Consider the following 71,347-nt stretch of genomic DNA (forward strand, 5'->3'; position numbering starts at 1 on the left):
TCCATAAAAGAAATGGCTACCAGGATATTAACCATTTCCTATGACAGTTTCAGATGATATTCCTTTTGTTCGACACACAGTCCTTCAACGTGATGCGTTTCAGGTGTAAGGCCTATCCTTTTACTTTGTTGACAACTAAAGTTTATATTGTCAGGAAACGAGGAGGGGGGGGGGTCGGCAGACCTGGGCGACTCGAAAAACACAACCTCAAGCAGGACACCGAACATAATTTCCAAATCGCTGGAGTAATTCAAAGTTATCTTTGGAGGTGCTATAAATAGTCTTCGCCCTCAAAAATATTTTCGACGGTTAATTGATTAGGGGGAGATGTTTTTTAAGCAGGAGGAACTCCCTTACCGAGCGCGGGCAAGAAAAACAGATAATCTAATTGTCACATTGTGCCAAAAATACAGTTTGCCTTGAACAAAAAAACAGGCCTCGGTCGAAAAATAAAAATGTACTGACCTGGATGATGAATCAAATGCAAAAGTGTGAACATTTCAAACTTGTTATTGTTCAGTTCAAGCCACAGTGAGATTGATCATAACTTTGCTAATTCTACAGGGTGAGTAAAAAAAAACAACCAAAAACCCAAATGTCAGGACCATTGTTTTAGGGAAGTTCTGTATGCAGCATTTTCAAAATCTAGGATATGAAAGCCCAATTCATAAGCTTTCTTTTAGTACAAGAATCATTCAAACCACTCATGTACTTTTCAAGTTACGGAATTATAAACACAACCACCGTTTAAAGGTTCTGTCCATGGATCACAAAAAAGTTCAGTGTTCATTCAGCAAATGAAAGGAAATCACATACGTGTACATGTAGCCATGTGTGTGAATTGTTTTCGTTTTGCTGAAAGAACGCACACTTTTTTTGTGATCCGTGGCCAGAACCTTAAAACGATGGCTGTGTTTAAAATTCTGTAACTTGAAAAGTACATGAGTGATTTGAATGATTTTTGTATCAAAAGAAAGCTTATGAATTGGGCTTTCATATCCTAGATTTTGAAAGTGCTACATGCAGAACTTCACTAAAACAATAGTCCCGACATTTGGGTTTCATTATTTTTACTCACCCTGTACAGCTGTCCATTTTCGACTAATTTAGCAAATTTCACTATTTTTCGAAACTGCACTTGACTGCATATGCAAATATTCGAAACTCGCCCATCAAGTTTTACACAAGCCAGCCAGCTGCAGCTGCCTACCTCGCTGGTCAAAAGTTGCACACAAAGCGCGCCGGTTAAAATGTGCATGCGGCGATGGCTATTATAGGCCACTAGAGTGGTTTGTAGTAAGTACTGTATCACTGTTCAGGGACTGACCCAGCTAAAAGAATGGGACCCAGAAATAGGTGTTAACAAGAAAGTTACCATCCGCAAAAAAAAGTGGCATCTGACAATAAAACGTAACTTTACTATTAAAATGACATCGCAGTCATGTGTGCACAGGCATCGTTTTTTTTCCTTTTCGAAAATTCAAACCGGCAAAAAAGATATTCCAATATTCTGTTGATGATCGATTATTAGAATATTCAGTTTATGCGAGACAGCCTGCACGTACGTAGTTTTTTCTTTTCGAAAATTCAAACCGGCAAAAAGATAATCCAATATTCGGTTATGATCAAATAATCAAATATCCATATTAGTAGGACAGCACTATTCCTAAAAAAAAATATTAATGAATAAAACAAATTTGATGTTGAGTTTTGGTCTGCAATATCTACCTGTACAATGTGTGCGTACTTACTACACATACCAGCTTGCATAAAATGTATGCATAGACGCACAGGTACATGAAATTGTAAGTTTGTTCATTAGTAACATATAGGCCTCCTGTACATCAATGAAGCTTGTAAATTTATGTAAAATTAGCATATTTTGCAAACCAAAATTAAGATACATGTATGCAGCGATTTGTCCACACACGCAAAAAAGACCATCTGCTGTCCTTGAAATAAGCAACGATGATGAGCCATTCAGACGCCCATTCATTCAGCCTGTGCTTCTCATTACACATTCAATATTCATGCCATTATATATTCGTCTATTAATATTCATATTAGGTCATTAATTATTCATGTAGTCAGAGTCTGTGATTATAGACAGTGGTGACTACATGATGAGCGGATTACAATCGGCAAATGGTGACTCATCCATAATGATTGGCCGCAGTTTATGAATATTCAACAGCAATTGTCTCCACGATTTGAGTCAGGCTTGAGAAAAAAAATGATGTTTTGGATTTTCTCATGAAGTTGTCACTGCTTTGTGTAAAACTGGGCCCTCGATGAATCACTGTAAATTACAAATTTTGACTCATTTTTCAACAAGATAAAATCAATGGCAATATTACTTTCAATTGTGGGAATTTTTGTGGCAAAATGAAACAATAGAAAAATTGTTTGAATTTTTGCATGATAACCAAGCATTATACAATGTATGATATGTTCATGTGTCATCATTTACATGTACTTTTGTGAGAAAATCGTTCCACATTTTTTCATACATTAAAGAGCAGTAGACAGTTGCACAAAATATGTTCCTAAGAAAAACTCATCACACGACCCCTTAAAAATTCCATTTCTTTTGTTGTACCAAAACATAATTTGACACCTTTATGGTACAATCTCAGGAATTCCATTTCCAAATTTCAAAAGGGATTTTGACAAAAAATCCTGAAATCCAGATAAAAATCCTAACAAATCCCATATCTGTACTTACATGTACTAAATGTGCATGTACAGTAGTTTTAAAAGTACTTTTTTAATAGATTAAAAACAAATTTGAGCTTTCGACCTCTCAAAATGAACAACTCCAGCATGCATAGCCCTCCTGGGAGCTGTGTAGGGGTACAGTGTCTCTATTTACATGTATGGTGCAATTGTTGCATACACCAACAACCACAAAAAGTCAACAAAGTCGCCCTTGAGTCGGGTCAACAAACTATAATCTGCCAGGGTTCAGTGCATCACAGGGGCCTTACAAATTACATGTGGCAAATGCATGATCAACCGAAAGCTTTTCCCAGGGTTTTCAAGGACAATTTGTACCAGTATCATATGCACTTAAAGGTACCAGTAGATCATTTGCAGCTATCCAAAAAGTACATGTACCTCAACAAAATTATTGTTGAAAAGTTAACTTAATTGGTTTTAAGAAGGCGATTGCAATATTCTTACTGGCATGCTGTCATTTCAAAGCCACTTCAAAGCCATTTCCAAAGATGTGTCAAGTGACACATTTTTTGAAATTTCCGCTAGTATTTGTTTATAATTCCGTGAATCCATGATGGGTGCGCGCACACAGATGTGTAACCGACTGCAAACAAAATGTGAACTATTAAACTAAATTTTGTATTAAATTGGGGGCGGTATTTTTTTAAAAAGTCAGTTTTTTTCCCAACAATGGTCGGCTCGACATCGTTGGAAAATGATACAGAAATTCCACCTTTCTTGAAAATGACAGCACTTGTACATGTACATGTACCTACCTATTGTGACGAGAAAATCCTCATTTGAAAGTTGGGATAGGGCTGGCACCAAATATCTTGTCGAATTCTTCCACCTGAAATGGTGTATAACAGAAGAACACAATCATTAAAGCCAGAGTCCATCATTTGCAGCTATCCAAAAAATAACTGGCATATTTATTGTTGAAAAACATACTTGGTCGAAAGATAGTAAGGGGACTAAACTCCCTGTGAAATTATTCTTTCTGGCAAGCTGTCATTTTGAAGAAATCAACAAAAGAAGGCCTTTCCAACGGTGCTTCTCAAGAAGCATCGTAAGAAATTCAAATTAGTATTTCGTTTTGTTATTCGGCGAAGCGCGCGCAAGCATTGGCACGACGCACACGCGTGCGCGGTTGCTATAATTCGTTGGATCAGTGCGCGACATCGCTGCAATCGGCTCAGTGAGAACGTGTCTTGGGCGCTGAATTCAGGCCCAATTCAAAACATGATTCAGCAACTTTTGATTTGAAATCGAGATCCTAGAATGCTGTTTTTCTCAAAATATACAGCTGAAGCTGAGCTGAAACTTCATCAGGTTAGTTGTTCAGCATCCTTCTTTAGATTGTGAGCACTTTTGTTGCTTCAAACGAACAAAATGCACAAATTACAAATGATTGACTATACCTTTAAAAGAGTGGTCTAATAAAAAGTGCGCAGATTACTTGGATAACATGTACATATAGGTGCACAGATGATATTTTCTGGGCAGTTGCTAGTGACTGCCTTGCCTTGGTGCAAGAGCCCGATAGGTTACGATAGACAGTACGGCCTTTGTACTGCACAGCAGCATGCATGCTCCCATTCACGAACCTCACTCGGACGACAAACCGGACACAAAGAATATCTCAGGAATTTCGCATTGCAACTGGGCGTGACTCAATATGCAAAATAGCAGCATATATGCGCAGTGGTGGAAACAAAAGAGCTGTTCCGAAAACCGTTAGCCAGGCGACGTACCGTATGCATGCAAACAATGGCACTAGGCGCCGGTTGACCATACGGTTCGGTCCGAGTCATGGCCACATCCAAATTGATAAAGAACACTGATTCTGAACCTTTCAAGGCCAAGTTTTCTTGCTGCCAAATTGACTGCTCGTCAATGCAGTCGACATATTTTTTCATCCTTGGACGATGCTTACATACGAGCTCCCTTGCAATTTGACAGCTGTGTGTACAGAAACCAGACATGCTTACGTCACGCACGCATGCAAATGCACACAATTTTGCTCGGAATTTCCCGAGCAGAAATACAAAATTCCCAAGACTTTAATGACCTCCAGAGAAGAAAAAGTATTGTCTGGCCACCAGTAATTCGAAATTTATAAAGTTAATGACTCAATAACTGGGCCAATATTTTTTTTGTGGGAAGGGGGGGGGGGTTCAATGTCTCATTTAAAGTAAATAACTTTTGTATACATTGCTGGAAAAATAGCAATTTAGAAAAGGAATCGATTTTTTTTTGGATGAAACTTGGAAAATAGTACAGGGCATGTAACTTTAAAGCGACAACAGCAATAGCAGATTACAAAAAATGGAGGACAAAATCAAATTAAATACTGGCTGGTAGTGTGCTCATTTGCTGTGCATTATTTTCCGTACACCTTCAGTTCACATGCATGTACATGTATTTCATACAGCATTAACTTAATATTTCTGCTCGAGTAGACAGGTTTTATTAAGGAGAGGCACTAACAGGCTTCACGCCGTGCGGCCAAGCGTGGCGGTGAACTGCACCAGGCCCGACAGGGAGCGTGGCGCGAATTCCCGCTGGTCTCTCCCCTTGAGAAAGAAACCTGCATCTGTTGTCCATCATATCTGAAGGACTGGTAACGGGCAGCGATGTCAATACATGAATGACGAGGAATTTTAAAGAGCATCATTGGTACTGGAAAAGAATGTAGTATCCAGACACCACTTCTTTGGAGAGACGAGTGCATTTTTCAAAGTATTTTTGAACAAAATTGGAAATGTTTCTCAGTCACAGATTCATGTCTTTACAACATTTTTGCAACAACTGACCTTCATTGATGTAATATATGATGAAAAAAGTGGCGTCAGGATGCAACATTCTTTCATTGGTATTATAAAAAAAAGGTAAAATCTGATATAAGTCAGATCTGCAAAGGCTATTCTGTGATTTCACAAGATGAAATTTTGCGTCGGGGAGATGTAAATTTGATACATTAACCCTAAACTCCCTACTTAGTTTTACCAAGTACCAGTAGAAGGCCATGTCCATCAAAATCCATCACTCCCTCTGCTTCAAATAATGCTTCAGGACCAAATCCATTGAAATCCACCACTAGTGCTGGTGGATTTTTGATGGATTTGGTACACGTGGCTTGTCTGCCAAAATCCCTCCAAAATGGCGATGGATTTTGATGGAGTTGGTAAGGTTATGGTTAATGTCGTGTGATTTGTTCTTTTGATGGTCACCTATACATGTACACAATACCCATGCAAAAATTGACAAAAATGGTCTTTTCAATCTGTACATGGGGATGTTTATTATGACTATATAGTCCTTGTGGTATTCCCATAAAGGCCAAGTAAAAAAAAAAATAGTTTCTATTCTAGACTTTTTGGAAAAATAGGAGGCGGCAGCCGGATTTTTTCATTTTCTTAATTCTTTTGTTGATATGTTTGTGTCCAAAGGAACAGTCACCCTTTCTACATATATACCAGATTTTGAACTAAACAGGGCAGCTACAATTTCGCTGGAAATAAATTAAAAAGCAAAATAATTATGTATGATTTAAAAGAATTTTAAAAAAGTAGGCGGGCTGGAAAAAGAAAGCAGGTGGAGACGAGAAACTTATTTATTTTTTTACTAATAGCCTAACAGAATGCGATAATCTTTTAATTTTTTTTTTTTAACAGGCCCAGCCAGTAAAAAGATAAGAAATAAAAGGCTAAAATAGCATCCTCGGTTCGTCCTTACGGTCGTTACGACTGTCTAGTTATACTTTGCTTTGCGAAACATATCGCTTGCCTGAATAAACACGTCTCGGATCTGTCAGAACGTCTTGCCACATTTAACCCACTGAAATGTCTTGGATGCTTCCAATTTAATGAGCACACTGTCCGAGCAGCAAAAATAGAATTTCTATTGCAAACCCTTCTTCTGCGAGTCTTCAGTGCCAGACATTGCCTGAAGCCACAGACTGGGTAGGTTTTTATGTCAGCTGCCTGGCATGCCTGGGTAGAACCCAGCATGGGCAGGTGATAGGAAAGCAGGCAAGTTATCACAACACTGAGACCTGATGGGGATATTCCTTGTGTGTGTGGGGTTTTTTGGCTAACGAGGGGCAGAAATGACATTCTGGATTGCTCGGTTTGTGCATGCAGCCACCTGGCCTTCAAAACTCCAGGCAGGTTGGGAACCGTTGGGTTACCTTTTAATAAACACACAATTTTTGTTTTGGGCCTAAACTGAGTGTCCAAAGTGTAACATTAGCCTGTCCCTGTTATTTGCAAAATAAGTAACATTCAAAAAATGACATCAAAGTATGTGTTACTTGTTTGGTAGGCAGTTTGCTTCATGCAAACACTCTTGAAGAAAGAATGCATTGATATATGTAAGGAATGCATCCAGAATTTTCAAACTTAAACACGTCAAATGTAACAGGGACTGGAAAAAATTGAATCCCAAAAAATGTACAGAATAACCTACCACCAGTACCGGAACATGTACGTGTATGTACAGCTCTATGCTTTTTTCTAAGCCAAATTTTAATTCAAAGATTGAGAAAATGTAAAAATGTACATGTGCATACTGGCACTCAAAGTATACAAAATTAAAGCAGTGATGTACACATGTACATTGTACATGTACATGTGATACATGCATACGTACCATACACACTGTTGACATTTATTGGTACATGTACTACATATGTACATACATACAGTCGTGTAGCGACCTCCCACCGCGGACGTCCTATTGTCCCTCCTTTATCTGTACCGTACTTTAACTTTTTAGGAAGACTCCCATATGTTTTGTACAATCGTGGACGTATGCTGGGAATCGCGGACTCTTTTGTTAACTCCGTCATTTTTCGTCCACAGTTTGAATGCCTGAACACGCCCGGACATGCTTGCTAAAAGATTTCAGGTGTGTATATATATGCAAATTAAAATATTAATGACAACTTATCTGTATGTGGACCTCTTTCATAAACAACATTAAAGCCACGTACACATGTAGGAACATATGCAAGTACCCGAGAAATTGCCTAACGATTTAAGAGAGAAACCTTGCTCAAAGTCAAGATTAGTCTGAGTATCACCCGTTCTCCACGGAGCTATCTCCGGTCGAGCATCTGACATCTCCTGACATGCAAATTTATGCAAGCCGCACGCCAGCCAATCGGAGTCGACTTTACTAAATCGTGACGTCATTTCATTCCCAAATCAGGACTAATGCTGTGATTGGTCAATTCGAATGCAGTGTTTTGTAATACAACAGCCGGGAGCGCATTCGCGTAACATGATACCGAGCGCCATGCGCCGTGACAGTTTTTTTTAATCCATGTCTATGACGCGCAACGGGTGGATGACCGAAGACCCGATAGGCCTAGAAAGTGCCCGCTGATTGGTCAAAATCTAGGAAGTCAAGAGGCGGGGTCTTGCCTAAATAATCAGCAAATCTGTTCACACATAATAGACCACGGCATTCGCCGTGGTCTATTAGATAGACTAAGTGAAGATAGGACTGGTCAAATACCCAGTGAAATTATTCCACCTAAAATGGTATTGTTTGCAAGAAAACTAACATTAAAGATGGTTTCAAAATGGATGCCCCATGCAGATTTATTTACGTGTGTAAGCAACGGAATCCAGTTACGAGACCCCAAAAACATGTGCACATGTTGTCCGTGTTTTCTCAATTTGTTTGCTTCAAACGAAAAAGAAAACGCACAAAAAGCAAATGATCCTACTTACACACTGTACATATTTTTAACCAGTTCGCGCCGGGATTATTTTGACATTGACCAGACCCAGGCGTGGGATTGTTTTCACGAACCTCGATGCCCGACAGGTTCAGGCCGTCATCTGCGGGTAGCACACCCTGATATTTCCCGCCTCATAACTATTTCCGACACATAAATTCAAGGAAGTGAAAATATTTTGCAAGTTAAACGTTAGGTCAAATATGCAGTTTCACTAAGCTCACTCAATAGATTAGTAAATTACACTAAGTGCGCTGATCCAAACTTTCCCGCACATGTAATGAAATAAATTTTCCCAAGTAATCCATCCGAAAGAAGCGATTTTCAAGTCCGGGCAAGATCTACCCCTGCGGGCAAAAAAAAACTATCGATTCTCCGGTTTTTTACTTCGGCCGAGGTGAACTAATGGACTCGGAACGCGTAAACACATTGGAGTGGATTTTAATGAGGGTGAACTGTGGGCCAACGTACTTCTTGCCCACGATACGAGAACTGTCGGTGAGGCTTTATGTAATTGTACTTTAAATTGAACTATTATGCTGAGACGTTTTCGCAAATAACACAAACTGACACTCACACAATACCAGGCTTCAAAGCATCTTATGAAAACACAATTCCCGAGTCTTCCCTGAAACAGTTGTTTTTCGCTGAGAAATTTCCAAAAATCCATGAGAAAGGTTGCTGTCTGGAGAGTAAAAGTAAAGTCTGTCGCGAGCCAATGTAGCCCATCAGGCCGGCGTTTATCTCCGGTTTCCTCGGCATGAAACGACTGAGAATATTTCTACTCCCCCCTGGATGGGATGCTAGTCCATCGCAGGTTACTCCCAGCTAATGCGTGTTGGATTCTAAAATGTGAAAGGGTTCCTGAAATCTCTGTGTTGGACCAGATCCAATGCAGATATGTTGTGATAGTGTGAAAAACTCTTAAAAAACATACTTCTACAGTTTCAAGAGCAGCATGTTGCAAGCACCCCTGCTGAGCCATCGGTATTGGATTTCTGCGCAGACAAGGTGTAGGTCACCAGGAGTACGAAGTACCAGGAGTATCACTTCACCTTACCAAGCACGGTCCACGTGACAAAAAAAAAACAAGCACGTGTGGGCGACTGATTTACAACCAGGATTTCGCCCAAGCGTGTTGTGAAATGTTGGATTTTCCCCTCGACTGGATCTTTCGCAGAAAATGTCGGAACATGGAATGTGTGGCACGAATGTTTCCCCGAGATACGCCGTCATTTAATATGAGGGAACTAAAAGGCATAGGATGCGGATTATATTTCATCTGACTTCCACGGAAACAATTTTAATTTCCCCCCACCCCCAAATTTAACTTGGGCTTGTCGAGAAGTGTTGGTTTTCCCCATTGTCTAGATTTTTTGCAGAAAATGTTGAAATATGGAATGCGTCTCGTGAATGCTTCCCAAAGATATAACATCAATTGATATGAGGGAACTAAAAGGCATAGGATCCTGGTTACATTTTACTCCCACAAACATTTCCTTTTTTTTTTCAGTTACAAGTTAGATGTATGAACCCCAAATCCAAATCTAAAAATAGATTGAACAACATGATAAGAATTAAATTACCCCATCGCAAAAAGCAAAACAAATTAGCATAATTTAACAATCAAAGTTGCTGGTATATATTTCACTTCAAGTTGTACTTTTTGTTTTTGGTGGGGATCCTTTTTTTTTCAGTTACAAGTTAGATGTTTGAACCCCAAATCCAAATCTAAAAATAGATTGAACAACACGATTAGAATTCAATTGCCCTAACGCAAAACCAAAACAAATTTACATTTAACAATCAAAGTTGCTGGTATATATCTCACTTCAAGTTGAACTCCCACCTTTTTCCGTACAATTCACACACCGACATTTAGCGTTCCTGCTGAAACCAAACGGTGCCTTTAAACAGTTTAATGGTAAAAATTTAATTTCAAAATTCTTGACAAATTGTCCACCAGCTTATTTATTTTTCAAAGAGTGAAACTACAGACTGGCCAATTTGGAATGAAAATCAGTCTAATTATCTATCGAAATACTTAAAAAAGAGTCATTATTAATATTGGAAGGGGTTATTGACAAATTTAAAGGGGGGGTCTGGACATTGTATGACTACTGGGGTGGTGTTCAATGCCGACAATACTCAATTTGTGTTTGTTCGTAAAATCAGTTACAAGGGGGGGGGGAGTATGTGTACACAACTAGAAGCGTTTGTTTATGGTGTAAATCGAGGACACACACATGCCACATCATCGGTGAATTGAGGACAGAAACCAAATTGAGGACTCCTCGGTTGGAAAACGTGTACAAAACCAATGAGAGCTGTTGCAAAAAAGTTACGTACAAACAAAGGAAAAGGGAAGCGGAACAAAAGAAAATCCTCGATTTACACCATAAACAAACGTGCTGGCGTTTGTGAGGTGCTGATATTTTCAGTTTCTTAAAGAGATTGTGGAATGCTCGAAGACATTTCCGTCATTTTTCGGGTATATGTAGCCTAAGAGGTGTGATGAAATAAAAACGACTATTGTGTCTGTCATGAAATGAGTACAACAGGTACTTTTGAGAGCTGTTTTTCAGGTCCTGTTTCGACCCGAACGTGCAATTTGTGTAAAAGTCGTCGTTGGGGGCAGCAAACAAAACATAGTAAATCGTGACGTAATAAACAGGACTCCCGATGCAGCGTAGTATAAACGAGTCCTGCTTTAAAACACAGGAAAATGTTGTATGAGAGGGGGCTAGTTCCCCCCTTGTCCTGATTCCCCCCCCCCTCCCGCCCCTCCCCCCCCCCCCCCCCCCCCCAGGAATGTTCCACTACCACTGACTCTGTGATGAAACCCTAGCTTGTCAAAGAGATGTCAAATTTTGAAATATGTTTTCATGTTGAGTCGCGTGCGAGCGGGATGATTAGGTCCGTGCGCGTCCATCTGCTGTATGAATTTATACCCAAGATTCTCATCATCTTGGAATGTCTTCAATTACACGGCTCTCCGTGTGTAAGGCTTCCGTTACAATAAACACTCGTCTGTCTACATGTAGATGTCCGTGATGCTACATGTGGACAAATAATTAGTGAAATGGACACAGCCATTTGTAGCATTTCGGTATGTCAGAACATGTGACTCATGTACAATGTACATGTACTACATAATCATAAAAATATACATGCAGAAATTATGACATTTTGAAGTAATACGGGACATGTAGGAACAGAAAACAAAAGAATAACTGTACACATGTAGCGGTAGCTCTTCATTTGATTGTTAAAGCCTTTTGGATAAATAAATGCCCTTGTATGTTATATATTTATGACTTTGTTGTTTTTCCCAGTCATTTCAAACTACATTGTAAAGCTTGTCACACTTCAAATGAGGATTTTTGCTTTAATAATGATATGGCACTAACTATTTTTGGAAAGGATCTGTAACATTCCAAATGTATGCACCACAAAAATTTGTGCAAAATTTACTGTGAGCTTAACATTATTCACTGTTGAATGGGACATCAAAATTACATTTGTACCAATCTACCAACGTTGAGTCATTTGGTTTTCACAGGGAAGACTGGTTCCTGCCCCATTTCAGACATAATAATTTGGAGTCCGGGAACAGTCTACATTCAGGGTGGGTCTGGTTGTTGTTGTTTTTTGCAAAAGCAATTAATAGGTACTATAAAAAGCCTTTTTCCAGAAGGTTGCAGACACCCAAAATGGAAAGAAAAGATCTTTTGAAAAACACTCTAAAAAGTCAAAGTTTAATTTCTGGTTTATTTGCACAAGTCAAATTGTGACATGGTATGTCAAAACCAGGCTGAATTGGGCAGTGCTACGTATGGAGAAATAGCGGCAAAATGACATGGGGGTGATTTTCATCGAATTTAAGATTTTTAAAAATTGTGATGCTCCTTACATGTATGCTTACAATGTTCTGTAAAGATTTCAAACGAAGATTTCATTGACAAAGTATTTTTAAAAACACGTTTAGATACTGCATGCCATTTCACAAATTAGTGTGACGTTTCGCACCTAGTCAGATGTCAACATTTAATAACTTCACTTTGGAATATCCAATTTCAAAAAACAAAGTAGCATTTAAAAGAGCAAGGTCTGCAGCAATATTGCAATTATAACTCAAAATTGACTTCTTGCCCAAATACGCCTGATTTTGACATACTGTACCATGTCACAATTTTGTTGTAATGTAAAAAATAAACTGTTAAAAAGCACAGACGGTACATCTTAAAGCCTTTTCTTCTTTGCCTATATCCCATTAAGTACACATACTTGTCAACAATTATTAATTCCAGCTTGGAATTGAGGCAACCATTTCCCAGGCTGATCATCACAGCATGTGCTGCCCCCTTGGGTTCCTTCTATCTCTAGTTTTGTTTTTCTTCTTCTTTTTTTGGTTCTTCTTCCCCAAAAGTAATCCCTCATAATGATGATTGAATGGCATTGGAGCATAAAATTACAAGAAGCTTACATGTGATGTGAATCCTGTCACATGTGTTGCTGTTGTGTTGTTATCAAGATATTTTTTAGGGCGGGAGAAATTTAGACACTTCCGTTCAAGTTTGTTTTATAGATGCTCAAGGCAATACAATATTGCTTTTCATGTGTTTTTTTTAAACTGCACGAATCCTAAGTGATGTGAATCAGAGCACAAGTTGTAGTGCTGAGTATTATTATTAAATATGAATACTGGTAATGAACCGGAAACGCACCAACCGATTTAATGAGAAAAGCTTGCACAAAGTGAAGCTGGTACCACCAAATACCCTGTGAAATTATTTCACCAGAAAGGGTTTTGATCGAAAGAAATTGATCATTGAAAGTGGTTTTTAAAAAAAGTATGCCCACAAGCCAATTTTACGTGCGTTAGCAAGGTGACCAGACCAAATTTTGTGTGTGCATATTTTGTTTTCTCAAAAATGTAAAATAGCCGGTTACTCTAAGTTCTGTAACCCTTCAACAGGTCAGTTGTTATACATGTACCGGTACCCGGTACACCCTACACTTTAAAGGTAATATTTTGCAAACACCCAAAAAAAAAAAAAATTACAAAATTATTATGAAATTCATGTATCTTCTTTACTGTAAGTGAATAATAGTCTCAAGCATCCTGTAAATCATGGCACCTGGTGTGCTGTCATTTTTAAGAAAAGAGGGACTTTTGTGTCAATTTCCAACGATGGTTGGATGACCATCGTTGGAAAAAACTGACTTTTCAAGTTTACGGTCGACAAAACATATATGGCCCATTTGAATGAGTGCCAGTAGACAATTTGAGCTAATTTGTTTAATAGATTGGGGCATAGCGTTCTGCCGCCTTACCAAAAATCACCATATTGATAAAAAGAAAAGAAATGGGCAAACAGATACTTGAATCATACGCTCACGAAACTACTGACCGGAAAAACGAACAATTTCAAATGTCCCGCGCTGCGAATTTGTGGACCATCTCCCACAATGCACTGGGAAAAAAGGAACTCTCCGTGGCAAACTCTTGGTGGCGCACTGAATTGTGAATCACCCGAATTGAAATAACACCTTTCCTCTCCCTCTCCCTCTCCCCACCCCCTCCCCCACCCCCAGTGTAAAAATCTGAATTGTCAACAATGCTGCCCTGCCCATGAAATAATATCTTTTTCCATTAAGCCGCCAGGGACCCTTTCTCATCCTTAAACCTTCTCTCTGTGATAAAAAAAAATCTCATAGTGACACAGTAACATAACCCTTGTCACAAACCCTGACGGTTGAACAACATGTGCGATACAGATATTTACAGACACACATGAAAGGGATTACATTACTGGCTGGGTTTTCTGCCCAAGAGTCAGTTACCGACTTACCGATACCTTATTTGGTAGCATGAAAATGTTTCCGCAGAGGGATTTAGGACTTTTCCGAGGCACGATGAAATTCACATCATTTCAAGACTTCCGAGTCATTCATTGTCAAGTACCCTGGGGATTTTTGTTTCTAACTTAAAGTTATCTTTTGGCCTAAAAAATCAGTGTTGTGTTTCCGGTAACATTGCCAATAAAAAGAAGGTTCGGTAGGTAGGTTTTTTTTTAACATACATTGTACAATGTACATGTACGGATAACTGGACAAATATGTACATTGTACATGAAGACATACCAGTACATGTACATTTAACGGTACTAGTACATATACGTGTACAGGTACAAATGTACTTGTAAAGAGGCAATAGTAATTTATTGCATATTTACAAGTAAATCAGACTTTTGGGGCTCGTAAAACACATGAATGAAATTTTTCTTAAATCACCCATAAAATTAATAATGTAAAAAAAAAATTTTTTAAAGCAACTGCCAACCTTATACACGTATATTATGTACACTCACAAATTTTGGGTTAGTCCGGTTACCAGAAACACAGCAATTTTAATTTTTTTTTATAATTATTATTTATTATAAATTAATTTATTAAGGCCTATATGTTGGCTTATAAATAAGCTGAATGTTTCAAAAATTATCACTGAACACTCCTGACTGTATTAGAAAACATGAGTTTGGAATTATTGAACGAACAATTTCACGATGCAGTTCAATTAATAAATAAAGGCGCGCAATTGAATTTGCCGACGAAGTTCTCTTCATTCACGGTAAGCTCTTTCTGAGCGCTGGCAAACATGCTAATTGAATAGCGAACCACTTCACGTCCCCAAAACGCTCAAATAAGATCCTTGTAAATCTCATCTATCCAATGGACGACCTTTCAAGCTAGACAATAAATGAGATTATCGGGCATATTTGCCGTCCTCCTGATACTCGGCTTTTGTTATTAGCTTTGTAATTAAGACGTCTCTGGAGAAATTAAAATGAATCTTGCTACCTCTGTGTCGACAAAAGAAGGCTAAATTGAAGTGCATTGCGTCTGTTGGGAGGTAGACTACACTGCTAGACAATAAACACAGTTGTTTGTCAAACTTGGCGAATTGCTGATAAACACAAGGAACTTTGTAATTCTTTTTAAAGGTACCCTGGTACAGTAATGTACAACATTCACAAGGATTAAAAAATGAAATTACCAAATTATTATGAAATGCCTTACTGGACTGTAAGTGAATGATAGTCTCAAGCATCCTGTGAAATTGTTGCACCTGGAATGCTGTCATTTTCAAGAAAAGTGAAGTTTTGTATCAAAATAATTTTTTTTCCAATGATGGTTGGCCGGCCATCGTTGGAAAAAAAACTGGCTTTATTATTTCAAATACTGCTCCTAATTGACCAAATTTAGTTACATGTAGTCCACATTTTGTTTGCAATCAGTTGCATATCTGTGAATGGGCGCAAGCTGGCTAGTCTGGTTCCCTGGCCAGACAATTCCCTGATGTCATTAAATTATTCTGTTTCATCTGAAGCGTCGGGTCAAAGAACCAGACAACAAGAACAGTGTTTTTTTTTTCTTATTATTTTGGGGTTTTTTCTGGCATCCTTGAACACAAAACTTAAACAGCGCAGTGGATCAATATTTGCTATAAAATACTAAGTCCCACATCCGTCCACTTCAAAAAATTACAGCAAAAGCAAATGCTGAATAAAATTACCTTTAATTTCAAATTTGCCAGCAACTATTTAAAAGTGAAAGAAAAGTATGACAAAAACATGAAAATTCCATGCTGCATGAGACTTTCTAAAGTGATTTTTTTTTTTTTTTTAAATACATGTAGTATCCACGCAATGCACAGAAAGTGAAACACAAGGAAATAAGCCGGATTTATTTTTAGAGACATATTTGGTATTTTGGAAATGACATGCACTTAGCCAAATTATCAGCGTGGCTGTTGTTAATCAAGTTTGCTTGAGAGTGAAACGGCAGTAAATGACATGCACAAAACCCTCATCGATCTTTATACCGATGGTAGCAGGTTGCATTATTGATTAGTAATGGCAGTCAATTGGCTGGAGCTTAAAGGGGCACTTTCAAGAGAATGCACACATTTGGCACAAAAACCTTTTACCACTCAACAATTATTAGTTTGAAAGATCACTGAAAAGTAGAATATGAACGTTTGAAACACAACTGTACAATGTACCTTGAAAAATTGCTGTTTGCGTGTAATTACTTAGCAAAGGAGTTTTGGTGTACCGTACAAACAAAAACATCAGCAATGCGATGTCACGCATGGCACTGAACCGACTAATAATAGCAACCGCGCATGCGTGTGCGCCGTGTCAACGCTTGCGCGCACCCATTCACAAATTCGCCCAATTACAAACCATCTACTAACAGAAATTTTCAAAAATGCGTCAATTGACTCATCTTTGGAAATGACAGGTTTTTATTGTCTTCTTCAAAATGACATCATGCCAGAAGGAATAATTTCACAGGGAGTTTAGTGCCATTACTTTCTTTAAACCAAGTAAGTTTTTTTACAATAATTTGGTCGGTTACTTTTGGATAGCTGCAAATGATCATCTCTGCTCTACTCTGCCTTTAATTTTGGCCCTCTCCTGACGAAGTGTTCCTCTTCTAAGACATGATCAGGCTTCGAACAAACAACTTGACTCGCTGCAATATAAGCTCCCTTTCACGTCAAAAAGTCAGGCCTAACTGTCACAGGCTAATCAATAATCTCGCATACAAACATCTTACGCAACTGAGGACATATCCGAAGAGGTTATTCAAGACTTTCTCGCTACTCGACATTTGGTCAATAAATGGGCGGTTCAGGAGTCACTGACATTTTGACAGTCAAGGAAGTAAACTGCACAATAAGATCGTGCAGTACCACGGCTGGTTCTTTCAATTCTTTACACTCAAATTCAAGAGTAATTGTGAGCTGTTCTGTCAAAATCAGATTTTTCTGGGCATAAGGTCGGAAATGAGATTTCTGCTTATATTGTTGAAATATGTACATTTTCCTTTTATTTGGTGGTTTAATTTTTGAAACCTGTAATTCCTGGGCAAAGTTATGCTATTTTGAAGTTCATTGTGTCGAAAACTAAAAACGGAGAAAATGGCCATGAACGACACAAAACAGACATTTCTTTAACTGATATACCTCTACAAATCATCAAAAATACTATATTAGGAGTTCAAATTAGGGTTTCAAACTTTTATAGTATCTTTAAGACATGTTCAGGATTACAAATATGTAAAAATTAGAAAATCGAAAAAATCACCCCCACAGTGTTTTTTGGCCCTATCTCAATTTCAACCTCTGCCCAGAAGCGTCTGCTTTTGACAGAACAGGTCACAATTGTCGCTTTAACAGAAAATGGAAAAAGAATTTTGATCCAGATTTTGTCTTACCGGGGTGGGACACAATTAATAGAGACAGGATTTTATAACGAAACCGATTATGACTAGTAATTTAAAGGCATGTAGGATCACTAGCTTTTGTCATGCATTTTGTTCGTTTCCAAAACTAACAAAACCACTCACAATCCAAAGAAGGATGTTCAAAACCTAACCTGTTGAAGTTTCAGTGGATATACTTTTCGAGAAAACAATGAAAACCATTCACAAACTTTTGATCACGAAACACAATTTCTTCTACAATGTAGGACTCTTTATTTCCAAAGATCAGTCAATTGACTAATTGTTGGAAACCATGTACATTTACATCTCTTGATTTCTTCAAAATGACAGCAAGCCAGACGGAATAATTTCACTGCAGGGTGTGAAGTACAATGTACCAGTATGATCTTTAATCCCAATAAGCTTTTTGATAATTTGGCGGGTTACTTTCGGGATAAATGCAAATGGGCAATTCCATGATTACTCACGTTACATTTTCGTAACGTGAGTAACCGATTTTTTTGTGCGTCTTGTTTATCATACATAACACATTTTTCTGGATGTCATCTTTGGTGCTTAGGTAGGTCTAGGTCTACTCTATCTACCATGGGGATAACAGTTATTAAACTTTTTCAGTAAGGTTATTACAGCCCAAGGAAACTCAAAAGTACATCAAAAATGTAACGTGAGTAACCGTGGAATTGCCCAAATGATCCTATAGACAAATCTGGCGGCAGCCATTTTCTGCGGTGGTGCAAGGCTCGCGCGAGTCGCACACCAAGCCCTTTCAACCAATAGGAATAGCAAAGTGCGCGTGCGCCTTGTCTTTAAGAACGCGTGCAGCATGCGTGTGAGCATGACACCATACACAGTAAAAGCTTCTAATTCCGGTCGGCAGATTCCACTACAGATCTTTAAGAATGTGGCTACACAATCTGACAGCAATCCAACGCAAAACAAGAAGCGATATTTTTTTCAACAAAATGTCTTCAGGCAATTACCAATTCCATTCAAATTCCTTCTACTCTTACTCACCAAGGCAGTCGATGACGAGATCAGATCCTGGCGTGGTGAACGGTCCAAGCAACCAGATTTAGGAATGATTCAACACAGGAAATACCAACTGAAGTCGGCCCTACACAGAGGAGAATAAGAAAAGGGATCTTTAAACAATTCACAATGCAGTTTCATGGCATTTCACAATGCAATTTGCCACCAAGAGTTTTCCAGGGAGAGTTCATTTTTGGGAGATTGTGGGAGATGGTCTCGACAAATTTGCAGTGCAAGACATTTGAAATTGTTAGTTTGTCTGTTCAGTAGTTTCGTAAGAAACTACTGTATGATTCGAGGACCTGTTTGCCATTTTTTCTTTTCTTTTTATCAATATGGTGTTTTTTTGTAAGGCGGCAGAACGCTATGCCCCAATCTATTACAATATATACTAGCTCAAGTTGTCTACTGAAACTCATTCAAATGGGCCATGTTTTGTTGACTGTAAACTTGAAAAATGGACTCTCCATGGCAAACTCTTGGTGGCGCACTGCATTGTGAATCGCCCAAATTCTCAGTGAAAAACATATAATTGTGCTGGTCTTTTTGTTCCTGACTGACTCGACTGTCAGTCACTTGTGACTTAGCCTGGTTGTTGGCTGGGGAAGACAGCCGGGCAGTGCTATTGTATAGGATAACCAATAATAGGCTAAATCCGGCCCATTATGCAGACCAGATGCATGAAAAGACTTCCAGTGAATAGCCATTCTGAATCAATTGGATAGAATTGTGTGTACACTGGGACCAGCTCTAGGCTTGACCTTCGTTAAAGTCACTCCGGTAAGATTGGTATCAAATTGCAAATTTGGCGGAAAGTAAACAATCGTAAAATTCGTGATTCAGATATGACAACCGAAAATTAAGTGCCGTCCAACAAAATAATCTTGAATCAATGTCCATTAAAAACTCTTGAAGGTCGGCGATAAGCTTCTCCGTGGATCAAAGTTTGCTGACCTGAAGACGCCTACGCACTCCAGGGTCTATGCAGACACTGGGAAGTTGGCTCTTGGTTACCCAGCAAATATTGACTTTCATATCGACTGAAAATTAATAATATCAAAGTTCGACCACATCCTCTCGCGAGGCCAAATTGGCAACCAATGCTTCCTGACTGATCGAGTAATTGAAGTAAAGCTCTCAATGTGAAGAAACCACAAACAAAGACGAACCAAAAGTTTTGACGTTGCAAAAATAAAACTGCGAGAAAAAATCGACGTGGGAATCTTCTGCCTAAAAACAGAAATTCAGCAACTGAAGATGATTTGAAATTGGTCTGAAAATTAGAAACCGATCCGGGCACGCTAATAATTCTATTACGGAGGCCCCCGCTAATGGCGAAAGCATTGTTTAAGCTACACTGTATTGTTTGGATAATCTGTCACGGAGCAGTTGCTTTGTACAATAGTGTGCACAATGGTTTCTCCATTGAAGGGGGCCTCGTTCGTGTACGAGTGATCGCGTGTTCGGATTTGTATGTACAGTATGACCATTATTTTGAATGTACAACAAATGTACATGTACACTGTGTATGCCTTTCACTTTAAAGGTACATGTGGAGTACTGGTAGATCATTTCTCGTTTGTGCATTTTTTTCGTTGGAAGCAATAAAAGTTCTGAAATCTAAAGATGGGTGCTACACAACTAACCTGATGAACTTTTACCTCTGTGAATGCTGTATGTTCTGAGAAAGACAATATTCTAGGATCTCGATTTCAATTCAAACATTGCCGAGTCATGTTTAGAATTGCACATGAAATCAGCGTCCGGGACATGTTCTATGTACATGTACGCGATGTCACAAACTGAACCTACAAATTATAGCAACCCCGCGCACGTGTGCGCATCGTGTCAACACTTGCGTGCATCCATTCACAGCTTCGCTGAATTAAACACGAACTACTAACGGAAATTTCCGAAAATGTGTCTTTAGACACATCTTTGGAAATGACCTTTTTTATTGTTTTCTTTAAAATGACAGCATGCCCGAAAGAATCATTTCACAGGGAGTTTAGTGCCATAACTATCTTTAAACCAAGTATGCTTTTCAACAATAATTAGGTGAGCTTCAAATGATATACATTTTTTGTACTCTACCTTTAACTAAATGTACATGTATGTGTGTGTACTTTAAAGATGCACTCCCTACCCTAATTCATATGTAACAAGATAATGTAGAAAAACAGAAATGGATATTGCAACAGACTGTGTGTGATACTGTTTTTCTTTGTTGTCAACACCCAATCGAAACTTCACGAGGATATAACTTAGAACAATAGACCAATTGCGACATCTCTGCTGAAATGTCTTTAACAGATCTGGAGGAAATCGAAAGCAACATGACGGTCTCTTTTTCTGCCCAAGTTAAACAGGATACACAGATGTCTTCCCAATGTTTGCCAGCCAGCCAGCTAGGGATTTTTTTTCCCCACATTTCCAGGCCGGAAAAGGCCCTGGAATGACCTAGTTTCCAGATAGCTTAAGTCAGGAAATGTGTGCAGCTCTGTTGCATTTTTGGTGCCTTGGGTCTTTGAGCATGTTTCCCAGCCAAGTATCACACATTTAAAACATAAAAGACAGTGGATATGCAGCCAGCGCCAAGCTACATGGACCCAGTAAAGAGAAGACAATGTGAACAAATGGCAATTTTACTTTTAGATGTGGGAGGAAAACCCCAGAAGATTATTCTGAGAAAACCCACGGAATCAGGTAGGGACTGAAAACCCAATCCACATATTGGCCCATGCAGCAATCGAACCCGGAGCACAGCAGTGGAAGGCGAGGAAAGTACTGCTAGTTGCTACGCTAACCTGACTCCCCCCAAACAAAACTTTGAAGAATTAAAACTCTGGCATTAATGTTCACTCTTTGGCCCCTTTGCTCAAAATAAAAAAGGAGAACACACCATGACACTACTCACTAGTACTAGTAGTAGTAATTGAAGAAATGACTGATTATAATATTTCAACTAGTCCTGGGCTAGCTACATTTTGCACAAATGTTCATTGTTTTCTTACATTGAATAACATTTTATTTTAGTGCCGCTGGCTAGTGCTGGGTTTTTTGGGACATTTTTTATTTGTAATAAAAAAGGTGAACGAACTTTCGCGCATGACAACCCCAAAACTCCAGAATTTTGTAAACTGGCCTAGGCCTACTTCTAAAAACGAACATTTTAGAACCGAATAAAAACGTGAAGCTGTAAAACAGTGTTTTCCAACATTCACCACGATCATCTCACTCTCAGCACAGCATTGATATTATTTTTTCCAATTATATTTGGGGTAAACCATGGAGGTAGGAACGTAAACTCATGCACGTCAGTGTCTACCAAAACGGTCATGTCTATGTCTATGACAGTGTGATATTCAATGAGATTATGAGGTGAACAAACTTTGAAACCAACCATCCATCGAAAAAAGAAAAACACAGTTCATCGGCAAAAAGAAAATAATACTTAAGGTGGCTACATAATAGCAGTGTAGAATCCCTAACTTACCTTATATTATGCAGATAAAATTGCGTTTGAAAATAGGGATTATTTGTGTCAAATTCCGCGCCGGCCCATCCCCCGTTTATACCGTACCGTTGAGAGAATCCAGTCGTTACGGCTGCCGTACGTACGTGGGCGCATAACATGTGGATTTACATGCCGTAGTAAAATCAATTTTTTTTCCCCCCCCCCGTGCCTAGCGTACTACTTACGTGCACGCACGGCGCACAACTGATCACGCAGCGTGCGAGTGATAGATTATCTATTCAGTTATGCAAAATGTTTAAAACATTATTTTAGGGGACACCGCACTATTCTAATAAGGCATTTTTCAAAATAATTTTGCTCGTTTATTATTGCACAAAATCATTATGCAGAAAGTATTTTTATCTAACAAATTTCAAAAGATATTGCAGAATATAAATTTGGTAATGTATTTTAGGCATTAGGTTTGAAGAAAAATGTTGTTTTACAGTGCAAGATATTGCAATGGTTTTGAGGATTCGATTAAGTAGTGGTGCCCCCGGAAAAAGGCGGGACAGACCGTGGGAATTTTCCATTGAAGGTTTTTTGTAAACAAATTGACCGAGTTTAGGCTTGGGCATAGAGGGCGTGCTCATTTTGTACGTACATGTGATACATTTTCTCAATAAGTTGGGGTTGTTTTTTTTAGAAGGGACCATGATGTTAGCAATGTTTGCCCCTTATTGAAACTATAATTTTGTCTTCTGGGGCTGGCAGTGACTCAACAAGGGAGAGACTCTCTAACAGACATTCTAAACAGTAAAATACTTCACAGAGGATCCAGGAAACTTGAGTTTGCAAAGTTGGAAGGACCCATATGAAAGTTCAAAATATGCACTTCATTAAAAAAAAACAAAAAATACCAGACAATGTTTCAAATTTCATCAAGGATTTAATGCCACACTCATTCCACATTATTCAGATATTGTCAAGAAAAAGTACAATGTATGGGAACATGTTAAGTTACAAAAATGCAGAACATTTCTATAATACATGGATGTGTTTCTAAGTCGGGCCAGAAGATTCAGATGTAGAAATCTCAGTTTAACATGGAAAAAAATTCACGCCAAATAAATACCAATATTTAATTTTAATATCAAGTTTGCACTTACCAAAACTGGCTTACATTTTATAGTCACTGTTTGATTTTTGTTCAAAATGAAGCACGTGTACAGGATTTCCATTGTTTACCCGAATTTCGTAAAATATTGGATAGATGTTTGATCAAATCTCTTTTGGGTAAAACCTATCAAGTAAATGCATGATTATTTTTTTTTTCCATACAAGGAATCTAATTCTACTTTAACAATTTCATACCTAGACTTGATTCAAGTCTGACTTTGCGCTAGCCATCTCACGAGCAACACGATCGACATCTTTATGTTCGACTTGCAGGGAATTTTCCAACTGGAATCCAGGTAGAAAATGGTGTGTGCCAATTTGTGCGCAAAAACTGTAAAACTCTGAAGTTTTTGGTGGAAATTATTGATGGTATGGTCATGAAATAGCCAGATTTACACTTCAAAGCCTTTGCAGCAATTTTCAAATGTCAACTAGGAGATGACTGTACTCCAGAAAGAAGTCAGGCTTGAATTAAGACTACTCACGGCTAAATAATATTATAAAAATAAATCAAACACAAATTATCCAATCACCGATTACTTAAAGTAATATACATACAAATTAAAAAAAAAACAATATCCATGTTACAACTCCCCATAGAATAAACACCGGTTTATAACCAAATGAGTCAATTTAAGTTTTACTCACAACACACTTTGTGAAATTGACCAAATTAACAATCATTTCTAATGATTAATACAAAAATGCCAACATAAAGTTTACTTTAAAAATAACTTTCAGTAACGACGAGTAGATTTGCTCAGAAGATATTCCCAATTTCCCAAATCTAACATTTTTCCAATTCATGCAAATACATGCAGTAATAAATATCTGAAAACGCTGGTTTGAAACCTTTCTTGCAACAAATCACATTTGACATTAGACTCTAAAATGGTCTTAAACTGAGTTTTATGTGCTTGTATTACGCAGTGGCTAAGTTTTCCTGAGGGTTTCGTGTACAAATTCAATGGCAAAACTTTTGAGGAATTCATTTTCAAATCAGAGTACTTTCTTGAAATAATGACATTAGATTTGAAGACTTGCTGGTTAAAAGTCAAGACAAGTAAAATGCACTAAATGTTAACGTTGTTTTTGCTAAATATGATGATTACCGTGAATTTGAAAAAGCAGACATCCTAGAATCGTAATCACTGATAGAGCTGTGCGTTTTAGAACAATTTAGTATTGGAAAAGAATGTTGCACCCTGACGCTGCTTTTTTTCTTCAAATATCATCTCAATGAAGGTCAGTCATTGCAAAACTGTTAACACATGAATCTCGGACTGACAAACATTTCCAATTTTGTTAGGAAATACTTTACAAAAATTCTTGACTCTCCATAGACTTTGTAAAACAACTGCTGAAGTGGCGTCAGGTTGCAACATTCTTTCCTAGTATTCGATTATTCCAGCTTTGACTTGATCTAATATTCAAATATTCGATTTCAAAATGCATTGATCAAGTTAAACACATGACAGCAAATCAGCATTTGCTTGAACCTGCACTAGTGGAAAAAAGACAAAGAATATTATAAAGAACAATTAGTGGCAGCTGATATTTGACAGATTTCAATCCCCAACAGTCCTGAATCCTCCAATTTTAATATGATTTTGCACACCCCCAGGGCGTTACGGTTAAAGAAATTGGGGCTAATATTACGCATGGAAGCACTCAAATCCTGCCCAATAGCGGCTTTTAATAAAAGGGTTGCATTTGACAAACAATAAAACCACACAACTTATACAGTTTTCATCATCTCCTTATGACCACTGACATTTTTAGAATATCTGAATCAAAAATATTCGGATATTTTGTTGACGATTGAATATTTGAATATTCAGTGGCACAGCCCTATTCACTGAATGGTTAAAACATGTTAACAAGTACAATCCACACACACACGTTTAGACAAAATGGTACCAGCATTTTCACGTCAAATAAACCCACACCCTTTCTCCCAACATAATGAAAGTTATCAACGTGACGCTTTCAAAACATTTTTCCTACTTTATTGCTCATCTTTTCTTGACTCATTTGTTTTACTTTTTGTTTGTATAGCTGACGGAAATCTTTAAGAGCTCCCAGACTTCTTGGAGAGACACAGAGGTCCAACGTTGTCGCCGGTCTCCTTGTTGTGGTTGTTGTGAGAACCGTCGCAGTATGGGAACTGTAAAAAAAAAAAACATTTACTTTTGTTAAGTACAGTCTGGATTTGAAACAGAGACTTGTGGTGGACGTGTAATGGACTTGTGAGGACTTGTGATATTCTTATGGGTTGTGATAGACTTGTGGACTTGTGAGGACATATGATTGACCTGTGATGGACTTGTGAAATACTTGTGACGACATGTGGACTTGTGAAAGACTTGTTCAGACCTGTGAACTTGTGAGGACATATGATGGACCTGTGAGGACTTGTGAGGACTTGTGATATACTTATGAGGACATGTGAGGACATGTGAGGACATGTGAGGACTTGTGAGGACTTGTGAGGACTTGTGGTGGCTTGTGGTGGACTTGTGGTGGCTTGTGGTGGGCGTGTGAGGACTCGTGATAGACTTGAGGACGTGTGGGGATTTCTGATGGACTTGTGAGGACTTGTGGTGGATTTGTGAGGACTTGTGATGGACTTGACTACAACACTGATACATGCTCTGCAAAAAAAAGCCAATTTGTTTTGGCTGGTCTCAGAGGGCAAGCCTAATGTCCTCTTTGTACCAATCTCACTGAACGACCCCCTGACTGTCTCTTGTAAATTTAGACTGGCTTAAGCTGATGAAAAGATCTGGGCAGTGCTCTTGTATAGGATTACCTACTGCCAATGAATGGGCTTTATATGGCCCACTTGTCGACCAGATGCATGAAACGACTTCCAGTGAATAGCCATTCTGAATCAATTGAAAAGAATCTTGTGCACTCTTGGGACCAGCTTTACTAGGCTTGCCATGGTAAAGAAAGTTGCATCCCAACGTCACTTTTTTCATCATATATTATCTCAATGAAAGTCAGTCACTGCAAAATGAAGACATGAATCTGGGTCGGAGACACATTTCCAATTTTGTTAGGAAATACCTTGAAAATGCACTCAACTCTCCATAGACTTTGTACACAACCAAAGAAGTGGCATCTGGATACTTCATTCTTTCCTTGCCATGTCTTGTTTAAAATGGGCCCCTTCCCCCACCCCAGTATTGTCCATTGCCTAAAGCCGTGGGCGGCATTACGTCAGCCGATGAAAACATTTATTCATTTTCACTCCCGCTTTCACCGCTTGCGATCTGTTACCGTTCAGCACTCCAAACTCAAGAACCAATGAGTTTTAAGTAAATAAGTCTGGAAACTAGACAAGGCAATGTAAGAAACTTCACAGATGTCCATGCCCACTTAAAGGGAATAAACAACATTTGCAAACATCGAAAACTAAAATTACCAAGATTTTACGAAATACTTTACTAGGATGTTGATAAATGACAGTGGAAAGCATCCTGTAAAGTTATGGCACCTGGTGGGAAGTAATTTTCAAGAAAATAGAATTTTTGTATAAATTTCCAACGGTGGTCGGCCGACCACCGTTGGAAAAACCTGAATATTTTTCAACTACTGATCCAAATTTACCATTTTTTCAGTCCAAATTTTGTTTGCTATTGGTTGCATGTTTATGAATGGGTGCAGGTAGGCTAGACTGGTTCCCTTACCTTACAATTTTCCGGTATCTATAAATATTGATCTGTTTCATCTTGAGTGGAGTCAGGGAACCAGACTGCTTAAACATTTTTGTTTTTCTTGGTTTTTCCAGCATTTTCAAACACAAAACTTCCAACAAGTTAGTGTAACAATATTTGATCTATTATACTAACCCCTCAAATAGTTCATTTCTAAAAATTACAGCAAAAGCCAATGATGTACATTCCCTTTAAACGTTCCTCTCACCTTCTTCGAGCGCCAGCATCGGCAGAACGCCTCGCTATCCCCGAGCTCTTCGATATCAATCTCGGTCACCACTTTCTCCTGGCCCTTCTGCTGGCTCTTCTGCTGGCTCTTGTTGATGATGTCGTCCTTTTTGGCATCGCCGCAGGCGCCTTGGCACTTGGACGCCACAAAGTAGACCGCCAAGCCGATGGCGCCAGCCGCGGGGATGACAATCAACCAATCCTTACCTGAAACAAAAGAAAACAATTGGAACATTTGTAGGGCCACTTTTTTTCATCATTATTATCACCATGAAGCTAGGTGGGGCGCACTAAACAGCGTCAACACAGCGTCAACACAGCGTCAACACATGACAGAAGCGTCAACACACCGTCAACACATCCAAAACACATTCTGAATTGACAAAAAGGGCATATAATTGTGAAACATACAATAAAAGAGAATTTCCATTGGATTGAGTTTCCATTTCGTTGTTAAAAATATCGTATTTTCACGCGAAAAAAATGACCTTTCACTCGCACGGCCGTTGTCCGCCATCTTGACTTCGCACAAAGCTTGGACTACACCATTTCAAGTAGGGGTGTGTAGGTAATGACATTATCTTGTCATAAACAACAGAGGGATACCAGATCTTTGAGGACTGAGGATCGGAGTGGATCATTATTTTGTGAGTTGTGTTTATGTTTCATTTACTTTATTGAAATGGACATCTTTTGGTATTGGCCGGCCGCGCCCTCTCTGTTGGTTTATTGTACAACGCTATCACCCTTTAGCATAATGGTATGGTCCGCACTGCCACTGAGGCAACATGGCAGCCGATTTCGGAGCGGCACGGAGAGCCAATTTTCTTGAACTGAAAATCGCAATTTTCAGACGTTTAACCTATTAATTTTAAGCCAAAATCTTGTTTCTGTCCATACTGTATGGGTTACATACTGCTTTTGTCAATTTTAATGCATTTTGGATGTGTTGACGCTGTGTTGACGCTGTGTTGACGCTTTGGAGTGTGTTGACGCTGTGTTGACGCTGTTTAGTATGACCGAGCTAGGTTAGTCATTGCAAACATGTTGAAAAGACATGAATCTGGGATTGAAAAACTTTTCCAATCACTGTAGAGCCTAGCCCCATAAATGTGGCCTATTTAGGGGACTGCCTCCGTAAACATAGGCCACACATCCACATGCATGACATGTACAAATACGTGTCGCACTTTGCCAAATTTTGATTTTCACATTTAGGCTTAGTTTGTAGGGTTGTTTTGCTTTAGAAGCATATTCACCCTCTTTAATTTTTATAGGCTAATCAGAAAGTGCTGCCTTTTTCAGACGGCTAACTTTTGTGAAATTTCATGTTGAAATTTTGATACGCAAACGTGTGCAAATGGAGTCCCATACCTGGATTACTTGCCAAGTTTAGGGTGCACAGGCAAACGGAATGGTATGCGAAAACTACATGGCCAAAGGGGCAACAATGCAGACAGGACTTGGGGCGAAGTGTCGGGCTAGCGAGTGTCGTTGAACTTAGAAATGAAATTCCCCATTGTCTTGAAGAATTATTCACATTTTTGACATAAATTTAACTGCACAATATCCTTACCACAGATAGTCATGTTGTTTTAGGGTTCAAAACTCTCGATAAACTGTGAAAAAAAAATCGACAGGAGTTCGGAACCTTCTCGAGTCCGCGAAATCCTGGAAGTGTTGATTATGAGCTGAACAATCAAACGATGAGGGTGCCCTTCTGGTTTAACGGACGTCGATCGACTTCCCACAAAATTTTGTGCAGGGGAAATTAACGTGATTAATTGTTCAAAGAAAAAATATTCTAATACTTTTCATTTGGCTTGTTATCGCGCGACCGTCACATGAAAGTTGTCTATCGCTTACATTTTAGAAAATAGGGAATTATACTCGTTCTAGAAAAAAAATAATTTGCTTGGGTTTTTTTTGCAGCAGGTCTTATGGTATTAAAAATTGGTTTTAGATGGCGCGCTCCAGTTCAGAAATTGCGCACACTATTCAGAACGAATTGGGAGCGTCCCGGTCCGCTCTTAATTCCCAAGTTTAAATTAATTAATTGATTACTTGTCATGTGCCGATTTTCTTCGTGCGATGTCTCATTGAAAAGCTCATAACTAATGTTATGCTAGAAAATTATCAATTCAATTTGAAATCTCTTTTGTAAGGTGCCACACCCAAAAAGCACGTATACACAAACTTTAATTTGATATTTTTTGTTCAATTTACAATTACAGGGTGAGTCAAAAAAGCGGAACCCAGACCCCCAAAAATGTATTTCATATTTAAAAAAATATGTAGCACCAAAAATAATAACGACTGGAAAGCCAATTTCAAAAGCTACTTTTAAATGAAAAAAATTACTGAAATTGCTCAATCAGTTCAAAGAATACCACCATTTAAACGCAGTGACCCTAAAAAAGGGGAGCCAACCCTCCCCCCCCAAAAAAAGTATATATATTTCATATTAAAAAAAATATGTAGCACCAAAAGTAATAATGACTGGAAGCCAATTTCAGAAACTACTTTTAGATGTTAAAACTACTGAAATTGCTCAATCCAGTTCAAAGAATATCACCATTTAAACGCAACGACCCTAAAACCTGTTTCGTCCATAAACACGTTTTTACAACTGTCAACAACTGTAGTACATATTTATTAACAACCCTGGTAAGGCAAACATTATAAAATCCACTTTTTTTTTCAAAAGACGGGCCTTCAAAAGGACTTTGTTAAAAATGCTAACTTGAGGTTTTATCGCTGGTGATATGTTTGAAGACAATCGTCACGACGATTCTTGAAACCGCATTTTTGGACGAAAGAGGTTTTAGAGTCATTGTGTTTAAATGGTGATAAACTTTGAATGAATTGAGCAATTTTAAGTATTTTTTATTTTCATCTAAAAGTAGTTTATGAAATTGGCTTTCCAGTCATTGTTATTTTTGGTGTTTTTTATACATATTTTTTTTTTTTTTTTTATATGAAATATATTTTATTGGAGGTTTGGGTTCCGCTTTTTTGGACTCACCCTGTATATGTTAACTTGGTTGTACGAATTAATTGTAACTGATTATTATTAAAATAAAATAAATACATAGATCAATCAATTAATCAGAAACGCAGTAGGGGGGCAACTTTTCGTTTTCGTTTAAAATCCCCTCCCCCCCCCCTTCCCATCTTGACGTTACCGCCCAAAACTTATTCTGATTTCAAGCTATACCTACTCTAGATTCAAACACGTTTTTGTACTCCTTTACAGTTTTGTAACTTCAGTAATTCCCTTTTTCCCAGAAAATATGAAATATAATGAGTACACCATCAGCTGTCGGGGGACAAAGACGCTCTCAACTACTCGTTCAAAAACACAAGCTTGTCTGGTACCCAGAGTATTTCATGTGAAATGTGGACGAATTTGGTTACCAGATCAGAATATTTATTTGTACATTGAAAGTCGAGCCGTGAGATTGTGCAGCAGTCGTCGCGACGTTTCGACTTTTCTTTCCCGTCTGAGAAACAAGATCGTGTGTGCATATTGGAATTGGAGGTTATCTTTTTAGTTCGGTAAAACAGAAATATGGCAGCTACACGAATACAAAAGGTAATCAATTGTCGTAAAGTTTGAGATAAATACTTCGTAGTTTTAATTATGATTGTGCATGTTGTATGACGATCGAGTTGCCATTTCTAATCATTAGTCGTGACTCGTGGCCGGCTATCGATATGGCAGCCGTAATGCAATATTTTCAACTGCTATCGTTATGTCATTGCAAAACACCATTAGGAATCTAGGTCTACATGTACATCACATTTATAACTGCCCATCCAACAACCAAAGCGCTATGGGGAAAGAATGTTGCAACCTGACGCCACTTCAGCGATGTTGTGTACAAAGTGGGGAGAGTCAAGTCCGAGTAATTTGGACCCAACTTATCGCCTTTTAACATTCGGACATGGTCTGGCGATAGTAGGGTCCAAGCTAATCCGTATATGCCGAGCAACACAATTATGTCCCTGACCCCAAAACCCAACATTGCCCAACAAAAACATCAGATTTCACCCTCAAAATGGTAGGCCTATAGTACAAATTACTAGATACGCCACCTGAGGTACCTCCTATTATTCTGATTAAAATACCAAGTTTTAAAACAATTCCGAGTCTGTTATTTTTCTGTATTTTTCTCTGAACTTGACTTCACTGAAATTATCACTTCGCGTGTGCATGATCAAAATAGGACAGCATGCACTTTTGTATATAAAAGGAAAGAATGTTGCAACCTGACGCTGCTTTTTTCTTCTCAGTGAAGGTCAGTTATTGCAAAAATGACAATAGGACACGAATTTGGGACTGAGAAACTTTTCCAAATTTGTTAGGAAATACTTAAAAAAATTTCTTGACTCTCCATAGACTTTGTACACAACCGCTGCAGTAGCGTCAGGTTGCAACATTCTTTCCCAGTAAAATACATACTACACTTTTTAGCAATATTTTTAATTATTTGTCTAGGAATTGAAGGATCTTGCCAGAGAACCTCTTCAAATATTCTCTGCAGGACCAGTCGATGGTGATCGTGAGTACAAATAATGCACCTATTAAATACTTCCCGCCACCCCCCCCCCCCCCCTCCCTCCCTGGCTGCCCCGCCCGTGATGTGGGGATTGTAGTTTGAAGTGACCAAATCCCACTGGTCTCTATATAAAGACTGGATAGCGGATAAAGAGCCGCACAATGAATGACTTTGACGCCATATTGGTGAGACCGGTGAGACCGGCTGGTGATCTACAAAGGACAAGTTGCCGTCTTTATAGACAGCATGATTACTTTTGTAACATCGCGGTTCACTTGACTTATATTTTGACCACCACCACTGACCACAGTTTACAATTTCTCTAACGTCGTGGTTTACTTTTTTTTTAATGCCACAGTTCACTTTTTCGGTGTTTTGGAAATAATAATCACTACAGAAATGTGTCCTTTTTACAACATTATAATACGTGTACGTGACCAAAATGCGCGTCAACTCTTGATACAGCGCGCGCTGTATATACACGTAGAACGTTCATAATATATGCGGCCATCTTTGTGAGACCGGGGCCGATTGGTCAATATGCGAAGTTTACTGTGTGACTGGTGTATGGATATCCGCTATCCAGTCTTTATATAGGACGAGTGCCAAATCCCAACCCTTGGGGCAAAATTTCACTAACAATCTCCAGCATATATGGGTGGGTCTTGGTCCGAAACTTTGGGACTCTCAAAACTGTGTATAAGAGTCCCAAAACTTAAACAACCAGTCGAACATTAGTACTGGCTACTGCTGGGCGAGTAACTCCAGCACTCCCGAGTAGTTTATGCTACTCGTTGTTCTACTCATGGCGTTTCATCTACTCGAGTACTCGTCCTGGTGCGAGTAGAAGCAGGTACTTGCAAGTAGCAATTTAGGATTTAGGGTTCACGGCTTAATACGTCCCCTGCAAACAGGAAATCACTCCCTCCACCTCTCTCTCCCTAGGATTCCATTCGTCCAAAAACAAAAAATCAACTAAATTACCCAAAAGGTCGCACAGTAACGAAATCTCGGCGCTGAAGAATTTGGTGTGACTTGCACACTATTTTGCTTGTTACATGTAGTTACTCACGCCATACTAACATATGTCATTTTTCTGCTTTTATGGGAATTTGGTTTTAAACAACTCGCAAGTACTCGACTACTCTCGAGTAATTTCTTTGTGAGTACTCGAGTAGAAAAATCCACTACTCACCCAGGCCTGGTATGGCCCTCCCCTCTCGCCTCAGGCCATTATCTGCGTTCAGACTCCTAGCCGGTTCTAAATGTACTTGTTTAAAACTGGCCAAGCACATATATATTCCCTTATTTCAAGCTATTTTCCTGGAATTTCAAGCAAATTTCCTTGACAAAAGTGAGTTGATTGAAATGCCAAAATTACATAGATACGTAAAAATCTTATACAGATTTTTGTTACTTTTCTTTTTTCCACGTGTCCATGAAGTATTTCACTGGCAGGCATCAATGAAGGGTCCAGTAAGTATAATTTTATCATTTATCGAGTTTGATCCCTAAAAGTACTGAATATGTTAGAAAGAAAGAGTATCGAGTGCAAAAACAGAGGGGTAGATAGAGTTTGAAATTTCCTTCTTCAGCTTTAAAAATTAGTATTTAAATAACGTTAGAATTTGCAGCTTCAATTTCGTATTTTTGGTTGTGTTTTCTGTCCATCTGCAGAGTGAAAGTCCATACCAGAATGGTGTCTTTTTTCTTGAGATACGTTTCCCGAGAGATTACCCTTTCAAACCACCAAAGGTAGGGAGACATTATTCAAGCTAATTTTGTAAAGTTGAGTCTTATAGCCTTTTTAATTGTTTGTTGAAGTTGAATCCTATTAAGTTAAATACAGAACTTTTAATAAGGATGCTTTTTGAGCCAGTTCGCGCCGGGATAATTTTGACATTGACTGGACCCAGGCGCGGGATTGTTTTTCACGAACCTCGCTGCCAGACGGGTTCAGGCCGTCATCTGCGGGTAGCACACCCTGATATTTCCGGCCTCGCTCGCTGCGAGTGGGTTGCAGACAGATATTACCAGCCTTGCTCGTTGCGTGTTTATCCGTCATCCGTTCCGAATACCGCAAAACCTTTGCGTGTATACACATCATCCGATGTGAACTGGTAAAGAACATGCAAGGATCGTAGTCAGGGGCATTGCCAGACTGATTTGAATGGGGGGGGGGGGGAGTGGACAACAAATTGCCGACAGACCCTGCATGCTGGAAGGTAGACATCGTCGTCGTAAAATCAAAGTGGGGGGGGGGGGGGTGCCACCTGACTATTTAGGGGGCTGTTCAAAACGGGCGATGTTGAACACAATCAGACACTAGTGGTGCCGTTCATTGTTGCGGCATGTTTGCCAACTGGCACAAGATTTTACCAACTGGACGATGATTTTGCCAACAGAAGTAGTCCACCCCTTCTTTTTGTGTTGGCCATTGTTTCCAGAATCTCAGGAATTCTTTTGAGATATCTAGGGGAATGTGTTAGGTAACAGTAGTCTTGGGTGTGTATAGGGTAAAGGGACACTGTCTTGATTCTAAAATCGTGCACGGTATAAAAATTATTAATGGGAGCGTCACACTCCCCCCCCCCCCCCCCTCCCCCACTTTGATCCTAATTTATTAATTGCAGCCGGATACATTGTCCTTATGTCCATTCATTGACTGTTCATGTACTACAGTCACTGAATTCCACAGATATTTTCAATATTTTGAATTGTCGTTTATGTAACCAGGTGCAATTTCAGACGAAAATCTACCATCCAAACATCAACACAAACGGCAGCATATGTCTAGATATACTGAGATCTCAGTGGTCCCCCGCACTTACCGTATCCAAAGGTAAGTTGTAGATAGTGAACAAAGCATGCTGGGAACCAGTTTAACCCTTTGAGCACTTGTATAACATTGTACTTCAATTTACTCCTTGATAAATCCATAAAACAGTAGAGTGCTCAGGCGGTTTTGGGCGGTACAGGGAGTAACAGGCAGGGTGGTTTGGGGCAGTACAGGGAGTAACAGGCAGGGTGGTTTGGGACAGTACAGGGAGTAACAGGCAAGGTGGTTTGGGACAGTACAGGGAGTAACAGGCAGGGCGGTTTGGGACAGTACAGGGAGTAACAGGCAGGGCGGTTTGGGACAGTACAGGGAGTAACAGCATGGGCGTCGCGAGGGGGGGCAAGGGGGGGCACTTGCCCCCCCTGGAAAAGCAAAAAAAAAAAAAAAAAAAAAAAGGAAGAGAAAAAAGAAGAAAAAAAAAGAGGCGCGAAGACATAATGGTGTAAATTTAATGGGTTGGGGGGGGGGGGGCAAAATGTCCCTTCCCCCCTCTAAAACTGATAAATCGAGAATGTGTTGAAAAATACAGGCATTTTTTGGCAAATTTTTTTTTTGCCCCCCTCTATAAAAAATCCTGGCGACGCCCATGAGTAACAGGCAAGGTGGTTTGGGGCAGTACAGGGAGTAACAGGCAGGGTGGTTTGGGGCAGTACAGGGAGTGACAGGCAGGGTGGTTTGGGGCAGTACAGGGAGTAACAAGCAGGGCGGTTTGGGGCAGTACAGGGAGTAACAGGCAGGGTGGTTTGGGGCAGTACAGGGAGTAACAGGCAGGGTGGTTTGGGGCAGTACAGGGAGTAACAGGCAGGGTGGTTTGGGGCAGTACAGGGAGTAACAGGCAGGGTGGTTTGGGACAGTACAGGGAGTAACAGGCAGGGTGGTTAGGGGCAGTACAGGGAGTAACAGGCAGGGTGGTTTGGGGCAGTACAGGGAGTAACAGGCAGGGTGGTTTGGGGCAGTACAGGGAGTAACAGACACGGGAGTTTTGGGCGGTACAGGGAGTAAGAGGCAGGGCGGTTTGGGACGGTACAGGGAGTAACAGGCAGGGTGGTTTGGGGCGGTACAGGGAGTAATAGGCAGGGTTGTTTGGTAACGGTACAAGGAGTAACAGGCAGGGCGGTTTGGGGCAGTACAGGGAGTAACAGGCAGGGTGGTTTGGGGTGGTACAGGAAGTAACAGGCTAGGTGGTTTGGGGCAGTACAGGGAGTAACAGGCAGGGTGGTTTGGGGTGGTACAGGGAGTAACAGGCAGGGTGGTTTGGGGTGGTACAGGAAGTAACAGGCAGGGTGGTTTGGGGCAGTACAGGGAGTAACAGGCAGGGTGGTTTGGGGTGGTACAGGGAGTAACAGGCAGGGTGGTTTGGGGCAGCACAGGGAGTAACAGGCAGGGCGGTTTTGGGGTGGTACAGGAAGTAACAGGCTAGGTGGTTTGGGGCAGTACAGGGAGTAACAGGCAGGGTGGTTTGGGGTGGTACAGGGAGTAACAGGCAAGGTGGTTTTGGGTGGTACAGGAAGTAACAGGCAGGGTGGTTTGGGGCAGTACAGGGAGTAACAGGCAGGGTGGTTTGGGGTGGTACAGGGAGTAACAGGCAGGGTGGTTTGGGGCAGCACAGGGAGTAACAGGCAGGGTGGTTTGGGGCGGTACAGGGAGTAACAGGCAGGGTGGTTTGGGGCAGTAGAGGGAGTAACAGGCAGGGCATTTTTGGGCAGTACAGGAAGTGCGGTTACTAGCCAGCTCATTCTGGTACCCATTTATATTCCTGGGTGGAGAGTGGCAAGTGGGGGTAAAGTGGCTTGCCCAAGGACACAAGATGTGGTCGGAAGCTGGATTTGAACCCCTGACCCTCTGATCATGAGCCACGAGCCTTTACCACTAGGCAGCACTCCTGAAACAGAAAATAAAATAAAAAATCTTCTAAATTTTTTTCATTTTATATTTACTTTTTCATTTAGTACTACTATCCATCTCATCGCTACTCACCGACCCCAACCCAGACGACCCTTTAGTTCCTGAGATCGCTAGAGTCTACAAAACGGACAGGGACAGATACAACAAGATGGCAAAAGAGTGGACGAAATCCTACGCCCACACATGATGAGGTGTTACTTTTAAGAACGAAGGTTTAATATCTCAGGAGCCCAAGACTCACAGATTGTGTATCGACAACGATACGACACACCGGTGAATTGGGATTCAAATATCAAAAAAAAAGTTCATGATTTTTTTTCGTTGCCTTCAAAAAGGCGAACCGTTCAAGTTGCATGCACTGCAAAAAGAAGTACTGTAATTTAAAGGGACAAAAGTACAGTACAGGGGTTTTAACTACGGCAGTCCACGTGAAAGTTGTCGGGGACTGACGTCGCTGATTAACGTTGCCTCTGTTCTAAGTCGAAGTTGAATGGCACGTTTGAGACTTTTACAAAACTGCAAACTCAAACTACGACTGAAAATATAGGATTAACAGTACTGTGTTAAGCTTACAAATAATGGGGGTGTATTTGACGGAAATATTTGTGCACTTATAAATTGCTCCCATTTTGCCTAAAATGTTAGGTAAAGTAAAAACGCTTTCCTGGCATTGCTCGAGACAAAACTTGATATTATATTCTGTAGGTAATTGTCGATCGCGCCCATTTTGCCTGGAACTGTGTGTAGTTGTTATTTCAAATGGGTCTTTGAGAATCATGTGTTGTCTTATTTAAAAATCTATTTATTACTAAAAAAATTAATGAATGCAGAGCGAGCTGTAATTCTAAAAATAAAATAAAAATTATCTGCCCTACAATTAGACTGGCTCCCGGTCCTTATATTGTATTTGAAAAGGCTCTATTATCATGAATTCCATCTAACAATGATCGAGAAGATTTCCGTTGTAAAGTGTTACGCAATTGTGAAAGTTGGCTTGGTATGTGTCGTAGACTAAAGGGCCCGGAAAGAGTTACTTCAAAAGCCAGTATTCTGTGAACATCTTGTTTATGTTTAATTGTATGTACATGTATTTACTTATCAATATAACTATCTTCTTTTTGGAAGGTTTATGAGACTTAAACTTGTTGGGTTTTTTTGGGGGGGGGGGGGTGAAACCATGGTCATCTTCGTCTTTACGTTATGTACGTGATGTATTCAACAAGTCTGTCAAATCACTTCGAATTTAGTCCCAAAATGTTGGACTCTCAATCAATACTGTACTGCGCATGAGAGTCCCAAAACTTAAGATAGTGAAAACAGGCAACGCAAGAAAATAGACTGGCACATGAAACAACCAATTCAACAACCCTTCAGTACTGCATCAATCAACTGTGTCATCAGAAACATCTGGTACCTAGTCTCTATTTCTACACATTCTCTCCATTGTCATGCCACCAGACTACTGAAAGGTCAACCTGTTCAAAAAGTTGGATATGTACCAGTCTAGTCTTAGGCTTCAAATTGAAATCACTTTGCTTCACTCTCGGGTGTGAATTGTAGAAGAAAGGTCTCCTTTAAAAATTGAATTGAGACCTCGAACTTGGCTGGTGAAATACTGAGGACCTTGTCTTTGCCTCTTGAGTGAGTAAAGTGAGCTAAGAGTGAGTAAAGTTGGCTTGATTTGGTTTTGCATGTTTTTCTGAGCTCAATGTCCCAGTCTGCTTCAAATGACGCACACAAAACTAAAAAGGTTGTATTCCATGTCCAAGTCATTCAAGAATTATTTTGGCACAGTATGGGTGCAGCATAAACAGATCATGTTGTTTATAGGGGAAGTATTTGGGGGAATTGTGCCTTTGATGATTCAAGCATGAAATTGGGGCATAATAATGTAATGAGAATGATATTTGGCTATAGGGCCATTGCAGATTTGTCCTTTAAAAAGATATAGGTAGAATAACAAGCAATTTTCAAAATGTTCAAATCACTGGCATAGCTTGTTATTCTACCTATATTTTTTTCGAAGGACAAATCTGCGATGGCCCTGGAGCCAAATGTCTGTCTCATGACATACTCTGACCGTGTGGCAAATGCCATGCTTGTATCATCAAAGGCACAATCCCATCACCTATTTGCCGTACTATTAAGGGAAAAAGTAAAGTGAAATAAGCAGCAAACGTTAGTATCTGCAATTTGGATCTTTCCCCAATCCTTGCCTGTAGACGGTTTGCAGTGCAGCCATGTTGGAGGTGGGTGCTTTTGTTCAACAGGGATAGGCATGGGTACCAGGTAATATGGGTAGACCTGTGGTACATTAATTGGTAACCCTCCTAGGCAAACATACATGTACATTCTGTGCAAATTTGTCCTTTCAGCCAAGATCAATCAAGTGACTGTTGTCAACAGTTACAAGAGCTCCCAGCCTACATAAAGCAGGATTGACTGGCCGTGACTGTTTATGTAACTCGATACAGCTTTGCTTTGACTGTGGGTGATTGATAAGCCAGCTGTGCCCACAACTTGCCTTTACCTGTTCATGGCCTGTTCGAATTTGACTTGTCACAGTGCTTGCTTAAAGCACAACCTCCAAAGCGTGATGTCATTATGTTTCATTTCTATACTTCGGAAAAAGATACTGTGTAATCGTATGGGAAATCTAACAATGTTAATCGCTATTTGCTCTCTGTTCATTCTTGTAGTCATATCTCATATATTTATTTTATATGTGTATACTGTAATAAACATTTTGCCGACTAGAAATTATTGACAAAGTCAAGTGGTGTGTTTGTCTTGTGATATTAAAGGGAATATACAACATTTGCAAACATCGAAAAACAAAATTACCAAATATTTAAGAAATACCTTATTAGGATGTTGGTAAATAACAGTCTAAAGCATCCTGTAAAATAATGGCAACTGGTGTGAAGTTATTTTAAAGAAAAGTGGTATTTTAGTATAAATTTCCAACGGTGGTCGGCCGACCACCGTTGGAAAAACCTAACTATTTTTCAACTACTGCTCCAAATTTACCATTTTTTTCAGTCAAAACTTTGTTTGCTATTGGTTACATGTTCATGAACAGGTGCAGGCCAGCTAGACTGGTTCCCTTACCTTACAATTTTCCGGCATCTATAAATTGATCCATTTCATCTTTATTGGAGTCAGGGAACCAGACTACTTGAACATTAATGTTTTTCTCGGTTTTTCCAGTATTTTTTTAACACAAAACCTCAAACAAGTCAGTGTAACAATATTCGATCTATTATACTAACCCCTCAAATAGTTCATTTCTGAAAATTACAGCAAAAGCCAATGATGTACATTCCCTTTAATAATATATAAATGGAAACTTTTTCAAGACTATTCTTCGTAAGAATATAGGCCTAAATCAGTCCAAAACTTCCAATTCTGGAATATTTATTTTTTTTTTTTAAAGAACTCAATGAAAAAGATTAATACTCCGATAATCAAATACATATTAAAATTGCAAGGACTTTTTTCAAGACTTTTCGTCATTCCAAGATGATAAAATACACACACTTTTTGTGCTGATAAATAAACGAATTCCCCCCCCCCCATTTTTTAAGCGAATGCTTGGGTTGTAATTATATTTATATTAACTCATGTTCCAACATTCATTTACTTTTTCCCTTAACATTTCCTTATTTTTCTCTTTCATAGAAATTGGTTCATAGAAATTGGTTCGACACAAATTTCGAAGTGAAAAAAAAAATGAGAAAAGAGGGATTCAATTACTCTAATAAAATAAACACTTTTATCCCACGCAAGAGTCTTCGAAGTTGAAAGAAATATTGCTGAATTTGACTTTTTCCCTGAAAAAGTTTAATGTGATTCAAAGTTATCCAGAACTTAAATCAAAACACGTTTTATGATTCAAGTCATAAATTCAGATATTGTAAATAAGTTTTAAGATTTACAATACAAAAACTTACACTGAAACTCATGGAAGAGAGCATAAATATCTCATAGTACGTTTTTATTTCTGTACCGTGACAAATTGTAACACACACTTTTCACTGTTTTGTAATAATTGGCCTGAATTCGATAGAATTTCTTTTCAGGGCGGAATCAGTACGAGGTGTTTTGTTTTTTTGGGGGGGGGGCAACAATTTCAAGTGTCTATAGTTGCAGGCCAGTAAATCGGTCCAAAATTGCCTACGCCGGCCAAATCACGATTTGCATGCCCTCGAATTTGAGCATATTGTGGGCCATGAACTTGAGGGTTTGTAAAAAAATACGGGTGGAAGCCCTGCACAGGACTGTGAGCTTTCAGCTTGCAATGGAGTGAAGGCATCGTTGGCGATGGGCTTCAGGACCGTAGAGCGAGCCAGGCGAGGACGTGCGAAGAAAAATCGGGCCGGCGACATCGGCCGGTCGTAAGAAGCTTGTTCACATTATTTTTGAGGAAACAAATCCGTAAAAACAAATTACCGTTTCATTTTCTAAAGACGTGATAATGTTGAAATAGTAGTGACGAAGTTGAAAATCTGTAGCTGTCCAAAAACAAATAGTAGAAGTCAGGCGCGGGTCCAAAGGGGGACGAAACACCCCCCCCCCCCCCCCCCACCGGTCAGACACACACGAAAAATAAATAATGTTTAATCAAATATAATAATGACACGGTCCGCCTGTCCTCAATAAATCCTGCAAAAAATCCTGGATCCGCCCCTGAACGCACCCGATAGCTCAAAAAAGCCTGCATAATAATAGTGTTCACTGTTGCGTAACTCTAAGTACATTTAGCACAAGATGTTTAATTTCCCGTCGTCAAATACCAACGGTACCTTAGCTTAATCGGTAAGCTCTGCGGCTGGTACTGTCCGTGAGTTCCAGGTTGGCGTCTTCGTACAGGTTCAGGGCATGTGGTCCACTCGGAGGACCAGGGCTTAGGGTGCCGCCCTGTTCCTCCCTTAGCTCTTTGCTTTTACATGGCGCCTGGCCCTCCGGGGTAACATGGATGGACAGGGAAGGAAGTGTGTATTGGCCGGGACCCCCGAGATCCCAGAAGAGAACTAAGGGGTTGGCTGGGGCATTGTTATGGCTCAGACCGATCCCTGAAAGCTTGGCTAGCACATAACTTTTTGATTTTTTTTTAATCCTCTATTTTTTTTTTAACTTTGCTTTAGTTGGATATTTACATTTGCCCGGCAGGTCTCCGGTAGTATTTAAAAAGGAATCAAAGGTATACGTCGTGAATCTATGAATATTAAATAATTGATTATTATCAAAATTAAGTTTCGTTCGATCAATATGACTACGGTAACCGTTCATTTTACGTCAATTGGTAAATTTTGTAGAAGTTAAAAAGAATCCAAAAAAAATCGCGCAAAATTTTGGCCTCAGAATTTTTTTTTTTTTTTTAATGCTTGACATCGACATGAGCTGATTTTTTTTGTTCAATTAATTAATTTGGATTTTCGAATTAAGAGCGGGATGCTCGGATCCTTATTCGTTTTGAATAGTGTGCGCAATTTCAGAACTGGAGCGCGCAATTTAAAACCAACTTTTCAAACTGTGTAAAGGCCTGCAAACTAGCTGGATATTTTTGGTTCTACTTTCCCGATATCTTTGGCGCCTATTTTACCCAATAGCGCACCCAGGATTTAGCTTGGGGGGGGGGGGGGGGGGGGTTCTCACAATTTTGGGGTTTTTTTTTTCCAAACAAATTGGGTGTTTTTTTGGTGGGAGGAGGGAATATTTTGACGTTGGTGGCGCCACTTACACCCCTATTATAATACTCGAAAATATGCCACATACATATCGGTCAATTCGTGGACCAAAAAAATGAACTCCCTCCAAAAAAAATATTACAAATTAACAACCTCTACGAGTGGGAGGGGTCAACCCCCCCCCCCCCCCCTTGGGTGCGCCACTAATTTCATCCACCTCTGGCCAGTGGCACAGCGGTAGAGGGGTGTTTGCAGAGGGGGGTCAGACAAGTCGACCGTTGAGACAACTCGACTCGGGACAAGTCGCCCGTTGAGACAACTCGACCGTTGAGACAACTCGACCGTATGTGCGATAAATGGAAAGACAAGTCGACCGTTGAGACAAGTCGCCTCGCATGTTTTTGGGCCTAGTTTTGGGGATAGTACCGGGGATTTTGACGGCGGCTGATCGCCGTTTGGGAGTTATGACACGTAACAGAGCAGAGCCGATATAGCGCAGCGTGATTGTCCGTGCACATCGTTCGTTTTTGCCGGGCCTGTGCGCGCATCTCCGGTCAACCGCGTGGCCGTACCGTGCACGTGCCGTGCACGTTAGCTGTCTCAACGGTCGAGTTGTCCCGAGTCGAGTTGTCTCAACGGTCGACTTGTCTCAACGGTCGACTTGTCCCGAGTCGAGTTGTCTCAACGGTCGACTTGTCTGACATTCTTGCAGAGTGGCAAATTGCAAACTGCTAGCTACAGATTTCAGGGGTGATCATCATTCGGATGGAAATTTCTCCTAAAATTAACAAGTTCACCCCCGAAAATTGAAAAGAAAATGAAAGATGATGAAATAAGCATTAATTTGATGTGTGTTTTGAACACCTTGGAAAGTTGTGAGTATTTTTCCTGAATTTCTGAAGACAGGGCATCATATTGTCTGCAACCTATTGTGTGCTAACAGAAAACTAGGCATTTACGCGTTTCCGTATGGACGACACACAGCAAAAGAACTGTACAGTTAGAGCGTGGTTTCCACTATGGACGTAAATCGGCCTTCAGAGGACTTTAGTGACGGTGAAGTTGTTCACACAGCAATGGATGCATTCCACACACAGAATCAGGCAAAATGGAGTTCCCTTTCGGGAACTAAAAACAGGCCGAGAGAGGCTGTCCGAGTCGTGCTTACAGTGTTTTCTTAATGGCAAAGTGTCTGTCCCCTGTTTCGGAGACAACGGGGTGGAGAATCTTGCTTATGGACATTTTTCTGTGAATGTGATCGTGTACGAATGAATGTACATTTCGCAAGCTATACGTCGTGCAAAAACCCGGTTCGGCAGGTTGTGTTAATTCCATAGTGTGTGCAGACTGTCGGACCGGATCAAAAATGCCCATTTATGCGTTTCTACATTGCGCAAAGCCACACACTAGCACTGTACATTTTCTATGGGATTGGGGGAAACGAACATTGTGTATATAACCAGCCTTATGGGGACAATTTGTAACATCAAATCCCATACGCAGTACGTGGATTGTGTGCCGGATAAAAATGCTCATTTAGGCGTTTCCATAGGGCCTTTTTCTTCACACGCTGGACTTGTACGCTACATGTACACATGTATATGGAGACGTGCATAATAGGGAACAAAATATTCGTCTCCTCGCAGCAATTTCTATAGGTGAATACGTCTCCACAAGATTATCAGGAAATAGATATATGGATTTACTCAAAAACTAGGAATTTCCAAGGTGTGTTGATTTGTCACAAATTGAAGTATTTTATGTAAGGCGGATATTAAGTCCTAATTTCAGCCCAGGAAATAAATTCTGGTTAAAAAAGAGCAGTTTGGAACCAGATTTTCAAACTCTAATAGTTTAGTGCACGCGAGAACAACTTGACTCCACAACGGTGCAAATTCCAGTATGTGTGTATGGGGACAATTTGTGACGACCAAACTAGATATAGCCTGAAAGTACGCCATTTCGTCTTTGAGCTTCCGGACCCCTCCGTGACACGGGGTTGCCCTTTCTGTTGCTTTAATTTTTGACAGAATGATTTCTAACCCGTTAATCATCTCAAGAAACATTCATGTTGGAATTGTATCTTGACAAAAAAATGACGAGAAATCATTTGTAGATGGGTAAAAACGAATTTTACTTGCGACCTTTCACATCCGGATTTTTGTACCTACTAGGTCGCTTGTTCAGTCACATTTGTTTCACATCGCGTACTTCGCCGAGAACGAAAATAATAACGACGCGAAAACTTTACCTGCCTACATCCGATGGATTTTAGATTTAGTCGGGCTTGTTTGAATACAGTTCTTATCAACGGTCATTTTAGGTTTGTTTGTAAATCATAATGAGTCCCTCAAGTTTATTCACAAACATTGTTGGTCCTAAAAGACATTCTACTCTCCTATTTAAGTTTCAGTTTTCACCCAATGACGTAATGACCGCCACAAAATTATGGCATAATTGTTCATCTTTGTACGAGTGCTCCGAGTTGCAATAGTCCACATGTAAAGTTAAGATTTTCGGAAGTGAGAGGTCAATTTTTTGAACGATAATTCCTTTATGCGATCTATTATTCAGTTTCCCTAATGCCAGTAACAAATTTCACACAGGCCTTTTCCGAGGGTGATTTTCTTAAGAAATCAATGTACCAAAAATAATTGGGGAAAAAAAACCTCCGACTTTTACAGGCCAATTTTCTATTCTAGGGGTCCGGAAGCGAGCCGTACACCAGGGGTCAACTTTCAGGCTCTATATTATGCAAGCAAAACAAAACAAAACTGTCTTGACCTCGAAATTTTGACCATTCAGCGGGTGCCTTCTATCGGGTATTCTGTAGCCCGTTGTTGTATTACAAAAACATGGCATCCAGATTGACCAATCCACAGCTTAGTCCAGATTTCTGATCGAAATGACGTGACAATCTCTTAAGTCGACTCCGATTGGCTGGCATGCGGGGTCGCATAAAATTTGCAATGCTCACATAATTATATCAGAGGGTTCCGATCCGTTGAACAACGGACGATATAATATTCAAACATGACGGAAGGTTTCCCGTATTCCTCGCAACACTCTGCGTTCCATCCGCACCTGGGTTCCTTGTTATGTAAATGTTTGCCGCGCTTTTCAAATCCACTGAAGCAGGGCGTGTACACGGACGTCGCCATGTTCCAGTGGGTTTTTTCCCCTATGTGTTATCAACCGACTGCAGTTATGCTACGTCATGTACAGTCTTCGGGCTTGTTTCAAGTTCTATGTCCTCCGTGAAATGATAGCTGACAGTGAAAAACGAAGCTGAATTTTCTTAGCTGACATACCGGTACACTGAGTGGTGAGTTTCTCTTTTCCAGTTTACCATAACTGCACTATATATCGTTGTGATAGTAGCTTATAATAGGTCTACGTGCATTGTGTTGGGACTGTTCAATGGTTAGCCACGGAAGAAGTCTCTCAACTACTGGACGTCCTCCATGTTGTGTGAGCCACACAGCGATGCATGCTAAATTTCCAGAAAAGTTTTTTGATTCCCTGAATTTGAGAAGGTATCCTTTCCCTCACGTGGTATTTTACTATGGACACTACTCGTGAAAGAGCCTGAAAAAACCATGGAAAGAACAGTTGCAACCTGACGCTACTATACTTCAGCGGTTGTGTACAACGTCTATGGAGAGTCAAGAAACATTTTAAGTATTCCCTAACAAAATTGGAAATGTTTCTCAATCCCAGATTCATGTTTTATCATCATTTTTACGATGAATAACCTTCATTGAGATGATATATGAAAAAAGCAGCGTCAGGTTGCAACATTCTTTCCAAAATCAAATTTCGTACGTTTTGAGGTTTAGTTTTCCTTTATTTATGAGGGATATTTGGAGGAAGTTTGAAATACATGTAACATCAATATGTGGCTCACAAAACATTTATGAGGCTGGTAATATGGATATGGGGATTGAATGTTAAAAAAATACCCATGTAAAAAAATCATTGTACAGAAGTGATACAATGTGAAGGTTGGCTACTCAAATACACATAATTCATAAAACAAGATAATTAAGGCAGGCCTAGTAAAACTGGTCCCAGAGTGCACACAATTCTACTCAATTGATCCAGAATGGCTATTCACTGGAAGTCTTTTTATGCATCTGGTCTACATAGTGTGCCAGATTTAGCCAATTCATTGGTGTTATGGGGGTAATCGTATACGAAAGCACTGCCCGGCTCACAAGTGACAATCAGTGAGTCGATTTCAATTCAATCAACATGTATTTCCATAATGCCAGAAAACTTTTAATAAACAATGTAACAAAGTGAAGTTGTGAGTCAGTCGGTGGGGTAGGGACAAAGAGGACTCTTGGCTGGCCCTCTGGGACCAGCACATGAACAGTTTGTCTAAGGCCTTGCTACAATTCTTTCCTTTGTTTTCTAGGTCCCTGAAACGTGATGCACAATTTCTCAATTGTCCCGCTTTTGAAACCAGAGCCAGTCACTCCGACCATAATCGTAGAAGCTCATGCATCCCTCCCGCGCCCAATACCTCTAGTCCTGGGAATCTTAGTTGGTGCCCAAATTATCATCATCCTGTCAGTCTTGCTGTACGTCCTGGGGTGCAGCAGAAACCCCGACAAAGCCTCGTACGATGAGATAGGCCGATCACCGCTATCGCGCCGCTTCTGGAAGAAACTCCGGGCAAGACTGAGACGCCAGGACGGAGAAAGCTTCATCAGGAAGACGTCCAAGTACAGAGTCCAGGATTCCAAGTTCTTGGAGAATTGGCGAGAGAAGAAGCGAGACATCATCGTCCCGCAGCACGTCCAGAGCTTCTCCGGTCCCATCGAGTTCACCATCCCGACCAAGACCGAGGCCCTAGTCCGGCCAAAGGCTTCCGAGAGGATGAAGCAGTTCCCGCTGCCTCCCGTAAAGAAACCCAGCAAGGATCCGTGGATGTCTCCCAAGAGACGGAACCCCTTCCTGACCAGTTCCATGCGAACCCGGAGCCTGCAGACCGAGGATCAGAAGTCTCAGCTCGCCGGGGTGGAAACCCGAATGTCCCGGTCGCACTCCGTCCCAATCGACCTGGGGCAGGCGGTGGCAGCTCTGGCAGCCAAGACCGACCAAACATCAGCCTACAAGACCGCCATTGGACAAATCGAGCCGGACCTGTACCGCATAGACGAACAACACGAGCTGTACACACCGTCAAAATTCGGGCTCGGTAAACTGTCCTTTTCGCTCTTCTACGACTGGCGCGAAAGCCAGCTGACGCTGTACGTCATCCAGGCCGTACAGCTACCGGCACGCACGGAGCGCGCAACGGCCGATAGCTATGTCGCAGTGTCCTTATTACCAGACGAAGAAAAGCGATCGGCAACTTCAAAGGTAAGTTTTTAGAAGCTACCATAACCCTGCTACATGCAACAGAAAGCAACAAAGTTGTTGCATACTGTTGCATTTAGCAGCCACTCATCAGTGTCCCCGTGCTCTGTTGCATCTTGTTGCATTTAGCAGGGTAACTGCTCATAGTGCCAAGGCAATATATACAAGAGTATCCACTGTTGCAGTGTGTTGCATTTAGCAGGGTAACTGCTAATTGGTGCCAAAGTTGGTGTGCACTGGGTTCACTGCACAATGCAACAGAATCCACTGCTGCAGTTTTTTGCATTTATCAGGGTAAATGCTTGGTGCCAAGGTTGGTGTGCACCGGGTTCATTGCACAATGCAACAGAATGCACTGTTGCAGTTTGTTGCATTTAGCATGGGTTCTCTTGGATATTGTTGCATTTATAGCAGAGTACCTGAAGAAACCCGATGGGGGTTAGGGATTTTAAACTACTCGTTTTTTTTTCATTTATAAGTCGATGAGACGATGTCCACCCCGGCCCTGAATCTTCCTTAACGGCTTCTTGTCAAAGTTAAACCGACACCTATCATTCATTCATTCATTTTGAAGAATCTTAAACTTGAACAGACAAATTGACTGGAGCTGGGTTTGAACCTGCGACTTCCGGTTTGCCGTTCCGGTGCTTTACCAACTGAGCTATCCGACCTAGTTCGCGGTTCTCCAATTTATCAATGTCTTTGTTCAAGAGGCGCTATAGAAACCATAAACGCTGTATCCTCTCTTAGTAATGCCCGCTTGCCATTTCCCAGGTTGGCAGCATTGCTGATGTTTCAATAGTATCGTGTTTTTGGACGTGATCCCTGGCTTAATATGCATAAGCATATACGGGGTTTTATGGCTTCCGAATAGTGCCCCTTGAACAAAGACATTGACAAATTGAGACACCGCCAACATAGGGTTGGATAGCTCAGTTGGTAGAACATCGGAACTGCAATCCAGAGGTCGCATGTTCAAACCCCGCCGAAGAAAATTTCTTCGTTCGACTTTCAAATAACTGTAATGTACCGACTCAGTTTCCCTTTTTGTGGTTTATTTGATAATTTGAAGAAGACAAACTAAATGCTACAATGTTCAATTTACTTTTGATTTATTTCTTAAGATCCAGCGGCGAACTCTCAACCCCATCTACCGGCAGAACTTCATCTTCCGCCTGCCGGAGGAAGAGTTCACCGACACGGTCGTCAAATTGACGGTGGTTGGTTTGGACGGTTACTCCCACCCGGTCCATATCGGCCAGGTCGTGTACCCACTGCGCACGCACGACTTTGGCTCCTCCTCCAGTGACGTCAGCCAACCGATTTGGCGCGATATTGAAAAGTTAGATTCGGTGAGCATGACGCATGCGTCATTTTGACATAATATGTTCAACTAGATGAGAGAAAGTTACTTCATTTCCGTTTTTCCTTCTGCTAGTTTGTTGTGCCTCCTAGCCTTGTGTTTGGATTATACCCGTAAAAGATTACCAAAAGACTTCATTTAATAATATCATATAAATGCAACAATAAAAAAACAAAATGTACTTTCAAATTCCATGAAAAACAAAACAAGAAACAAAACCACAGATGTTTTGGAATGTTGAAAAAAAGAAGACAATAGGATCATTTGCTTTTCATGCATTTTGTTAGAGTTCAATAACACCACTCAAAATTCAAAGAAGAATGTTCAAAACCTAACCTGTTGAAGTTTCAGCTCAGTGGATATTACAGTTTCGAGACAACAGTGAAAAACTATGCACGACCTTTTGATCACGAAACATGCACGATTTCACCAACATCTTTCTTTATTTCCCAAAATCAGTCAATTCACCTACATTTCTCGATTTCTTCTAAATGACAGCAAGCCAGACGGAATAATTTCACGGGGTGTTTAGTACCCGTACGATCTTTAAAGGGAATATACAACATTTGCAAACATCGAAAAATAATACTACCAAGTTTTAACGAAATACCTTACTAGGATGTTGGTAAATGACAGTCTAAAGCATCCTGTAAAATTATGGCACCTGGTGTCGAGTCATTTCCAAGAAAATCGTATTTTTGTATACATTTCCAACGGTGGTCGGCCGACCACCGTTGGAAAAACCTAACTATTTTTCAACTACTGCTCCAAATTTACAATTTTTTTCAGTCCAAATTTTGTTTGCCATTGGTTACATGTTCATGAACGGGTGCAGGCCAGCTAGACTGGTTCCCTTACCTTACAATTATCTGACATCTATAAATAGATCCATTTATCTTTAGTGGGGTCAGGGAACCACACTACTTAAACAGTTTTGTTTTTCTTGGTTTTTCAAGCATTTTCGAACACAAAACTTCAAACATGTCAGTTAAACAATATTTGATATATTTTACTAACCCCTCAAATAGTTCATTTCTGAAAATTACAGCAAAAGCCAATAATGTACATTTCCTTCAATACAAGCAAGCTTTTTGATAGTAATAGGTAGGTTACTTTTGCAAATGATCCTACACGCCTTCAAACTTTGACAAAGGGTCACGCAAACTTCAAACTAATTCCCACAATCTGCCATTCCACAGCCAGAGGAACCCCAACAAGGTGACATCCTGGTCTCTCTGACCTACTTACCCAATGCTGAACGAGTCACCGTGGCCATACTCAAGGCTCGCAATTTACGCCTACCGGAATCGGAAGAGCCAGATACCAAGAAGCTAGGTACGAAAACACCTTTTTCAAATTTGGATCCTTCCAAGTTCCAGGTTGTATCATTAACATTCATGGGTGTAACAATAGTAAGACAATTCCAGCGTCATAGACACTATAAATCAGACATGAAAAGTTTGTTGTACTTTTAAGAGTTCATTGAATAAATCTTAAAATATATTTTTCAAATCCTATATATCTATAATCTATAGTAATGGTCAAGGAGATATACAGCCTAGGAGTTTCAGATCATTTCTGTGATTGATTAATTAGTTATCGTGGTTGATTGGCTCTGTCACGGAAATAAACATTTCTTCCCTAACGCTTGGAATTGCATGCCAAGTTGGAATTTCTGCATTGCACGTGTTAAAAAAACTATTAGAATAGTTTACAGAAGACAGTTTGAAATGTCAGATTGTTTATATACCTCCTAAGTTTGAAATTACCAAACGACCATTTCCCCCACATGCAGTAATGGACACCTTTGTCAAGGTGACGGTGGTGAAAGCGGACAAGGTGGTGAAAAACAAGCAGACCTCCGTGGTGAGACGCAACGACAATCCCACTTTCAACGAGGCCTTCACCATCGACATGAGCTGTGAGAACGAACAGGTATGACTCATCAAGGCAGTTTGTACCATTTGGAATTCCAACAAAATCTCTCTCCGCAATCCAACTCTGATTAAGTAATTGCTTTAAGGAAAACAGCTTACCAGCGAAAAAAAAACACCATGCAAAGCACACCACTCGTGACTGTTCCAAACTAACAGCATCATTTCTGCAGAGGCATGAACATGAGCCCAGATCATTTACATGCTGCAAAATGTCTCCCCCTTCTCAGAAATGGACCGATCCATTAAGCCCCGCCCGATGGTGTTTTTGACCAATCACAGTCGCGACTAATGTCCGACGCGCGTGCAAAAAAGTCCGTGCTTGAAGTGACTAGTGTGGTGTGGCCACTATGATTTATTATATGTCTATGGAGAGGTCTATTTCATGGGCGGGACTAAATGTATGGGTGTATTTCATGGGCGGGACTTAATATTTAATCGGTGTATTTCAAGACAGTTTTCAACTTGAAGTTTCCACCAGCTTTCTGACCGTCTTTCATTACCATTTTACAGGTGTGTATCGTGTTCGCCGTGTGTTTGCGAGTGAATCCCTTCGCAGGCCACAAGACTCTTGGGCGATGCCTGGTCGGGCCGAACGAGAAGGCGACGGGTGACGGGGCGGCGCACTGGAGGGACATGATGGCGACTCCACGGACCGCCGTGGCGGCATGGCACCCGCTGAAATAAAATGCACCGATCCAGTAAGCCCCGCTCAAATTAGCACGTGCTCCTCTCCAATGCCACGCTGCATTTTCCTGCCGCGCGCTTCATACGCGCACGCGCCGCACGCATGTCGGACTTTTGTGCACGCACGTCGGACATAAATCACGGCTGTGATTGGTCAGAACACCATGGGGCGGTGCTTACTGGATCGGTCCATTGCCTTGGCAGACCACATCATGAATCAACGTTACTTTGTATGTCTTCCTTTCTTAAAGGAGCGAAGGAACATAAGTTAAAGGAACTTTAGTACCTACTGAGTTTAAGGAGAAAATCGTCGCTCAAAGTGAAGATAGGACTGGTACCAAATACCTTGTGAAATTATTCCGCCTGAAATGGTATCATTTGGAAGAAAACAATCATTGAAGGTAGTTAAAGAACATATGCCTGCGGGCACAATTTGTTTTACGTGCGTTTAGTAACGGAATCAAGTTACGAGATCCCAAAATTATGCCCGTGTTTTATGTTAAATTTCATAAAATGTCTTAAAGCAAAACGACCTCACCCTGTACCTTTAAATAATCAAGAGTTGTGTGGTCTTTGCTCTTGATGGTCCTTGTAATGTTGCAATTAAAGACAAAGGACTGATCCAAATGAAGAACTGATATTTCTGAGAAAATTGAATAAAAATGCTCCAATTTGCAATGGTGTGGATGGATCGTTTTGCAGAATGGGCTTCAGTAGGACTGCCTTTTAGGGGTGGTCATCTTTGGAAGAAACCACCCAAAATTCATCGGTCAACTCCACAAGAAATTGAACAGAAAGTAAAGGAAAGCTTTCACATTCATTGACAAGTGCTGGATTGCAGCAAACAAAGTATAACTTTGTCAAGTTGTTAGCAAGGGGACAAGGCGACATTTTGCCTTTTGTGCTGGAGAAAAAAAAATTGAAGAGGAAAAAAAAATCGGCGGTCTTTTGAAAATTTGTAAGGAATCTGTGCACCAACATGGATAGTCAATACCGGAACTTATTAACCAATTTCAGTAGTTTTTTATGTTTATACCTTGTAAGATACTTTGATTTCTGACAGACAGGAACATATACAAGCATGTACATAATTATTTAGGTTTTCACATATCAATAACAGTATATTGCACAACGGCAATAACAATGTTAGGAACATTTATTATTAAATATATCAAAACATTCATTATCACAATTATGATTAACTCATGGTTCTGAAACTTTATGGAAATGTATTATTTATTTTCCCAATGATCTAAAAAACAAATCAATAAAAAGCTGGTTCAGTGGCGTAGAATGTATGGGACATCAGTCCACATACTACCAACCTCGTCCCCAAGTTGCCGAGCAGTACGCGCCCACCACTACCTGCTCTCTCACCCTGGTATCGGCTCATTTGCACGTGCAAGATTTTTGAACACGTATGCAAATGAGGAATAGTCTGGTGCCTGCATGTGCGTTACATTAGCGTTTTCTATCCAGGGCTTACTATTGGAAATAAAGTAAGCACTGGGGACGAGGTTGACACACTACATACTTGGGGGCGGGCTGACGTCATCGGATGAAAAATATCTATTAAGTTGCACACTAGTTTTCATCGGTTGCTATGTGTTACCATTCAGCACTCCAGACTCAAGAACCATTGAGTGTCAAGAACATAGGTCTGGGAGCTAGTTAAACCAATGTAAAACATTTTCTGCATGTCCGCGCCCACCTATAGACTTTCTTATGAAATTAATTTTTTAGATAGATCCGCCACTGACTAAGTACCAAACACATGGAATTATTCACTTACATACACTTTGTACCAAGTTTTAAATTATTTAATAAACTGTTATTATAGTTTATAGTGAAAGGGTATGCCTACAATGGTAAATAACTGAAAACAACATCTATGGCATTGCCTACTAAAAATATATACAACAAGAACTCATAATACCTTGCATAGGTAAAGTACTGATAGGTAAGTTTCCAACATATAAAAAACACAAGCAAGAAATCACTTATTTAAAATGGAAATCAATTATTCCTGAAGAATAATTCCATAAATATAGAAAAACATGATCATAGCGATCTATGACGTTTCCTGTTAAAGATGTACTGTGCGTGCTCTTTTATTAATTTGATTTTGTTTCTCCCGACGAAATTTCAAAATAGTCTTCAAAAAATATTTTCCAAATTCATGAGTTTGGAAATCTAAAACTTTAAGGAATTTTAAGTTTCTGAAAACATTGCAGGAAATGTATTGCATGACAGATGATTAATTGTAAGAAACAGCAATTTATTGCATTAGAATCTCCATATTTTTAATTCCATCTTATATTCCAGGGAAAGTATAGTAGGACAATTAACTTCATATATTTATTGTACTGCAGTAATAACGCTATGTGGGGCCCATCTCGTATCCGGGACGACATCCGGACAAGTTGCGGACATTGTATCGGGTATAAGTTGCAGGATTTTGAACAACTTCCCTGCAATCTTCCCGCAAGGAGTTATCAGTATTGGTGAGTCAAGCAGTTGCTAATGAAAACTTCACCGGAACGTGTCCGGGACAAATACAGAGCAGCTTCCTGACAAAATAAATGAGTCTACCCCCAACTTGTCCGGAACCCAGAATGCAGTATCCAGACGTCACTTCTTTGGTTGTGTACAAAGTCTATGTAGAGTCGGGTTTTTTAACAAAATTGGAAATGTTTCTCAGTCCCAGATTCATGTCTTTTCAACACTTTCGCAATGACTGATCAACATTGAGATAGTATATGATGAAAAAAATGGTGTCAGGATGCAACATTCTTTCCATGAAAACCATAAAAGAAAACTTCTTTACAATTAAAAATATGTCCAATTTGTAACTACATCTGTACTTTGTGCAAAAATGCTGAAATACTGTACCATAAAGCAACTTTTGGATGGCGTCTTTATTATAAGCAGCTGTACTACGTTGTATTGCATTGTATTCATCGCAGTGCTCGAGCAGTTTCAGGCAGTACAGGGAGTAATAGTCAGGGCAGTTAAATAATCATAAATATAACATGCTTTGAGGGTTGATTGATATCGGTAGTCGATACCATCTTCCCGAGGGGAGCTAATATCAACTATCCACCCTGAAACCATGTTATATTTGTTATACATCATCCACATTCGCAACTTTCGTCAAGTGACATATCGGTTATCTCAGCAAAATGTTGACGAGTGTGTGCCGCCATCTTTTCATGTAGCTAGGACCATGTTCACACGTGAGAACCATCCCATGCGATAGTGCCACGATTTCTTATTAACCAGTTCACGCCAGGAATATTTTGACAAGAACGTAACGAGGCGCACGTTTACTTATCACTCGACCTCAAGCCAGGCGGGTTGAAGCAATCACCCGGGCAGCACACTCATATTTCTGGCCTCGCTCGCTGTGAGCTGGTCGCTGACAGATATTTCCAGCCTCGCTCCCTGCGTGTTTATCTGTCATCCGTTCCGAATACCGCAAAACTTTTGCATGTATACACGGCCTCCGGCGCGAGCTGGTTAAAGCACATGCGTAGTAGACTATTGCATGGGGATTGGGTAACCCATGCAATGGTCGACTGCGCATGTGTATTCACCCTGGGTATGAATCCTACGGTGTGCATGATTGGTGTAAGTAGCAAAGCTAGCATCTGTCACATCATGGTGAACGGACCAGGACGATTTCGGCACTTGCTTATGAATACATGTATTAAGCAATGAGGTATAGAAATATGCACTGAAATTACATGCTTAGCAAGAATAGGTTAAAACAAATTAGGATTTTGCCCTTCACCGACGTATAAACACTGTATACTCAGTGTGTTACCTCCCGAGTGAAAGTTGGAAAAAATCACTCGGGTGGGACTCGAACCCACGACCTCCTGCTTTCTAGTGCAGATGTCTTACCACTTGACCACCGAGCTAACGGGATCGGTAGGCTGGTTCGAATCTGATGTACATAGCAGCAGGTACCGCATTAACTATTCATAAGATGAATTTTTGCGTTGGGGTGATGTAAATAAAATTAGGTTTTGCCTTTCACCGACGTATAAACACTGTATACCCAGTGTGTTACCTCCTGAGTGAAAGTTGCAAAAATTCACTCGGATGGGACTCAAACCCACGACCTCCTGCTTTCTAGAGCAGATGTCTTACCACTCGACCACCGAGCTAACGGGATCAGTTGGCTGGTTCGAATCTGATGTACATAGCAGCGGGTACCGCAATTAAACTATTCATAAGATGGAATTGTTGCGTCAGGGTGATGTAAAATAGGAATAGGTTACCAACAGAAACACCATGTGATTTATATCACTGGTTCCCAGCTCATTTCTGCTTACCACAAAAATTTGTTAAGCGATACTTTTAAGCTGAACAGCATAAACTGGGCTAAGCATTCACACAGACTACAACACAAGAACTCCACAGTTGGCAGCACATATTTCTACGTTAGGACATTTTTAAATACACTTGGTACATCCCTAAATTTACTTTTGCTTTCACACACTGTATACTACATGTACTAGTCTATAGTAAGAGGTATATATTACACAAACAGTAATGTACAATTAAAAACTTTGTCCAATCATTTACTGAACCTTTGTAGCCCAAGGCATACATGGGGGGGGGGCCCACACTCGTAATGAGTGATGGTAATTGGGGGACTAAAGATGCTGTGGGGGCAGCAGACAGTCCCCACAACAAAGTCACTGCTAACGCACAGACATATAAACGCATAGACCGCCAGGTCCTATTTGAAACTACATGCGCATTCTGTGATTTCGCGGCACCCGACTAAAATCCAAACTATGGGCAAATTCACCTCTTGGTATAGGGATTTTACACACACCCAAACTGTTCCATTAAAAAAATTCTAAGAAGTTATTTTTCGATGGTAAAAAAAATCCCTTGTGCACTTAATTTGATTTAGGTAGATTAAAAAACAATAACGTGCACAACTTTTTTTCAATCAGATTGTGAGTAAAACAGCCTTTTGTAACTCAAAAATTTATGTTCTGTATGTAAATGTATGTACTGTACTACACGCGTATCTGCATGGAACGCACGTCGCGCAGTTACGCGCGCTGTCAACAGGCGTTTTGCCCATACTTTTTCAAATCACGGTTTTACGCGCACGACTGGCGGTCTATGCGTTTATATGTCTGTGCTGCTAACGCACAGCGTCATGGCAGATAAGTTGGGCGCTATCAGTGGATCTGTGCTATCGGTCGCTGGCGCTGCGTTGTTGGTCAGTCGCACTGTCGTTGATCGATCGCATTTTGTTTCTGACTCACAGTTCTCGAGGTTTATTTTGAACAAGCTCGATATGATCTCGAAAGCTGCGGACTCCCAACGAATTTGCGTTGCACTTTGCGTGGAATGTGTACGGCTGCTGTCTATAAATGAGATCGCGACAGCTGGTACGCAGCAGGCATGCGGCTATTGTTCCCGGATTAATGCCTTTCATTGAGCTGCGGCTGCGCAGAACGTTTGTTACGAACTAACGTACGGACTAACGGAGAGACATGACAATTTTTTAAGCTGCTGTCAGCAACTAAAAAGTGAAGTAAAGAATACAACACAAATTCACTGTTTGCCGTTGTATCTGTTGCTCACGTGGCACTATCCATTGCTCGCGCCGCCGTCCGTTGATTGTGCCGTCGTCAAGCGATCACCTTTTCTGTCAAATTCATAAATCTGGAGGACTGTTTTAAAAAAGGGAAGTCAGAGACTTCCAACAGGTTCGACCAATCACGCAAACGCATTTTTGCGCGACGAGTGAAAGCACAAATCCACCGATCGTACCCATCAGAGAGGGCCAAGTTCGCGCAAGGACTATAGTTGACCAATGGTTAACTAACGTTTGCCCGAACTCTGTCTAGTCGACGATGATTGACTACGCTAGTCGACTATTTGGAACCAGGCTTCTGGGGTTGGTTGCTTCGCTGGTAACCAATAGCCGCGCGCGTGCATAACGCTAGCAGAGAGCCAGGATCCAGAAGTTTTGCGATGACATTTTGACCAGCGTTTGACTAGAGACGTTCGCACGTTGCTATTAGTGCGCAGGCGTAAGGTACGTCACAAATCAACCACTAGTCGACTAATGGTCCTTGCCCGAACTTGGCCTACATTATCACATTCATGGGGGGGGGGGGGGTGTGAAATAAGTTGTGTTGGGCCTAGCAAGCCACAGACTACTCTAATTGGGTTCGAACCCCGTACCATTATTTTGGCGTGAACACCAGTTGCTTCGTCAGCATGGACATGAAGCAGGGGATCTGTTTCTTGCCGATCATGCGCGGGTCCAGGCATCGTTCCACCGACCGTTGGGCAACCAGTCGGTTGACCACTGTCAGGATGGTCGTGAACTCCATGGTGGCTCCGTACTGCTCCATGACTTGGCTCAGGGCCTGGATGAACCAGGACCCCAGGGACGTGTCTCGATGCGAGTAAAAACCTGCAACGATGAAGAAAAATGTCACTGATTTCAGGTGAGAAAACGAACAAGACTAGACCTGGACCAGTCAAAAGGCCGGTTCGCACTCGGCGCAAAAGCGAATTGGCAAAACACACTTCAACACTGGCAAATTCTCAGTGAATGTTTTTTTGAGGTCAAATATGAACTGGCTTCAAGTCATATTCTATACAATTGACTCGGAATGGCTATTTACTTGAAGTATTTTTCATGTATCTGGTCAACGAAATAAGCTGGATGTAAATAAGGGGAATAAATGTGAGCTTGGCTGGTTTTAAACACTATGTTTAAGACCGGTTGGAGTCTGGATGCTGATAATTACCCGAGCCGAAAAACTGACTCATTGGTAGTATTGCGCATGCCTAAGTATAGATTGTGAACATTTAACCAATAAAAGGGTAAAAGCCTAAAAGGGGCCGGATTTCATAGGAGTCCAAATGTGATGTGACATTGGAAAAGTGTTTAAAGGGAATGTACATCATTGGCTTTTGCTGTAATTTTCAGAAATGAACTATTTGAGGGGTTAGTATAAAAGATAAAATATTGTTACACTGACATGTTTGAAGTTTTGTGTTCGAAAATGCTGGAAATACCAAGAAAAACAAAAATGTTCAAGTAGTCTGGTTCCCTGACTCCACTAAAGATAAAATGGATCCATTTATAGATGATGGAAAATTGTAAGGTAAGGAAATTAATCTAGCTGACCTGCACCCGTTCATGAACATGTAACCAATAAGCACACAAAATTTGGACTGAAGAAATGGTAAATTTTGAGCAGTAGTTGCTAAATAGTTAGGTTTTTCCAACGGTGGTCGGCCGACCACTGTTGGAAATGTGTACAAAAATACCATTTTCTTTAAAATGACTTCACACCAGGTGCCATAATTTTACAGGATGCTTTAGATTGTCTTTTACCAACATCCTAGCAAGGTATTTCGTAAAAACTTGGTAGTTTTATTTTTCGATGTTTGCAAATGTTGTATATTCCCTTTAACACCAGCCAGCCGGTGTTTTATCAAACGTTTAAAGCCACCCGTGTGACAGGCTCTTGACCAATAGGAATTGGTAAACTGTCTTGGGTATTTATGAATAGCACATTAATTGGCGTTACAGTGTAATCCTATACAATAGCACTGCCCAGCTCTCTTCAGCCTACAACCAGGCTAAGTCACAAGTGAAAGTCAGTCAGTTGGGCACAAAGAGGACACTAGGCTGGCCCTCTGGGACCAGCACGAACAACTTTACTCATAAACACCTTACAATTTTGACTTAAATAGGTAACTCAATCAAAAATAATGCAAGTTTAAGTTCGCAAACTTGTCAAAGTTGTGCGATTGCTTGTTTGCACCTACCTTGTGTAACAGAGTAACATATGAGCATGTCTGCACCGGCCGGCACCGTTAGGGTGGGTCCGCCATCCACAACCGTGTAGCCATAAGAATCAGGCTCATCCTTATCAAGAGCGTCCGTTTCCAGACCTATTTCATGCTTATCCCCTCTGCAGGCCTACAGAAGAATTAGAAAAATAAAAGCAGAATGAAAAAAAAATAATTTTCAGTACAAAACCGCAATAAATCAAGCAGTAATTACCCCTAACCCTCCTCAATTTTCCAAAAACCTCCTGGTGGTTTTCAGGATTGAGGATTGAATGGTGTTTGAGAAACGTGAGGATTTTGGAGGATTGAGGATTGAATAGTGTTGGAGAAACATGAGGATTTTGGAGGATTGAGGATGAATGGTGTTGGAGAAACATGAGGATTTTGGAGGATTGAGGATGAATGGTGTTGGAGAAACATGAGGATTTTGGAGGATTGAGGATGAATGGTGTTGGAGAAACATGAGGATTTTGGAGGATTGAGGATGAAAGGTGTTGGAGAAACATGAGGATTTTGGAGGATTGAGGATGAATGGTGTTGGAGAAACATGACGATTTTGGAAGACTGAGGATGAATGGTGTTGGAGAAACATGAGGATTTTGGAGGATTGAGGATGAATGGTGTTGGAGAAACATGAGGATTTTGGAGGATTGAGGATGAATGGTGTTGGAGAAACATGAGGATTTTGGAGGATTGAGGATGAAAGGTGTTGGAGAAACATGAGGATTTTGGAGGATTGAGGATGAATGGTGCTTGAGAAACATGAGGATTTTGGAGGATTGAGGATGAATGGTGTTGGAGAAACATGAGGATTTTGGAGGATTGAGGATGAAAGGTGTTGGAGAAACATGAGGATTTTGGAGGATTGAGGATGAAAGGTGTTGGAGAAACATGAGGATTTTGGAGGATTGAGGATGAAAGGTGTTGGAGAAACATGAGGATTTTGGAGGATTGAGGATGAATGGTGCTTGAGAAACATGAGGATTTTGGAGGATTGAGGATGAATGGTGTTGGAGAAACATGAGGATTTTGGAGGATTGAGGATGAATGGTGTTGGAGAAACATGAGGATTTTGGAGGATTGAGGATGAATGGTGTTGAAGCACATGAGGATTTTGGAGGATTGAGGATGAATGGTGTTGGAGAAACATGAGGATTTTGGAGGATTGAGGATGAATGGTGTTTGAAGAAGAGGAGGAGTTTGGAGGATTGAGGATGCTTGCATTTTTACAATTTTGAAGGATTGAGGCGCTGGGTATCCTTCATTTGAACATGAGCGCAAAATTTGGAGGATTTTGGAGGATTGAGGATGGTTCCTAGCGAAAGGGCCTTGGGGGTTAGGGATAATGAAAAAGTGTATATCCAACCAATCGTATGATTTATAACACTTCATACATATTCATGAGCTAAACACTATTACTTCATTGGTCAATGTTTCAATGTAAGATTTCTGTTGGAAAGTTCCTGTACCTGTATGAGAAAGATCTTCGGTTTGCCGATGAGCGATTTGCAGTTTTCACCCCTGAAGTAATCAAACAGCTCTTGTAACGGTAGCGTGCCGTCGTAACCATAGATTATACCGTCGTCTCCGTGTGTGAGGAACGAACAGAGAAAACAGTCGGCCTCTGAGTGGTCCATCTCAAAGGCCGCTGAAAAGAAACAAAGGTTGATTGGTGTAATTATTTCTTGAATATATACCATTTCATAAGATAAAATTAAATACGTTGGAAACATCGATACATGTAGCTATTTATTTGTGCTGTGTATGTTTAACTTAAAGGAATATCGCGTGAACTTAAGTTTCTTGTTATAATTTCGGTTCTGTTTAACCAGGATCTAAAGAGGATCTATTAGTTTACTACTAAGAAAGTATCTGTCGTAAAGTTAGAACTTCACATAATTCTCAGTAAAATCTTCTAGGTCTTTGAAGATTACCACAGACACAGACAGATCGTGCGACTTCATATGGAATTTTCTCACCTCGTTCAAACTGCCTCTTAATCTCCGCTATCCGTAGATCCTGAAAGACGACTACCTCAAACCCTAGCCTGCCAAGGTACTTGCGCAGGTTTAGTGCGTCCAGCTCCGTTCCGATCCGCCTGTTCATGCCGACAGACAGGGAGAAGTTCTCGTGATTGAAGACCATGGCGAGTCCTCGTTTCTTATGATCCATACGGTATTGTAGCTGAATCTCATCCGAGAGTGATTCGACAAACCTTGGATATATGAAAAGATGAATAATTCCACTTAATTTTTTGATGTACTTGCGACTGGACTTGTGATGTACTTGTAACTGGACTTGCGATGTACTTGATGTACTTGTGATTAGACTTGTGATGCACATGTGACTGGACTTGTGATGTACTGTGACTGGACTTGTGATGTACTTGTGACTGGACTTATGATGTACTTGTAACTGGACTTGTGATGTACTTGTGACTGGACATAGATGTACTATGATGCGACTGGACTTGTGATGTACTTGTAACTGGACTTGTGATGTACTGTGACTGGACTTGTGATGTACTTGCAACTGGATTTGTGATATACTTGTGACTGGACTTGATGTACTTGTGATTAGACTTGTGATGCACATGTGACTGGACTTGTGATGTACTTGTGACTGGACTTATGATGTACTTGTGACTGGACTTGTGATGTACTGTGACTGGACTTGTGATGTACTTGTGACTGGACTTATGATGTACTTGTGACTGGACTTGTGATGTACTTGTGACTGGACTTGTGATGTACTTGTGACTGTACTTGTGACTAGACTTGTGACTAGACTTGTGATGTTGTTGCGACTGGACTTGTGATGTACTTGTGATGTTCTTGCGACTGGACTTGTGATATACTTGTGACTGGACTTGTGATGTACTTGTGACTGGACTTGTGATGTACTTGCGACTGGACTTGTGATGAACTTGCGACTGGACTTGTGACGTACTTGTGACTGGACTTGTGATGTTCTTGTGACTGGACTTTTGATGTACTTGTGACTGGTCTTGTGACTGGACTTGTGATGTACTTGTGACTGGACTAATGATGTACTTGCGACTGGACTTGTGATTGGACTCGTGATGTACTTGTGACTGGACTTGTGATGTACTTGTGATGTATTTGTGACTGGACTTGTGATGTACTTGTGAACCACACTGATGTTGCCAAACTTTTAACCGTAAAGAATTCCTTAGTTGCACCGAAACTTACCCTGGAAAACGAAAAACGGACGAGCCCTCATTTCTCGTCTGGTGCCCCACCCCTCGCAATGCAGGCCTGCCTAAAGGTAAACTAATAGAATCCGCTTTTGTACTAGTCCTTGCATCTGTGGCTGTGTCATTTCCAGAGGGGTTCTCCTGCGACTCTTTGACTGTGTCCGTTTCAGAGTGTGCATCTGATCCTAAATGGGTCGTTTCTTTGTTTTTGTTTGCAGACATGATTCAAACTCGCAGGACTAGTTGACAGCAGGCATCTAAACCATTTAACAAAAAGCAGAAGTTTAATCTGTAAAACAAAAGAGAAGAAAACCTGTTACTGTTAAACGTATTATTTACAGCATGACAATGGCAGTCACATGATAAATTCGGGCAACTTTTATGGGGATTATTATTATAAATGGACTTTCAAATGAAAAGTCTGATTTTTGACAATTTGCATCAGACTATCAGGGGCGTGTTTATTTCAAAATACATTTCACTTCTACAAATAGTAAACAGAATAGAGGGTGGGGATTTGATTTTTAATTAAGGGACATTTGATTTCCTCATTTGAAAGATTCCCATAACTGGCCATCACTTGTCACCCTGTGCACATAAAAACCCTATGGGACTGGTCTGAAAATGGTTTTCTTAGTAAAACTTTCGATATTTTCCCTGCTAAATTTTACTTGTTAGGACATAATTATAACTTTCTGATGGCTGACAGGTCACTGAAGGGAAAAATTAGTGATGGCCAGATATGGGAATCTTTCCTATTTGAGATTTTATCCCTCCATAAAACCGCACACAAATCCAGGCATCCTCGTCCTGTCGTGCTGTGAGTGACTGTGTGACGGTCTTCATTTTCAGAGCTAGAGGAGGGAGCAAAACCGCAATTAACTGATTAAAGGTAGGCCTACAGTCCATCATTTGTAATCTGTGCATTTTGTTCGTTTGAAGCAACAAAAGTGTTTAAAATCTAATGAAGGATACTGAACAACTAACCTGAAGAAGTTTCAGCTTAGCTTCAGCTGTATATTCCGAGAAAAACAGCATTCTAGGATCTCAATTTCAAATCAAAAGTTGCTGAATCATATTTTGAATTGTTTTGAATTGTTTTGAATTGCAGCTATACGTGATGTCACGCACTGATCTGACGAACTACAGCAACCGCGCGCGTGTGCGTTGTGCCAATGCTTGCGCGTGCTTCGCCGAATAGCAAAACAAACTACTAATTTAAATTTCCTACGGTGCGTCTTAAGACCATGAAGACTAGACGCACCGTAGGAAAGGCCTTCTTTCGTTGATTACTTCAAAACGACGGCTTGCCAGAAAGAATAAATTCACGGGGAGTTTATTCCACTTACTATCTTTCAACCAAGTATGTTTTTCAACAATAATTACGCCAGTTACTTTTCGGATGGCTGCAAATGATGGACTATAGCTTTAATAATAATAGCTAGGCTATCTACATTCATTGACATTCTAAATATATTCACCAATCACCACACGTTACTGTGAAGATCCAGCAGGTTAGTTCTAATGACAACTAGTAGTACTACTAGATCTTAAATTAAACGGTCCATAAGGAAGTTGTAATCCATGTGTAAACATGTGTAAATGACAAATATTTCGAAGATTGCTCACCTCTCTTTGCAATCACAAGTGCATGTACATTACAACCGGAGAAAGGTACTTATGATAATGTATACTACATCGCTGTGCGAATTGTGTGAGACGATATGAATTATGCAATACGTCCTGAATAATTTTTTTGTTGCATGCATGGCGCATGTATTGCATTATTCATTTTTTCTTTGACGTAATAGAATTTGCTGCGACGACATTAGCCTACTTCTACTTCTACAGTTGCGATACTGCCGCCACTGTTGAGTCAGCATCATATCAGCACGGAACAGTCGACATTAAAATTAGGTGGGCCATTTTGACAAACCATCAAGTTCAGTGTAATTAATCGAACTTTATTCGTCAATGCAGAATAATTTTTTTTTACAAATATATAGATGTGGTTTTCAAGTTCGGATCTCGTATTTTGGACAAAAAAAAAAATCCAATTTTGTAAAATGTTACATGTTCATATACCCGTTTAAAAGTCGTCTCGTCTAATTACGGCAGCGATCGAGATAAGAAATGGCGGCGCCCATGGCTCGGATATGCGCTTGATTTCGTTTGCTGCATCAGCAAAAACACTTTTACAAAAGACCAGTTTACAAAAGTCATCTGTATCTTGTCTCTTTTTTGAAAAGATAATTTCCAGAACAATGAGTGACCAGCCACGTTGGAAGATCTACGTCACACGAAGGCTATTGCCAGAGGCCCTTGATCTGCTGAAAGAAAAGTAGGCCTAGGCTAAGTTGTACTTACGTAGCGCATGGAGGAATATGCGTAGGCCCTAGTGTGTCATTGTGTACAGTACAGGACGGGGGGCGGGGCCCGGGTTGGGATCATTTTGTTTGGCAGTCGGTGCATCTGGGAAGGGAGATGGAGTGTATGGGGGGGGGGGGGGCGACGACGAAATGCAAGAGATTTGTCCTTTTGGGGGGGGGGGGGGGGGGTTGAGGTGGTGTTTAGCCCAGAATCATGGACGACGTACTCTTCATCAATATGTTCATTGCAATACGACTGACACATGTGACACAGGTAGTGATGTTACTGTTAGTTCTGTTAAAAACAAATTGACTTTTTGGCAATTTCAGTAACGGAATGACATTATAGACCGCTTGCAGACGCGACCGATAATTGACGCGCGAAGGTGCACGACGCCATGTTATGGGATGTGCATAGATAGATATACGCTTGTCCCACAACACGCTTGTCCCACAACATGGCGTCGCGCCCCTTCGCGCGTCGATTATCGAACGCATCTGCAAGCGGTCTATTCACTAGCCTACTCTTTGTTTTTCAAAATCAAAAGCATGTGTACTCTACTACGGCGGTACTAAATACCTTTTTCAAAAGATTAAACAATGTCGCTATTCTACTCAACCGACTACCTTTCATTTCTGCTTCAATTTTTTTGAAAATCTTCTGTTCATTTATAAATAAGGCGAAGTAAAAAAAAAAATGTTAAGCGTCCCCGCCCGCTTCCTTTTTAGAGGCCGCCTCCTTTTTTTTTGTTTTTTTGGTTTTTTTTGTTTTTTAAAGACAAAAATTGATAAATTTTAACGATCTCTGACGAAAGAAATTGTATTTTTAGACTTTTATACCGTGTATAAAGCTGTGGAAATAGTCAATGAGTCCAAGTGGCGGCCATTTTGAAAAAAGCTGGTAACCATCTTGAAAAATAGCCCGGCCACGTTGTCTTGAAAAATGTGTCGGGCGGCCATTTTGAAAAGAAAAAAAAAAAAAAAAGGGCCTCCTCCTTCCTTTTTGTCAAAGAGGCAGGACGCTAAACATGTTTTTTTTTTATTTTGCCTAACGAGTCAGTAAGAGAGTAAGTAATATGGGCCTGACTTTTTTACATAACATTTTTTTTTTTCAATTTGGTTCCCCATTCCCGTACTACCCGTTAATGCACATCCCTAGCCTTGAATACAGACTTAAGTTCAGTAGATATAGATTGGCTTAAGTTTTGATGCATCTCAACTTTTTTTTCTCGTAACATACAGATGTGATATTGAGATATGGGATCATGATAACGTGGTGCCACGAGATGAACTGCTCAAGAGGATCGCCGGCAAGGAGGGAATGCTCTGCCAACTCACGGAAAAAATCAACAAGGAACTTCTTGATGCTGCAGGTCAGAAAACGTTCAAGCCGTTGAAGGGGCACTAGGTCCTGAAATCCCCCAAAATTTCATGTTTTGGATCGTTTACTTATCATTTTTCAAACATCTGGTTCAAAGGAAACCAACCTAATGTCTTACCGTTCCCGAGAACAGACGAAAAAACCTCGGTTGTTTACATCGGACACGACGGAGTACAGATACGCTTTTCCTGTCGTTTTCACTTTCAATCAATGTACGTGTACAATATGTATACACAGCACCGTGCTCGCGAACAGCGCGCGGTGACCAATCACCAACGCACAAAATATGGTTTCTTTAATACACGTCTGCAAAAGGTGAATCACTTTACAGATGAAATCACAACTAGCATCCAAACAGCTCGAATTTTTGGGGGTCGCAAAAGTGGACCCTGAAATTCGTTCAGCACGCATAATACAGGAATAACACAAAAACGCCCAGTTTTAAAAGGATAGTTGTGTGGATGTTTATATCCTACTTTTAAATGTTCTTTCAGATTAACATCATCTCGTTCAAAGCGCGTTTTGTAGCCCAATTGGGCTGTTCTAGGACCCAGTGTCCCTTTAAACCTTTAATCATTCTTAGACTTCAAATAAACCACAGGGCAACTGACTCCAGGTGCATTATAGATTTAAAGGTGAATAGACTGGAGCGCGGTTTGAACCTGTGACCTCCGGATTGCCGTTCCGGTGCTCTACCAACTGAGCTATCCGGCCCTATGCTTGCGGTTTCCATTTTGTCAGTGTCTTTGTTCAAGGAGCCAAAAAGAATTAGAGGGATCCTTATGTGCACTTTCACCCATAGATTGCTCGTTCAGTATTAGCTGATGTTGTGGGGCCCTAAACTTCACAATCGCCAAATTGTGAGGGATATAATTATTCAGTCTTTTACATATACATGTAAGTTTCTAATTTTCTTCATCTGATTTCAGGACCCAGTCTGAGGGTGGTGAGTTCTATGTCCGTTGGATATGATCACGTAGAACTACAACAGCTGAAAGAAAGGTAAATAAAACCATAAGCATGGTGCAGACACGTATTTGAGCACTCAAAACCTGGAGTCCGAGTCCTCAGTGTTGAGTCCAAGTTTGAGTCTCGAGTTATTCAGGTCGAGTCCGAATTACAGGCATGAGTGTTGAGTAGTTTGTGGTGGTTCCGGCGGTTCTCCGGTTCTAACCGGTCCCAATATGATAACCGGAACCCAGTGTTGTAGTCGTGTACTTGTTTCCGAGTACCGAGTACTGCTGAGTACTTAGGTTGCCGAGTACGAGTATTTGTACTTCCAAGTACAAGAACGGGTCTCCGAGTACGAGTATTTGTACTTCCGAGTACAAGAACGGGTCTCCGAGTACGAGTACTTGTATTCCGAGTATGAGTACGAGTACGAGTACTTCTATTTCCGAATACGGCCATATGGCAAATGGGTCATTGTGTGTTATTGCCCCAGGCCCAGTCAGACCGATATACAGACCCACTCACGGCTAGCTGTTAAATGTGTTTGTCCGGACGTGCACAGAGGAAAATCAGGAAAGTTCGATTTCTACGCAAGCCAACCAACCATTTGAAAACTGAAACTATTGAGAAAATAAGGCTGTAGTAAGTCAACCTATACCATATTTCGAGTACTGCTATTAGAGTACGAGTACTTTGATGATCCAGTACAATTTCGACATGTCGAGTACGAGTACTTTGCTGCCTGAGTACGAGTACCGTCATTTTGAGTATGAGTGCTTTGACATTCGAGTACGAGTACAAGTACTCTAAAAAAAGTACTCGAGTAGTACTCAAGTACGAGTACCGAGTACGAGTACTACAACGCTGCTGGAACCGCAAGTCCAATCTTCCCAAGAACCGGGTACCCGATATGCTTGGTTCCGGCTCAAACAGCATCGGTTCCAGAGTAAATTACCCATTCTCTTTGCATAAAACCCAGAGCCGGCTCCATAACTAGGAGTTCAATTTTGTAAGGGCCTGGGACTTAAACCACACAGACTCACACACGTCACGGAGAGTCTGAGAAATTTTGGAACCGCCCAACAGTGTTGCGTCCGAGTCACGAGTCACTAAAAAAAAATTAAGAAAAAAAAAAAAAATCATAAAAAACTATGCTGTGGATGGGTAGAATGAAAAAAACAAAACCACAGACACACGGCACAATTTTCTATAAATTTATTTCAGTGAAATACCTGGTTCTTTTTGCAAAAAAATAATATTCATTTATATTTTCTAAAGAGTGCATATTTCGTCAGCGACACCACAAAGTAACACTCAAGTGGACTTGAGTTCGAAGTAACACGAAGTAACACTCTATGTACACTGTACACTGAATTGGTAATTTTTGTTTTCACTAAGTAACACTCATCTTTATTTCACCAGTTTAAAAGCTTTTTATTAAATTTTTCTGCAATCCAACAAAAATACGGATTAATCACATTCCTGTCAAACGTTTTAAAAGGTTTTTATCCAAATAGTTTTTCTGTTAAAGTGTTGTAACTTTGTGAAAACGAAAATCATTCGAGCCAGTTTCCGATGTGCGCGTGCACACTTGGGTGTTACTTTGTGAAACCAAAACTTAAAGGGAAAATACAACATTTGCAAACATCAAAAAATAAAACTACCAAATCATTTTGAAATACCTTGCTGGACTGTTGTGTTAGTGAATGACAGTGTAAAGCATCCTGTAAAATCATGGCACCTGGTATACTGTCATTTTCAAGAAAAGTGGTATTTTTGTATCAATTTCCAACGCTGATCGGCCGATCAGCGTTGGAAAAAACTGGCTTTTTTTCAAATACTGGCCCCAGTTGACCATCGCACTTGATTGCAATCGCTTACACACCTATGAACAGGTACAAGCCAGCTAGACTGGTTCCCTGGCCTTACAATTCCCCAATATATGTAAACTGCTGTGTTTCGTCTTAAATGGAGTCAGGGAACCAGACTACAGGAAAATGATTCTTTTTTTTGGTTTTTTTAGCATTTTCGAACCCAAAACCTCAAAAAAGTCAGTGTAACTATATTTGCTATATATTTCCAACCCCCAATTCTATCCATTTCTGAAAATTACAGCAAAAGCAAATGATGTATATTCCCTTTAACCATTTAGCGGTTTTCACGAAGTAGCACTTACATGTACATGTATGTGTACTTGGGTGTTACTTCATGGTGTCGGTGACGATTTGTCATTTTGTTGTCTCATCTGAGTCTCTAACTTCGAGTCCGACAGTGACTCACTGTGACTGTTTACCCAAGTTGTACTTCAAATCATACCATTCGCTTTCTTAAAGCCCGAGTCCATCATTTGCAGCTATCCAAAAAAGTAACTGGCGTAATTATTGTTGAAAAACATACTGGTTGAAAGATAGTAAGGGGACTAAACTCCCTGTGAAATTACCCTTTCTGGCAAGCTCTCATTTTGAAGAAATCAACGAAAGAAGGCATTTCCAACGGTGCGTCTTAAGAAGCACCGTAGGAAGATTTAAATTAGTAGTTCGTTTTGTTATTCAGCGCAGAGCGCACAAGCATTGGAACGACGCACAGGCGCTCGCAGTTGCTATAATTCGTCGGATCAGTGCGCGACATCGCGTAAAGCTGCAATTCGAAACATGATTTAGCAACTTTTGATTTGAAATTAAGATCCTAGAATGCTGTTTTTCTCGGAATATAAAGCTGAAGCTGAGCTGAAACTTTATCAGGTTAGTTGTTCAGTACCCTTCATTAGATTTTAAACACTTTTGTTGCTTCAAACGAACAAAATGCACTAATTACAAATGATGGACTATAGCTTTAAAATTTCTTCATTCCATTTATTTTTTATTGATGCATGTTGTTTAATTGTTATCAACTTTGTGCTGGAGTACCTAAAGAATTTGTTTACAAATAATTTTCACGGGCCCATAGGGCCAGCCAGAGTCCTCTTTGAACCTGACTGGCTGACTGACTGACTGACCTGTGAGCCGGGCAGTGCTATCATGTAGGATAACCCCAGCCAGCCTATCCTGCCAATCCTGTAATGCCAGCCTATCCTGCGAGAACGGAATTATTGTCGGGCCAATTTTTATTCGGTCAATGACGCATTCAAAAGTGAATAACTTTGACATAAAACATAGGAATTTAAAAAAGGAATCTATTTGGGAGATGAAACTTGAAAATAGCAGGAGGAATGCAACTTTAAAGCCCGAACTCCCTAGCGTCTTTTACTAGGAACTGGACCAAGTCCATCAAAATCCATCAATCACTGTGCTTCCAATACAAAACTGTACATGACATAATGGAATCCACCACTGACGCACTGATTGACGTTCATGGACTTGCTACACATGGCTTTTATCACAATACTTGTAGCAGTACAGGAAGCTAGGCAAAATCAATCGGATACCCCTAGCACTGCTTCAGGCCATTAGGCCCAAGTCCATCATACTCCATCAATATTTAGTCACGCCAGTGTCTTTAACACGTCTTGCGAGCTTGTCCTGTTGCCGGGGAACATCTTGTGTTTGACCAGTCACAACCAGTCTCACTGCGTATGAAGCAGAGGGCTCACACATGTAGTATGACATTGGAGAAGTGCACGTGTCGATGAACAGATCCATAGTGGGTGGGACAATGGATTGGTCTCTTCCTCCTTCCAAACGCAGCATGAGAACCTTCTTGTTGCACTGTGTTCCTTGGCATGGTCAGTCATCACATCTTGCAAACTAGGGACAAGAGAGAAGCCAGCGTCTTCAAGATCTGTCAAACCCAGGAGATCCGTCTGTTGCTTCTTTCTGATGAGCCTCAGTTCTTCCAAATGCAGCGTGAGAACCT

The 71,347-nt window shown here is 40.4% G+C and overlaps 5 protein-coding genes, 1 long non-coding RNA gene and 1 other non-coding gene across 9 annotated transcripts in view; 3 read left to right on the plus strand and 4 right to left on the minus strand.

Moving 5' to 3' along the window:
• Nucleotides 1–3,474: 3,474 nt before the first annotated feature.
• Nucleotides 3,475–22,406, minus strand: LOC119731236. Its single transcript, XR_005271442.1, has 3 exons — nt 22,290–22,406; nt 18,779–18,878; nt 3,475–3,568 (listed from the first exon to the last, which is right to left on the minus strand). It is a non-coding gene; the product is annotated as an uncharacterized LOC119731236 (long non-coding RNA).
• Nucleotides 22,407–23,179: 773 nt separating this feature from the next.
• On the minus strand, nt 23,180–29,102 carry LOC119731240 (CDGSH iron-sulfur domain-containing protein 2 homolog). The gene is made up of 3 exons (XM_038204327.1): nt 28,956–29,102; nt 27,360–27,586; nt 23,180–25,596 (listed from the first exon to the last, which is right to left on the minus strand). The coding sequence occupies exons 1-3, from the start codon at nt 28,966–28,968 to the stop codon at nt 25,501–25,503; spliced, it is 336 nt and encodes a 111-aa protein (XP_038060255.1). The 5' UTR covers nt 28,969–29,102; the 3' UTR covers nt 23,180–25,500.
• Nucleotides 29,103–30,800: 1,698 nt separating this feature from the next.
• On the plus strand, nt 30,801–37,829 carry LOC119731279 (ubiquitin-conjugating enzyme E2 2-like). Its single transcript, XM_038204413.1, has 6 exons — nt 30,801–30,974; nt 31,881–31,944; nt 33,386–33,417; nt 33,619–33,696; nt 34,678–34,783; nt 36,730–37,829. The coding sequence occupies exons 1-6, from the start codon at nt 30,951–30,953 to the stop codon at nt 36,870–36,872; spliced, it is 447 nt and encodes a 148-aa protein (XP_038060341.1). The 5' UTR covers nt 30,801–30,950; the 3' UTR covers nt 36,873–37,829.
• Nucleotides 37,830–45,499: 7,670 nt separating this feature from the next.
• On the plus strand, nt 45,500–51,748 carry LOC119731322 (synaptotagmin-1-like). Its single transcript, XM_038204473.1, has 6 exons — nt 45,500–45,700; nt 46,796–47,745; nt 48,867–49,094; nt 50,305–50,440; nt 50,901–51,040; nt 51,553–51,748. Exons 2-6 carry the CDS (start codon nt 46,810–46,812, stop codon nt 51,724–51,726), a joined length of 1,614 nt encoding a protein of 537 aa, XP_038060401.1. The 5' UTR covers nt 45,500–45,700; nt 46,796–46,809; the 3' UTR covers nt 51,727–51,748.
• A 4,077-nt stretch (nt 51,749–55,825) lies between these two features.
• Nucleotides 55,826–55,898, minus strand: Trnas-aga. The gene has a single exon. It is a non-coding gene; the product is annotated as a tRNA-Ser (tRNA).
• Nucleotides 55,899–57,860: 1,962 nt separating this feature from the next.
• Nucleotides 57,861–64,561, minus strand: LOC119731262 (caspase-6-like). 2 transcript variants are annotated; one of them, XM_038204395.1, is made up of 6 exons: nt 64,424–64,561; nt 62,790–63,083; nt 61,557–61,792; nt 61,047–61,225; nt 59,554–59,707; nt 57,861–58,183 (listed from the first exon to the last, which is right to left on the minus strand). In XM_038204395.1, the coding sequence occupies exons 2-6, from the start codon at nt 63,014–63,016 to the stop codon at nt 57,951–57,953; spliced, it is 1,029 nt and encodes a 342-aa protein (XP_038060323.1). In that variant the 5' UTR covers nt 63,017–63,083; nt 64,424–64,561; the 3' UTR covers nt 57,861–57,950. The 2 variants fall into 2 exon arrangements, with proteins under 2 accessions (XP_038060323.1, XP_038060322.1); XM_038204394.1 differs by having other exon boundaries at nt 64,276–64,561.
• Nucleotides 64,562–64,622: 61 nt separating this feature from the next.
• The window catches only part of LOC119731261 (glyoxylate reductase/hydroxypyruvate reductase-like), a 15,747-nt gene continuing 9,022 nt past the window's right edge, over nt 64,623–71,347 (plus strand). Inside the window, exons 1-4 of one of the 2 annotated variants that reach the window (XM_038204392.1) lie at nt 64,623–64,711; nt 65,044–65,135; nt 66,406–66,536; nt 67,474–67,546. In XM_038204392.1, the coding sequence (XP_038060320.1) occupies nt 65,059–65,135; nt 66,406–66,536; nt 67,474–67,546 (281 nt within the window). In that variant the 5' untranslated portion in view covers nt 64,623–64,711; nt 65,044–65,058. Of the gene's footprint in view, nt 64,712–64,892; nt 65,136–66,405; nt 66,537–67,473; nt 67,547–71,347 lie in introns of those variants that run through there. The other variant, XM_038204391.1, reaches the window with a different exon arrangement.

This window comes from Patiria miniata, unplaced genomic scaffold (assembly GCF_015706575.1).
Source record: "Patiria miniata isolate m_02_andy unplaced genomic scaffold, ASM1570657v1 HiC_scaffold_23, whole genome shotgun sequence".
NCBI lineage: Eukaryota > Metazoa > Echinodermata > Asteroidea > Valvatida > Asterinidae > Patiria > Patiria miniata.

What these genes read in the sequence shown, in the direction of transcription:
- LOC119731240 (XM_038204327.1), bottom strand. An exon ending in GATGCTGGCGCTCGAAGAAG is followed by an intron (nt 25,597 to 27,359) that starts GTGAGAGGAACG and finishes TTTTTTTTACAG; the next exon opens with TTCCCATACTGCGACGGTTC.
- LOC119731279 (XM_038204413.1), top strand. Translation starts at nt 30,951, where the DNA reads ATGGCAGCTACACGAATACAAAAG. An exon ending in AGGCATCAATGAAGGGTCCA is followed by an intron (nt 33,418 to 33,618) that starts GTAAGTATAATT and finishes GTCCATCTGCAG; the next exon opens with AGTGAAAGTCCATACCAGAA. An exon ending in ACCCTTTCAAACCACCAAAG is followed by an intron (nt 33,697 to 34,677) that starts GTAGGGAGACAT and finishes TTATGTAACCAG; the next exon opens with GTGCAATTTCAGACGAAAAT.
- LOC119731322 (XM_038204473.1), top strand. Translation starts at nt 46,810, where the DNA reads ATGCACAATTTCTCAATTGTCCCGCTTTTGAAACCAGAGCCAGTCACT. An exon ending in ATATTGAAAAGTTAGATTCG is followed by an intron (nt 49,095 to 50,304) that starts GTGAGCATGACG and finishes GCCATTCCACAG; the next exon opens with CCAGAGGAACCCCAACAAGG. An exon ending in TGAGCTGTGAGAACGAACAG is followed by an intron (nt 51,041 to 51,552) that starts GTATGACTCATC and finishes ACCATTTTACAG; the next exon opens with GTGTGTATCGTGTTCGCCGT.
- LOC119731262 (XM_038204395.1), bottom strand. Translation starts at nt 63,016, where the DNA reads ATGTCTGCAAACAAAAACAAAGAAACGACCCATTTAGGATCAGATGCA. An exon ending in TCCGTTTTTCGTTTTCCAGG is followed by an intron (nt 61,793 to 62,789) that starts GTAAGTTTCGGT and finishes CATATATCCAAG; the next exon opens with GTTTGTCGAATCACTCTCGG. An exon ending in CGAAGATCTTTCTCATACAG is followed by an intron (nt 59,708 to 61,046) that starts GTACAGGAACTT and finishes ATTCTTCTGTAG; the next exon opens with GCCTGCAGAGGGGATAAGCA.